The 70,389-nt window shown below is 50.0% G+C and overlaps 2 protein-coding genes and 1 long non-coding RNA gene across 3 annotated transcripts; 2 read left to right on the top strand and 1 right to left on the bottom strand.

Annotated features, from left to right (window-relative positions):
- Window positions 1-30,578: 30,578 nt before the first annotated feature.
- On the bottom strand, window positions 30,579-33,236 carry LOC135974707 (uncharacterized). The gene is made up of 2 exons (XM_065563184.1): window positions 32,124-33,236; window positions 30,579-31,299 (listed from the first exon to the last, which is right to left on the bottom strand). The coding sequence occupies exons 1-2, from the start codon at window positions 32,662-32,664 to the stop codon at window positions 30,797-30,799; spliced, it is 1,044 nt and encodes a 347-aa protein (XP_065419256.1). The 5' UTR covers window positions 32,665-33,236; the 3' UTR covers window positions 30,579-30,796.
- Window positions 33,237-37,627: 4,391 nt separating this feature from the next.
- On the top strand, window positions 37,628-49,204 carry LOC135974578 (uncharacterized). Its single transcript, XR_010591778.1, has 3 exons — window positions 37,628-37,757; window positions 48,042-48,159; window positions 48,794-49,204. It is a non-coding gene; the product is annotated as an uncharacterized LOC135974578 (long non-coding RNA).
- Window positions 49,205-59,139: 9,935 nt separating this feature from the next.
- On the top strand, window positions 59,140-68,454 carry LOC101953777 (C-type lectin domain family 2 member D-like). Its single transcript, XM_008175383.4, has 4 exons — window positions 59,140-59,406; window positions 63,743-63,924; window positions 64,628-64,731; window positions 64,946-68,454. The coding sequence occupies exons 1-4, from the start codon at window positions 59,367-59,369 to the stop codon at window positions 65,085-65,087; spliced, it is 468 nt and encodes a 155-aa protein (XP_008173605.2). The 5' UTR covers window positions 59,140-59,366; the 3' UTR covers window positions 65,088-68,454.
- The last annotated feature ends 1,935 nt before the right edge of the window (window positions 68,455-70,389 follow it).

Genomic DNA, 70,389 nt, shown 5'->3' with positions numbered 1-70,389 from the left:
TTTAGGGGGATCCTGCACCTTGGCTGGCCCTTTGGGGAGTGGTCTCCCAACCCCGGGACTGTACATATACAGAAAATCCAGCTCCCTTTTTGGGGTTACCCAGTGTTTCTCCCTCCCAGCACTGAGTCCTTCCTTGCCCCCTTTCCCTAGAGGACTGTGATCTGTGCTCTGTGAGCTAGGTGTGTTTACCCTTTGATCAGATGCACCTTTTCCCAGCAGCTTTCCTGTGATGTTGCACTCCATAATGTTTTATGGAATATGTTTATGAGTGTAAATATGATGTAACTAGAATATGCTTTATGCAAAAGGTCTCTTGTAAGTTATAACACAGGTTATAACCTACATATAAATAGGAGGAATATATTCAGTATGTATCATCCTTGTATCTGTAGCTAGAAATATGAAGTATAACTCTGAAGTTCTATTGTAATTATGCAAAGTGTGGGCCATTAATGGTGGTTTAGAATCTTGATGGCTCCCATTGACTAGGACAATTGGTTGTAAATGGCTCTGCTTACTTACAAACCTTCCTGTGTACTTGATGTGGGTAATGAAGAATGAGGTCCCACAGGACATGTGACCAGGTCACATGATACTGGAATCCATCTTAAATCTGGTACTTTTCCATTTAGAAGGAGGAGTGGGGACTCAGAGAAACAAAAGATTACTGCCTTGTGCCAAAGCTATAACAGGGGGTGGAACAGGACAAAGGGGGTCCCAGTCATGAGAGAGCCCCGTCTTTTCACTTAAGATGCCTGCTGGAATTAACAAGGACTGGACCAGGGGAAAGGATTGGGCCCAGATTAGGAAGGAGTCTAGTCTGTGAAAGAAGCTTATTGGAACATCTCTGAGGGTGAGATTTACCTGTAATCCATTTTATGGCAAATGAAATTTAATGTGGATAAATGTAAAGTAATGCATGTTGTAAAAAATAACCCCAACTATACATACAATAGGATGGGGGCTAATTTAGCTACAACAAGTCAGGGAAAAGATCTTGGAGTCATCGTGGATAGTTCTCTGAAGATGTCCACGCAGTGTGCAGAGGCAGTCAAAAAAGCAAACCGGATGTTAGGAATCATTAAAAAGGGGATAGAGAATAAGACTGAGAATATATTATTGCCCTTATATAAATCGATGGTACGCCCACATCTCAAATACTGCGTACAGATGTGGTCTCCTCATCTCAAAAAAGATATACTGGCACTAGAAAAGGTTCAGAAAAGGGCAACTCAAATGATTAGGGGTTTGGAACAGGTCCCATATGAGGAGAGATTAAAGAGGCTAGGACTCTTCAGCTTGGAAAAGAGGAGACTAAGGGGGGATATGATAGAGGTATATAAAATCATGAGTGATGTAGAGAAAGTGAATGAGGAAAAGTTATTTACTTATTCCCATAATACAAGAACTAGGGATCACCAAATGAAATTAATAGGCAGCAGGTTTAAAACAAATAAAAGGAAGTTCTTCTTGATGCAGCGCACAGTCAACTTGTGGAACTCCTTACCTGAGGAGGTTGTGAAGACTAGGACTATAACAGGGTTTAAAAGAGAATTGGATAAATTCATGGTGGTTAAGTCCATTAATGGCTGTTAGCCAGGATAGGTAAGGAACGGTGTCTGTAGCCTCTGTTTGTCAGAGGGTGGAGATGGATGGCAGGTTAGAGATCACTTGATCATTGCTTGTTAGGTTCACTCCCTCTGGGGCACCTGGCATTGGCCACTGTCGGTAGACAGGATACTGGGCTGGATGGACCTTTTGGTCTGACCTGGTATGGCCGTTCTTATGTTCTTATTTCTTAATGTATTTGTTTTATTTTGCTTGGTGACTTACTTTGTTCTGTCTATTACTTGAAACCACTTAAATCCTATTTTTTATACTTAATAAAATCACTTTTGTTTATTAACAAACCCAGACTAAGTGATTTATATCTGGGGGAGCAAACAGCTGTGCATATCTATCAGTTTATCCTGTATAAGCTTTATACAGAGTAAAATGGATTTATTCAGGGTTTGGATCCCATTGGTAACTGGGTGTCCGGGTGCTAGAGATAGGTGACCCGCTGAGTAATTTTTGGTTAAAGTCTGCAGCTTGGGGACATGGACCAGACCTGGGTCTGTGTTGCAGCAGGCTTACGTGTCTGGCTCAACAAGGCAGGGTTCTGGAGTCCCAAGCTAGCAAGGAAAACACGCTCAGAGGTAATTTCTGCACATCAGGTGACCGTCCCAAGGGGGTCTCTGTGACCGAACCCATCACATTTCCCATAACTGCTCCCTGTCTCTCACCTGCCTGGGGGAAAGCACTGCCCTTCCCTCTCCCCCTCCATCCGTTGGGTTGTCTATTCTGGCAGACTACCACCTGGCAATTTCTTTGTCCCAACTCCTCTGTTATCACAGGCATTGGAGCTGCATCTTGCTTTAAAGTGACAGTTACAGTCCAAAAATGTATCAGAAACAGCATCCTGACAAACTGGGACCTGGATTGGGGTACCCTCCGCCACCCCTTTCTCTATCCCTGAGAAGTCAGCTGTGTGACTGCTCCCCTCCAGGAGGTGTTACACAGTTCCTTCTTAAAACCTGGCTCACAGGCTGTGTGCCTGGGTGCACAGATGCTGATCCAGCCATCCTCCTAGTGTCCTGGGCATCCTGCCCCAAGTGACTAGTGAAGAGATATTCCTGTACCCCACTATTCCATCCCCAGTTTCCTCCTCTGGGCCCCCTCCTAAGACACATTTCTCTGTGCTGTGTAGGAAGGGTTCTGTCTTTTGTTCAGCTGCAGAACTCTGCCAGCTAACAACTGGGACAGTTTTCTTAATCCGACAACACCTCTCCTGCCCCTGCGCCTGAGGGCATGTTGCCTTCTGCTGGAAAGGAGCTAGTCTCAGCTTGGAAGCACCCTGCTTCCCTGTGTTACAGAGTCACAGGAATCCTCACCCACCTCTGTGGTTTCTGAGACTCTGAGATTGTTGGGAGATTTTTACCCTAGCAACACCAAGTTGGTTGGCTGAGGTGCGGCCTGGAGTGGCACCTTCATGGCACCGGATATATGCCCCGGTCGACCCAGCGCCCCCTCAGTTCCTTCTTGCCGGCTACTCAGACAGAGGGGAAGGAGAGCGGATTTGGAATGGATATGAGCAACACATCTTGAAGAACAACAGTTACAAAGGTGAGTAACCGTCTTTTCTTCTTCGAGTGCTTGCTCATATCCATTCCATTAGGTGACTCCCAAGCCTTACCTAGGCGGTGGGGTCGGAGTGAGATGTCGCGGAGTGAAGGACCACTGAACCAAATGCAGCATCACCCCTGGACTGCTGCACTATCGCATAGTGGGCAGCGAACGTATGCACCGATGACCAAGTCGCTGCCCTACATATCTCCTGTAAGGGCACGTGCGCCAGGAAAGCAGAGGATGAAGCCTGAGACCCCATAGAGTGGTGGTAAGGTGCGTAGTTGGGACACCAGCCAAGTCATAACACACACGGATGCATGATGTGATCCAGGACGAGATGTGCTGGGAGGAGACCAGAAGGCCCTTCATCTGGTCTGCCACCGCAACAAACAGCTGCGATGTTTTCTTGAAAGGTTTCATTCGCTCGATGTAGAAGGCCAGGGCCCTGTGAACATCCAGGGAGTGCAGCTGTTGCTCTCGTCGAGAGGCGTGCGGCCTCGGGTACAGGGCCGGCTCTAGCTTTTTTGCTGCCCCAAGCAGCAAAAAAAAGCGCCGCCCCCCCAGACCCCCACCGAGCGCCGGGCCGCGCCGCCCCCCCCCAGCCAAGCGCCGCGCTAGCCCCCGGTGAGCGCTGCCGGAACCCCCCCAGAGCGCTGCCCCCACGCCGAGCGCCGGAGCCCGCCCCCCCCACGCCAAGCGCCGCCGGAACACACCCCCCCCCCGAGCGCCGAGCCCCGCGACGCCCCCCGGCGCCGGAGCCCGCCCCCGCCCCCTGCCAAGCGCCGCCGGAACCCCCCTCCAGCACCACGCCTGCGCCGCACCCCCCCCCGAGCGCCGAGCCCCGCGCTGCTGGAGCCCACTCCCGCCCCCCGCCGAGCACCGCCAGAACCCCCTTCCAGCGCCGCACCCGCGCCGCCCCCTCGCCGAGCCCCGCGCAACCGGAGCCCGCCCCCCCGCGCCAAGCGCCGCCAGAAACCCCCCCGAGCGCCGAGCCCCGTGACGCCCCCCCGCCCCCTGCCAAGCGCCGCCGGAAACTCCCTCCAGCACCGCGCCTGCGCCACACCCCCCCCCGAGCGCCGAGCGCCACGCTGCTGGAGCCCACTCCCGCCCCCCGCCGAGCACCGCCGGAACCCCCTTCCAGCCCCGCGCCCGCGCCGCCCCCTCGCTGAGCCCCGCGCAACCGGAGCTCACCCCCCCTGCGCCAAGCGCCGCTAGAAACCCGCCCCCCCGAGCGCCGAGCCCCGTGATGCCCCCTGGCGCCGGAGCCCGCCCCTGCCCCCGCCAAGCGCCGCCGGAACCCCCCTCCAGCGCCACGCCCACGCCGCACCCCACCCCCGAGCGCCGAGCCCCGTGCAACCGGAGCCCGCCCCCCTAGCGCCGCGCCACGCTGCCGGAGTGCCCCCCCCACGGAATGCCGCGCCGTGCTCCCCCCGCCGCCCCTTACCAGGTGCCGCCCCAAGCATGTGCTTGGGTGCCTGGTGCCTAGAGCCGGCCCTGCTCGGGTAGAAGACAGGGAGGAATATGTCCTGGTTGACATGGAAGGCAGACACCACCTTAGGGAGGAAGGCCGGGTGGGGTCGCAGCTGTACCTTGTCCTTGTGGAACACTGTATACGGTGGTTCCGATGTGAGTGCCCTGAGCTCAGACACGTGTCTCACCGAGGTGATAGCTATGAGGAACGAGTTGGATCACAGAAACCCCCTTGGGAGCTGCCACCTGATGTACCAAGACTACCCCTGCTTCTGTTTTCCCTGCCAGCTCAGGACTCCAGCACCCTGTCTTGCTGAGCCAGACACTCCCGTCTGCTCCAACATAGACCCAGGGTCTGAATAACTTGGCCCAAAGCTGCAAGTTTACCTGAAAACAGCTCACAGAAGTGTGCTTGTCTTTAGCACTCAGAGGCCCAACTCCCAATGGGGTCTAAACCCAAATAAATACGTTTTACCCTGTATAAAGCTTATACAGGGTAAACTCATAAATTGTTTGCCCTCTATAACACTGATAGAGAGATATGCACAGTTGTTTGCTCCCCCAGGTATTAATACATACTCTGAGTTAATTAATAAGTAAAAAGTGATTTTATTAAATACAGACAGTAGGATTTAAGTGGTTCCAAGTAGTAAAAGACAGAACAAAGTAAGTCACCAAGCAAAATAAAATAAAATGCGTAAATCTATGTCTAATCAAACTGAATACAGATAATCTTACCCTCAGAGATGCTTCAGTAACCTTTTCTCAGACTGGACACCTTCCAGGCCTGGGCACAGTTCTTCCCCCGGTACAGTTCTTGTTCCAGCTCAGGTGATAGCTAGGGGATTCTTCATGATGGCTCCTCTCTCCCCTACCCCTTTGTTCTGTTCCACCCCTTTATATATCTTTTGCATAAGGTGGGAACCCTTTGTCCCTCTGGGTTTCCACCCCCCCCCCTCCTGGAAAAGCACCAGGTTAAAGATGGATTCCAGTTCAGGTGATATGATCACATGTCACTGCAAGACTTCATTACCCACTTGCCAGCACACACATATACAGGAAGACTCACAGGTAAAAAAACAGCCATCTGCAGACAATGGTCCTGGTTAATGGGGGTCATCAAGATTCCAAACCACCATTAATGGCCCACACTTTGCATAATTACAATAGGCCCTCAGAGTTATATTTTATATTTCTAGTTTTCTATCTGCAATCTTATATGAGTTTGTCAATTTCTAGTTTTAGATACAAGAGTGGTACATTTATACAAATAGGATGATCACACTAAGTAGATTATAAGCTTTGTAATGATACCTTACAAGAGACCTTTTGCATGAAACATATTCCAGTTACATTATATTCACTTATCATGTTTTTATAAAACCATATAGACTGCACAATGTCACAGAAGGCTGTCTTCCAGGAAAGGTACAGGAGCGAGCATGTGGCCATCAGCTCGAACGGGGCACCCATGAGTCTGGATAGGACCAGGTTAAGATGCCAGGTAGGGACCAGTTGTCGAATTTGTGGGAACAGGCACTCCAACCCCTTGAGAAATCTGCTGACCATGGGATTGGAGAAGACCGAACGCCTGTTTTCGCCCGGGTGGAAAGCCGAAATAGCTGCCAGGTGCACTCTGATGGATGATATTGCCAAGCCCTGCTGTTTTAAGGACAGGAGGTAGTCCAAGATGATAGGTACTGACGCCTGTAGGGGGGTCATATGATTCTGAGAACACCAGCAGGAAAAACGCGGACCTGGTAGAGGGCTTCCTGCTACCCAAAAGTATCTGCTGAACCAAGTGAGAGCAGCACAGCTCAGATTGATGTAGCCATGCAGCATCCACGCTGTGAGGTGGAGAGATTGCAGGTTGGGATGACAGAGTCGACCGTGATCCTGAGTGATCAGGTCTGGCCGCAGCGGGAGTGGAATCAGGGTGTCCACCGACAGCTCTAGGCGAGTGGTTATACCAGTGCTGTCTGGGCCACGCTGGGGTGACCAGAATCAGACAGGCTCTGTCCCTGAGCAGCTTAATCAGGACCCTGTGGTCTAGCAGGAATGGAGAAAAGGCATAGCACAGGAGATCCTTCCACTGAATTAAGAAGGCGTCCGACAGGGAACTCGGAGAGCGCCCTTGGAGAGAGCAGAACTCCTGGCATTTCCGATTCTCGCGAGAGGCGAATAGGTCTATCAGGGGAAAGCCCCACTTCAGGAAGACAGAGTGGATGACGTCCGGGCGAACTGACCACTCGTAAGCCAAGAATGATCTGCTGAGGTGGTCCATTAAGGTGTTCTGGGTCCCTTGGAGAAACAATGCCACCAGATGGATCGAGTGGGCTATGCAGAATTCCCACAGACGAGTGGCCTCCTGACAGATGGGGGATGACCGGGCTTCCCCTTGCTTGTTGATGTAAAACATGGCCGTAGTGTTGTCTGTGAGGACTGCAACACAACGGCCTTGAATGCACTCTCGGAATGCTTGACACACCAGGCGCACTGCTCTGAGTTCCCGTACATTGATGTGCAGGGATAACTCTCCTATTGACCATAGCCCCTGTGTACGGAGGTTCCCGAGGTGGGCTCCCCATCCCAGGGATGATGTATCTGTGATTAGGGACATGGAGGGCTGCAGGGCGTGAAATGGCACCTCTTTGCACACTGATTTGGGGTCCAGCCACCAGCCTAGAGAAGCTAATAGCCCTGGCGGGATGGTAACCACCGTGCTCAAGCTGTCCTGACCTGGGCGGTATTTTGTTGATAACCAGGCTTGGAGTGGACGTAGTCGCAGCCTGCCGTGCCTGGTCACATACATGCAAGAGGCCATGTGTCTCAGGAGACATAGGCATGTTTTCACGGTCGAGGTCGGGAAGCTTTGCAGGCTGTGGACGATGTTTGCCAGGGATTGGAAGCGTGCTTCCAGCAGAAGTGCCCGGGCTAGGCCTGAGTCTAATATTGCTCCTATGAATTCTATCCTCTGGGTTGGTGCCAGAGTGGATTTCGTGACATTGAGCAGGAGGCCCAGTCGATTGAATATGTTCATGGTGAGCTGAACATGAGACTGCACCTTATCCCTAGAGCACCCCTGAATAAGCCAGTCGTCGAGATATGGGAACACCGAGGCAGCCACCACAGCCATGCACTTAGTAAACACCCTGGGGGCTGTGGACAGGCCGAAAGGAAGAACGGTGAATTGAAAGTGCTGTTGGTTGACCACAAAGCGAAGGAAGCGTCTGTGCGCTGGGTAGATCGCAATGTGGAAGTACGTGTCCTTCATGTTGAGGGCGGCGTACCAGTCTCCAGGATCTAGGGAAGGAATAATGGTTCCTAGTGAGACCATGCGGAACTTCAACTTTACCATAAATTTGTTGAGTCTGTGTAGGTCCAGGATGGGCGGAAGCCCGCCCTTGGGTTTGGGGATTAGGAAGTAGTGGGGTCAAGCCCTGCCCTTGACTCTCCTGGAACCTGCTCTATATCGCTCCAAAAGCTAGGAGTGATTGGACCTCCTGTAGAAGGGTAGGAACTGTTGGCATCAGGGATCTCATGCACTGCACACAGCCTTTCAAAGGTAGTCAGATATTCAGCAATATCATTTGCCTCATTGTATGCAGGACATAAATGGTCCCAATAGTGGATTTTTGGAGTGACAGGAATCGCTGGGGTTGGTGGGTTCTGGTTCTGCTTCTCTAGCAGGTCCAGTTGGTGTTTTTGCTCTTTTTCTTTCCATTCTCTTTCTTTTTTCTCCCACTCTTTCTTCCTGTTTCTCCTTTATCGCCAATTCTTTCCATTACATGAATCTCTGGTGCTTCCTCTCTTTTTCTGCAAACTGCAGTCTAAAAAGCTCCAAAGTTGCAACTGCTTCACTGCTTTCACTCATTTTCCTGCTTTTCTGTTCCTACTTCCCTTCCCCAAAATCAGCAAACAGAAAATAACAAACCGGTAGCCTCCTCCTGACTTCCCTTAGCCACCACGCTTAAAAGCCTCACTTAAAATCTTTACACCAGTGTATGAAGTACAAATCTTGCTCAGTACAACAAGCTGTGTATTTCACCCTGCTCGCTGTGCCACTGTGACGTTCCCCTGGTGTTATCTGGACCGGTGATCTGCTAGGCTACTCCAATCCTTGACTCTGGGAGCCAGCCTTATCCTGCTCTGCTGTGAGAACCCCCACTCCTGGGCTGTTCACGCACAGCCTCTGGCATGTAAACTGCTTGGATTGTGCAACCGAATGACACTAGCCAATATCTCCAGTCCCAGACACAGCCCTAGGAACCTCCATCTTGCAGTGTCCAGTTATGCCCCCTGGACACTGCAATCTTATATGAGTTTGTCAATTTAACAAAGAAACTGATATGTACCAGGCTTGTTATCCCAAGGGGTGTCTCTGACAGGCTTCGAACCAAACACACTGCTTCAGGTCAAATAAACAGATTTATTAACTATAAAATATTTTAAGTGATTATAAGTCAAAGCATAATAAGTCAGATTTGGTCAAATGAAATAAAAGCAAAACGCTTTCTAAGCTGATCTTAACACTTTCAATGCCCTTACAAACGTAGATGCTTCTCACCACAGGCTGGCTGGTTGCCCTTCAGCCAGGCTCACTCCTTCAGTCGCTTGGTGGCAGAGTCTGTAGGTGGAGGTGGAAGAGAGAGGAAGAGCATGGCAAACGTCTCTCCCTTTTATCATGTTCTTTCTTCCCTCCTGGCTTTGACACCCCTATAACAACAATGCTCAGTGCATCAAGAACCTTCTGAAGACACCCGACATGACACACTTTGCATTGGATACCACACAATCATAAGGATGAGCGTGGGGGTGCAGGGTGTTCCCCGAGATACAGAATGTCACACCTGTGAGATACAGATTGTGGGTGTCTTCATGCAAACCCAGCCTCTGAATCTGGGCCTGGGAGCCTCCTTTTGTGAAAATGTGGCCCTAGAGACAGCTTGACACGCCTTTATTTTATTTTAACTTTTGTGCTGTGCCTGGTCACTGACTGCCAATTTTCACATCCGCAGACTGCACTTCAGGGATAGATTTCTTTAAGGCACTGACTTTCCTACATGTCTTTTATTAGAAACTGCAGTGCAAAAATGTGTAGTGCTAGAATGTCCAGGCTGCTAATTAAACAAATACTAATTATTCCAAATTTCAGTGTGTAGATTGTTGCTACTTGATTTATGTGCCTTCTCTGCCACATTTTAGATTCTTGAAGGTGTCTGAACTGTGTAACCTTGCTTCGCACTGTTCCAGAGCCAGGATTCAAACTTGGTGCACTAACCACTTGGCTCTGGTTAGCTGCTGTCTCCTCCTCCAGTCCCCCTTGTGACCCTAGCCTGAATTCTTTTTTATTATTTTATTTTGGCTGAAACTACTCAGTGAATTCAACACCAGTTTGTGAATAGTCTTGTTTGACCCAAAACTGTATTTTTTGCAAATAAACTATTCAGTGGAAATTTTCCCCCAGCTCTACTTGTGATGTCATTTCACTAGTTCTCCCTTCACCATAATCTTCCAGACTAGACAGGACCTGAATTTCAAATGCAAGAAAAGCCCGTTGTGCCGTCTTTATGCACCTTATAAAAGCAGAGGGGAGGGGGAAGGGCACAAGCCCAATTTTTCCCTTTGAAGCTCACCTTCAATATTCATCATTCATGGGACAGATTGAAACTAAAGAAGATTTCTCATTCACTTATAGAAAATACAGATAATTAATGTGTCTGTCTATATCTTGAGAGCATCTTTTTCACAAATCCATTTAGATACAGCACTGCAGGTTTCAAAATTAATCGTGTCTTCTTTTATCATCCCACAGCTGTTCCCTTCAGCAGGATCCACTACCTTGAACCTGGAAAACACAACAAACAATCACTGTGTAGAATTTTTGAACAAGATTTTTAGCAGCTTTGCCTCATTCTGGCACCTCTCAAATTTCTTCCTTAACCGCTGAATTGTTCCGACAGAGCCTTAGCTGATAAAACACTTCCTAGCCCATGATCCTGTCGTAGCAGCTGGTTGGCCTTGGTCTATTTCTGGAAAACACTTGTCCATATTACAAAACCCAGCCCGCAGGATTAGCATGACTTCTGCAGGAGCCATCAAATGAGGCTCAGGACTCATCTCCTCTCTGTGCAGAGGACTGTGCCTAGCACTTAACATCCCTTGCGCCCATACGGAGCCTCTGCTTACACCAATGCTGGAAAGCAACAACCCTGTTCCCCCTACTGCACATCTTACATAGACTCATGGGATAAAAACACTCACAGTTTTTGATTGAACAGGGAGCCGTCCACCCAAGTCCAATTCCTCACGGGGGATGTAACAGTGAGTCCAAGCCAGATCTGGTTTGCGTCTTTGGAAGTATTTTGTATGAAAGTCTGTAAATGACAGGTAAGAAAGATGTGACGGGGAAGGAGGGGCTAGTGGTTAAGGTGCTAGCTAGAGACTCTGGGAATTGGGTTCTATTGCCCAGACACCCTCTCTGACCCTGGGCCAGTTGTTTAGTTTCTGTCCTGACTGGGGCAGAATTAAGGCCTTGGTACAGTCTGTGTGGTGTGTGGGGGTCATGCTATCGGTGAGGTGTCACCGCTAGGGGGCAGGGCACAGGTTATGTGCTGTTGCTGGCCTGAACTTTTCATTTCCCTGCTTTTTAGCTTGTGTGGGTATGTGTAGAGCAACCCTGACAGATGCACATATCTCCAGGACAAGTTTTATTTACCATCTCATCCTGGTCCCGGAGCACCAGGAGCCGAGAGCTCCTCCTTGAACAGTCATCGCGGCTCTTGTTCCAGGGATTTCTTTCTTTTGACACCCAGTAGCACTTGTCCCTGTGCAGCAGCCAGTTTGGGGGGCAGAGCTTACACCCTGATCCCTCTGGAGGGGAAATGGAAACACTTAATGGAGCTGAAGGTTCTGAACTGCATCACACTCATGCACAGGCCTTCAGCCTCCCCATTTCCAGTAGAGCTATTGTCTTGTCTTTGTCTGAGGACGAGTCCAATATTCAACTAGTAGCCACAGGTGCTGCAGGCTGGGAGGGAGCGGTATTGGTGAAGCTGTGAGTGCCTCAGTCCTGAAATAGCACGGGCTAATGCAGGTCAGGCTCAACTGGAATCCTCCTTCACTTCCTCCCCTTTAGTGTAGTGTTCCTGTGCACTGCTAAACAGCCATTACGTTTCCCCTAGAAATGGCTGCATTCCAGCTGGGGTAGATAATACTACTGTGAAAGTGAAATGAATTATATTAAAGAAATAGAATGAATTAAAGAATGCTGTATGTACCTTTAAGTAGAAATGAGAAATGCTGCAAGCCAGGGGGGCAGGAAAGCAGACATTAACTGCTTAATGAATTGCCCCACTTAAGGGCAATTGGTGAAGCATTAGCCTTAGATCGATAAGAGTTAATAAGGAAGCAGGATATGCATATTGTGCCCTATGCAAATTTTACAATTTTGCTCTCTCTGTCCCTTTGTTTAGTTCGCACCCTTTTATCTGTATAAATAAGACTGTTTGAATCTTGCATGGGGGCTCACAGTATCTGAATGTATTAGCAGAGCGCTGTGCTAATAAAACAGAGTGGTCTGACAAACTATGAGTCCTGAGTCTAACTTTGACAATTTGGAGGTTCCACCGAGATGGCAACCGTCTTCACTGGGGCTGTGTGATTCCTGACCGTTTTTGTAGGACGACCGTGGTAGCCGGCACCTGGGCATTTGGCCCGAGCGGTCCTCCTCCTGAACGGAAGGGTGCACAACCACAGTGAGGTCTACGCCATCGAACCTGTTGGTTCCCACTCTGTTCTGGTAGGGATCCCGGGATCTGACATCAGGAATCTGGTCAGGTAATTATTTCTGTGTTTTGTCCGGACTGAGGACTGTCCTGTCTCTGTGTCTATCCGTCCTCCTGTGGAGTGTTTGAGTCTGGGTGCCATCTCCGTCCGGGGATCGGCCGACCAAGGGGTTCCTGTCCCCGCGGTCTGAGTGAGTGAAATCTGCACAATCGCAGCCGCACCGCACCTTGGGTAAAACTCTTGGTGTGAAAGCAAGGGCGATTGAGTCAGTAGCCTGTGGGCTCCTTTTGTGTGTTGCACCGGGCATCGCCCTGACGAACCCGAATTTCCTTCTTGTGTGATTGGTGTGTGTAAAGTCCTCCTGTATTGGTAACCAGACGTCTAAGTCGGGACAGTTCCCTAAAGGAACGCCGGCTCAGTTTTAGGAAGGGTCCGGACTCCTGTAAATTTCTGGAAAAATGGTCTAGGCTAACTCAGGGAGATCCCAAAACTCAGTGGCCACTGTTAAAACCCCGGAACAAGGACCGAGTGGACATCTTAAAAAACAAACTTGGCCAGCCTAAAACTAAATTGGCTAAAGGAGAGGTTAATTGTTTCATGCAGTGGTGGGAAGAGGCAAATCGTAGGTGGACAAAATCAAAACTCGCCTCTCTCAAATATTCAAATAATAAGTTAAAAGCTTTATTAAAAGCCTCCTCTCCCACCACCAGACTGAGCGCTCCCCTTCACCCTGTTCTCTGACAAAAAACAACCCTGGATCGATCCCAACTCCCTTCGTACTCCCCTCTCATTGTAAAAAGGATAAAATGCCCCTTGTTGTGTTCCCCTTAGTTGTCTGCCTCAGAAACTGATTCTTTAGTGTTCCATTACCAATTCAGCAAGGAGGGTGGGCTCCTCGGCTGGCCCCCACCCTTCCTGGTCCCTTTCCTTGGGCATTTCTTTCAAAATTGTGAAATGACCACAATATCACTCACAAAAATGGTTCATTGGAAAAAGCAGGATTGGGCCCAGACAAGCAGGCAAGCAACAGATAAAGAAACTAAAAAAAAAAAAAAAACAGGTTGGAAGCCCTAAGGGCATAGTGTCAGGAGTAAGTGCAAGTATGAACCCCTGGAACAATACTTAAAATGGTAAAATCTGAGTTGATAAAGGTGTCATTTTGGGAAATAAACAAGTGATTTAAGGAAAGAGAGTGAAAAGTTAACTCTACAGAGGCTGGAGAGAATTAAACAGTTAAACTTTGTGAAAATGTTAAAAAGGATCTTGTTAAAAGAATTCTTGGTTTCTTTGCAGCCATTCTAAAGGAAAAATGGGCCCTTTTCCAGAGGAATGTCTGTAAATAATCCAGGTAAAGAGACTATCTAATTAAAATAATTTGACTATGAACAATTGAGTCAAATTTGCTAAAAGAACATAGGGGGGGTTCTATTGGAACTTAACTGCCCCAAATGTATAAAGGTAATGTAATCTATGTACAGCTATGTAAAAACAAAGCAGTGTAAGAGGGATGTTAAGGGAAAGAAAATGTATATGTATCTGTCTGTCTGTGGGAATATGTGAGGTTTGTAAAACTCCTGTTTTGTAAGTTTAAGATAAATTGGTTTTGTTTTGTTTATAATGCCACTAAAAATCCATTTGACTCTTTAATTCAAGGTTGCAAAACTGACAGACCTTTTTGCCAGACACAGGTAATCAGTGTTGGTTGACTTTGAGATTTGGTATTTAACCCTTACGGGGTAACTTGATTCTTTACAAAATTTAAATGGTTTTCAAATAAAGACCAAGTCATGACTGCAGCAGGACAGTCAAAATCAGAAAAATAGGGAGAGATTCTGGATTCTGTTTGTTTGTTTGTTTTTGTAACAAAATAGTAAATGAAAGCTGTAGGAAAAGAATAAAGACAGTGGCCCTCTGAAGCAACAGCAGGGGTGAGGTGCACAAAACAAAAAGAAGCAATGTTAGAAACACTGAGCCTTAAAATGGCTCTGTGTAATCAGACTGTCACTTTGATAAGGGTACATAAAACTCTAAGAACAAAAGAAACAGTTACACCTTATGTAAAAATTAATATGGCTAATGTTTTAAAAGTTAAAGTATAGAAGGAATGTGCAGACGTGTGCAGTGTATATTATAGAGGGGGTAAAAGAAATGCAAACGAAACATGCTACTTAATTAAAATCCTATTAGGGCTCCAAAGGAGCCACAATAGATTGTGTTTTCTTTTTCAGATCTGTGTGTGTTTTGGAAGCAAGAGTTAAAAGTAATCAAAACTCTGGTAAAAGTTAATTGTGTTCCTTTTAAGACAGAATCTCTGAGCTCTGCTAATGGTTTTGAATCCAAAAGCCAAGCCAGTGTTGATGCAAATTATCTAACTGATAAAGGAAGTGAGAGAACTGCCAGCACAAAGAAGTTGCAGATAAAGAACATACCTGGTCAGCAAACAAATTATCTAAATAAAAGGCACGTATAACAAGATACCTTTAATTAAAATAAATTTAATGTTAATAAGTACCCCTGTAACAATGTATAGTGTGTATGATTTTGGAAAAAAAAATCCTTTATGGTAATGATGCTTTTCAGCTGTTACCTGTGAACAAACTTAAAGCTTAATACAGCAGGAAAGACATTGGAACCTTGGTCTGCTGTAAAGGGAAAACTGAGGTACACCACCTCATGGATTTAATGACTGAACAGTGGGATAATTTCCCCATAACTCTTAAAAGATAGAAGCCATTAAAACCTGGCCTGCCTATAGAACAAAAACACAGGAAAATATGGAGGTAATTCCTCTTGTTTTGCCTGCAATCAGCAAGGGTATTTGTAAAAGAAAGGAATATTTTAAGCAATAATGAATGCCACCCCAAAAGGGGTAGAAAAATGTTGTTTTTGTCTTTCAGAAAAAGCTAATATCAGCTACAGGACAACCTAATAAGAAACAAATAAAAGTGGGTATGCTTATCCATGCCTGTTGCTCCAAAGCCCTGTAGTAAAGACATCTCACTAGGATCCTGTATGTGGGATAAAATGAATAATGAGACCAAAGTACTGTATAATGGGCTATGTGTATGTGTTAATTCTTGGGGGGGAAAGTGTTTTAAAAAAATGGAAGTGTTAGCAACCTTCCAATAGACAAATGTAAATGTAATGTAAGTAATGTGTTTACAAAAAGGTAAAAAGGTAACATAGTTCCTAAAACAAACAAAAAGGCAATATGGGAAACCGAACCATTCATATTATACATGCAAATGGAAACATGTTAAGAATTGCCACTGCAGAAAGACATAACAGCTTACCATTGGTATAATATATTTTCTGAATGGTCTCCCACAACTACTGGCATACTAGTGTTACTAACCCTAATTGTTTTTTATTTTAAATTGTATGTGTTTAATTGTAACGTTTGAAATGTGCTGTTGGATAAAACAAATGTATGCAAAGCTAGAGCCACAGGCCCAAATCCCCTCCCAGTATTTTCTATTACATGGACTAAATAAGAAGTGACACTGGCGATTAATAATCTTAGTGTCAAAAGGGGGATATGTAGGAGCAGGATTTTATAATGTCCCATAAGAATTAATGTATGATTTGATTTCATCCCTGTCAGCCACCCTTTTTGAATAGCAGAAAGGAATGACAGACCAGAACAATCCTTATGACTGATTATGGTCACCCTTTTGTTTTAGAATAAGTTATAATGTCTACTATGGTTTCCTATATGTATTACAAAGTAGGCCTCTAGTTAAATATACATTTCTTTGTTTTAAGGTTTAGTAAGTAAGAAACAGGATTCTCTATTGTGTCTATGTTAAGTAGATTAGAGGAACATTGAAGGCCTGGGTCTCAATGTAAATTGTCTTGGTTATTGATTGTAAAACTTAGCAAGGTTTAATTTGCAATGCCTTTTTGCTCCATATATTCTCAATCTGTGTGAATAAGGAATGTATGCATCAGGAAAAGATAAGGTGTGAAGGCCATTGTTATAGCCAGAGTCAAGGAAGAAGAAGTAAAGAGACTTAAAGGACATCAAAGAATCATCAGGTACTGCTTACTATCCAGATGGCTGTTAAACTGTCTGGCATCACAGCGTGCATACATGCTTCGCAGTGTAAGAAAGCACCCCCCCAGCAAACCAATCACCTCAGGACCACGCAGAGTCAATTTTGACTCCAGAAGAAGACGTAGAGGAACAGCCTGCAATACCTTACCATCTACGCTCTCGTAAGGGTTGCCAGAAGCAGACGAGGACCTAAAGCAAGGCCCAAAAAGAAGCAGTAGTGAGCCTAGCGCCTGCTGCCCGGTGGATGTAAAACCGTGACTGCGGTTCCCTCAGTTGAGGTTGTCAGAACCGGAAGGGCCTTGCCTCCAACATGAGCCTCTGGTGGCGCCTGTTCCTCGGCTGCTGGTGTCTTAAGGTCTGGGGAGTCCACAATGACAATTCTTTTATCCAGCAGCAAGTGTGGATAGCTCAGACCCTTAATATTTCTAATTGCTGGATCTGCAGCCACATCCCAGCCCACTCTCAAGCTGGTGTTCCTGTCCTGGCAATCCCACTCAATTCCCCAGACCTCACTGGAGGACCTTGTCCGTTTAACAAAACATGGAACAATAATGACACTTGGGAAGCAGTGGGAATAAATGTATCTAAATGGATAAGTGTGATGGAGGGAAAAGGTCATTGGTGTTGAGTGTGTAATGGACAGGGCTGGATCTGGGAAAAAGCCGTTGCCTTCAGCATATTGTGGCCAATGGTGTATGGGATTATTCGAATAAAACTAAAAAGTGGCGGGCTGGGTATGAGGATATGAATTTTTTTCTTGACCTGAGGATCAAACAGAAAAAAATCAATTTCATGTTCCCCCTACAGTAACCTTAGTGAAAACAATACAATCTTTCAACACCATGCTAAAAGGCTCCTAAGGTTACAAGCAGTAGTTGAAATAATGGCAAATGAAATCGGAGAGAGTTTAAAAAACCCTGGCCAAAGAAACAGGGGCGATCTGACAGATGGCCCTCCAAAACGGTCAGGCATTGGACAGTGTGCTGGCGGCCAAAGGAGGGACCTGTGCTCTCATTGGAAAATAATGTTGTGTGTTCATACCTGACGAACCCAAGGAAGTAATAGATCGTGCTAGTCACTTAGAACAAAATCGCATATCTTCCCCATGAAGAGCTGAGTTCTTTATGGAAGTGGCTAAGTAACCTGTTAAATTTCTCTGGCATAGGAAACTGGTTGTTTCAGGGAGCCCTGACTATCCTGTTTGAAATCCTAATGATTTTTGTATGCTTTCAGCTAATCTCCTGTTGTATCCAGAATTGTGTAAGGTATGCCACCCAAGTGACTGCCCCAAAACAGAGTGCTAATATGATTTCGAAATATCACTGATGAACGAAGAGATAAAGAACGATTAATATGTGGAACCCAGTAATTGTTGGTCTTTGCGTAAGCTTGACCAAAAGGAGGGATTGTGAAAGTGAAATGAATTATATTAAAGAAATAGAATGAATTAAAGAATGCTGTATGTACCTTTAAGTAGAAATGAGAAATGCTGCAAGCCAGGGGGGCAGGAAAGCAGACATTAACTGCTTAATGAATTGCCCCACTTAAGGGCAATTGGTGAAGCATTAGCCTTAGATCGATAAGAGTTAATAAGAAAGCAGGATATGCATATTGTGCCCTATGCAAATTTTACAATTTTGCTCTCTCTGTCCCTTTGTTTAGTTCGCACCCTTTTATCTGTATAAATAAGACTGTTTGAATCTTGCATGGGGGCTCACAGTATCTGAATGTATTAGCAGAGCGCTGTGCTAATAAAACAGAGTGGTCTAACAAACTATGAGTCCTGAGTCTAACTTTGACACTACATATAAAATAACTTTATTTAGGTTGCAAAGTCAAAGTTGGAAATACCACATTCATGGTTACCCATGCAACTGTAATTCAGCCTGACTGTGAGTTCATCCTGTACCCTGAATGTCTGGGGATCCATCATGGACATGGGAACAAAAGAGGCCTGTGCACTGAATGAGGCAGCAGCCCTGAGGAAAAAATAGTAGCTAATTATGCAATGAAGAGCGTATCATGATGCAAACACAAATGGGGGCAGAATTAAGGTTGTGTGGGTAATTGTAAATTTGGCATTTCCTAACTTTTGGGATCTTGGCGTTGTAACCTTCCTGTTCTCTTAATGGCCTATTTTTAAAAATATATATATAAAATAATTCTATTACATGCAACTGGAACAACTTCCCCATCCTGAATCAGCAGCAGGCTTTGGACCCTGCATCTTCAGTACCACACCACTCTGCTACCGCTCCAGCAACAGGAGTAACTGTGCCCTCTGGTAACAGGAAAAGTCTGTTGTTCTGAGAGCTGGAGGCAGGGAATAGGGCTGGGTCATCAAAGGGAGCCCAGCCAGCTCTCTCCTCCTCTCCAGGAGGAGCTTCTACCCCATGTGGGGTTCCTGGGAACAATGGGTGAGGGGGAGCCTGGCCCAGCTCTCACCCCCTCACCACCTGCTCAGGTAGTTCCCAGTGCCGGCTGTGCTGCTGTGGCAGGTGAGCCCAGCACTGTTGACGGCTATTTTGTCATGCTACAGAGTTTCCCTGAGGCTCACACGCAAGGTGGGAAATGGAACTCTTCCAATGTTCCCATCTCAGCAAAACCTGGATGAAATTTCATAGACGAAAGAAAATATTTATCCAAGGGCTCCCCTTGCCCCTTATTTCAAAGGCCTGCTTTGAACAAGGGAAGTGTGAGAGCTCCTCAAATATACCACAAGACTCTTTTACAGTGGAAGCATTAGGGACCCTAAACATAGGAGTTGCTGCCAGCTGCCCTAGAAGTAGTTTGTAAAGCAATAGGATATTTATTGCACTTATCGAAGTGGTTTGTGTCATTACCCTAACTGACCACTAGATGTCGCTGCAATGCAGGAAGTTGCTGAGAGAGAAGGAGCTCAGGTTACCTGCTGAGTTGTTGTCAGATGATTCACACACAAATTGTTTCAAGTGGAAATGGAAATCTTTCAGGCCAGTGCTGCAGTTGCATTGATGGATGATTCTCTCCCGGGTACTGTTGTTCTCCCGTGAATTCAGACATCCTTTGGGCTGAAAGACTTCAGAACAGCATGAGCATGAGCATAGGGTTACCATATTTCCACAAACAAAAAAGAGGACACTGGGGGGGGGGGGAAGCCCCGCCCTAGCCCCGCCCCATCCACTCCCTCCCACTTCCCACCCCCTGACTGCTCCCCTCAGAACCCCAACCCCCCCTGCTTCTTGTCCCCTGACTGTCCCCTGCTGAGAACCCCCTACCCTAACTGCCCCCCCCCCAGGACCCTACCTGTTCCCTGACTGCCCTGACCCTTATCCACTCGCATGGGTGGCAGGGTTGTAGAAATTTTGGTGGTGCCCAGAACCCCCCACCCCACCTGCCTAAGGCTCTGGGAGGGGGTTTGGGTGGGGGGAGGAGGTCTGGGGTGCAGGTCCTGGGCTGGGGATTAGGGTGCAGGAGGGGTGCAGGTTCTGGGATAGAGTTTGGGTGCTGGGTGCAGGCTCCGGGCTGGGGCAGGGGGTAGGTGTGCAGGAGGGGGTGAGGGGTGCAGGCTCTGGGATGGAGTTTGGGGGTGAGAGGCGGTGCAAAGGGAGGGGGTGCAGGCTTTAGGAGGAAGTTTGAGGGCAGGAGGGGGTGTGTGGGAAGAGGGAGGGGGATTGGGAGGGAGTTTGGGGATAGGAGGGGATGCAGGGGTGAGGGCTGTGGGTCTGGGGATGAGGGGTTCATGATGCAGGAGGGGGCTCAGGGATGGAGCAGAGGATTAGGGTGTGTGGGGATGAAGGCTGGGGGGTTTGGGGTGTTGGAGAGGCTCAGGGCTAGGGTGGAAGGGCAGGGTAAGGGCAGCCTGTCTTCCCATTAGTGGTTGGGGGCACTAGGACCCAGGGGCAGCAGACAGCAGTTGTCTGCATGTACTGCCGAGCCAGCAGGCAGACAGGAATGGGGGACCCACCGAGGGGGGGATGCACGGAGGGGGGGTGGCAGGTGGAGGCTGGGGACCCATCCAACACTCCCCCACTCCCTAACTGCGCACCCCCCACTCCCCTTACCATTCTGGCTCCACGTGGGTCTGTTTGTGTGTTACAGAGGACTACGGAGAGAGGGAGGGGGGAGCAGGGGAGGGCTCTGGCTGCTGGAGGCCAATGGGAGTGGGTCAATCGGCCTAGCCGCCCAATCAGCAGCCACACTCTGCATGGAAGGGAGGGAGGGAGGCGAGGGAGAAAAAAACCCGGACATTTTAACCTTGTTACCAATTCCTCCCGGACGGCTATTTAGAGACGCAAAAGCCGGACATGTCCGGGGAAATACAGACGGATGGTAACCCTACATGAGCATGAACCGCAACTACTACGTAGGGATCAGCAAACTGGGAATGAGGGTGTGTGCAACAAACCATTACATAGTGTCGCTGTCAAATTCAGAACTGGGGCAGAGAGAGAGAACACGACAGAGAAAGAGAGAGAAAATCTTTTTTTTTTTACACATTGTAAGGTGTCTTCCAGTTTTCCCTGCACAGTGAACAGTGAAATTGTGAGAGCGGGATCACATGGGGCTCATGTATCAAGCTCTAACACCACCTTCTTTATGGAATATTGTTCCCTTTGAGGTGTTAATGAAGTGTCCAGGATATTATTCACAAGAGTGTTGGAATCTGAAATGTTGGGGGAGAGGAAATTTCAGGGATTTTGCACGAATTAATTTTGAACTGCTTACCACAAACGCCCCTTGCTATCATAGCTCCCACCAGGATGAGGATCCCAGCTGCTCCAAGGCCTGCGGCGAGCCGATGCCAGCGGGGACACTGAGGGTGAGCTGTAAGAAGCAGTGTTTGGTGAAATATCTTCAGCACATAGTGCAAGAACTAATAACGGACGTTCCTGTGGACCCTGTGCAGCATCGTCCAATGGGGGTTATGTTCCTCCTCACATAATACCAGGAATAGTTTTAAACATCTCAGTTAAGGGCCACGTCACTCTGAGGGCACCTCTGTGACGAAACAGAGCAAAATACTGCAAACGTGAAGACAAAACTAACAAATCCCAACTGTCAATTATTTAACAACACGGTTCTAGCCCACTGACAATGGTGCATATTTGATCATGCTATAGGGTGAGTCTGTGCATCAGCCCCCTCGGGTCTTTTGTTGACCCGGACAGTGGTTCTTAAACTTTCTGGGGTCAGGACACATTTGTAAACCTCGATGGCCTGTCACAACCCAGTAAATAGCATTAGTGCAAAACACACCTGCCTTAAATATCTTACCAACGTCATATTATATACACATTAGTGTACCAAGTACTAAATAGTAACCCATACATACCAGAGCAGCAACGTCTGCAGTTCCTGTCCCATGGGGCTGGCTGGCTCGGCTCCCCACTCTGGGTGTTGTGGCTTCCAAGGTCACAGTGCTGCTCAGTTTTGATCTGGCCTCCCTGATGGGGGGGCAGCTGGGCCAAATTTGTGTGAGTGGTATTGTGCCCCGGCGCACAGGCTTGTAGTGCCATTCACGGAAATTTGGCCTCATCAGCCCTGTCATCATGACAGAGGAGAGGCTGGGCCAAGCCTGAGTGGTGCTGTGCCTCTGTGCAGCAGGTCATAATGCCCAGAGCAGCTCGCTGAGCCCATCCAGCCTTGTAGACCTCCAAGTCCTTCCCCCACTTTCTGCAAAAAGGAGTTACCCGTGTTCATTCTGTTACCACCTCTGTTCAAGGACACCAGGTGATTTGTATGTAAACACGTTCCACTAAGAAAATAGCTTGAGACCAGATCACTAATTTCACCTCCAATGGGAAACTGACCTGCCAGGCCCAAAGTCTGCTAACGCTTGGCTAAACAGCAACAATATCAAGGAAGTCAGAGTCACTGGATCAATACCCACTAGTTGCACATTTCCATAGTGACAGAACAGCTGAATATAACCAGAGGGTCACACACTTCATAGCGTCTGTCAGCCAAGCTCATTGCACACGCCAGGGGGTCCTTCCATCCCTGCATTCCCCCCACAAGCTCCCTGGGTTCCCCCTTCCACCTCCCTGCACTGCAGGGATTCCCTGCAACTCCTTCAATCGCCCCCTGCCAGGAGATCTGTGCCCTCCATTCCCCCATCTCCCATACCAGTGTCCCCTTTTCTTTCCCCCATGCCGTCTCCCTTCCACACCAGGGTCCCCCTTTCCCCCATGTCAGCAGTTCTGTGTTCCCCTCATTCCTCCCTCCTCCCCATTCCAGGTCCCCCATTCTCCCCTCATGACATGGATGCTATGTGCACCCGCATGCCCCCTTCCTCCTACTTCCATCCATGCCACGGGCTCTGTCCTCCTTCCACTTCCCCACTTCTCCACTCATGTTCCCCCAATCTCCCACCTCTGCCAGGGGTTCTGTGTGCACCCCCTTTCCCTCTCCTCCCACACCAGCAACCCCCATTTCCCTCCATGTAGGACTCTACATATGCCACCATTTCCCCCCTTTCCCACATTCTCCCTTCTATGGCAGGGGCTCGGTCTGCACCCCGTCCCCCCTGTGCCCCATACAAAAGTCTCCCATTTTCCTCCCATGCCAGAAGCTGTGTGCACCTGTCCTTCCCCCATGCCTCTCCATTGTTCCCTTCACACTCCCCTCCAACCATCATTATCTCTCTTCTGTCTAGGGTTGCCAAAATTATATTTAAAAAATAAAGGACTGTTTTTGTAGCACCTCCGCCCCACCCCTTCTCCCAATATTATCATCATTATTAATAAATAATAACAATAATCAGCACTCAACCGCATTCACCAGGGGTATTTCTTGCTGCTTTTTTTCAGCATTCAGCAACTCCTGATCTTGTACAGAGATGAAAAAATAAGGGATGTCCCTTGTCATAAGGCCTTGTTGTGTCTGTCTGGGCCATGAGTCCTGCAGAGATCAGCATGCTGAATTCCATTGGGAGGATGGGCAGAACTTAGGGGTATTATGCGGAGAGGTGTCAATGGTGCCATGTCATCAACCAGTTCTTTGATCTATAGACAATTGCAAAAATGCTAGAGGCTGCGGCTGTGCTAAAGAGATGACAGGGGCTCCATGTCCCCCATTTTTCCCCTCCTCCCCCGTATGGTTTATCGATTTTGCCCAAACGTAATAGGTTTCTGCACAGTTCCCTGAACTATTAGAATTGATTGACTATGGCGCTGAGAGCTCGCCAGCTCAGGGCAGGACCTCAAAGAGTGTTAATTTACTGTGTGTAAGTAACAAAAGAATGTTAATTGTGCTCGTAAACATTGGCCCATTCACTTGTGTTAGTAAGAATCAAGAGTAGATGCAAACTGCATTTGTCTGTAGTTACCTCCGTCCTGTTAGATGTAACCAAATTTAAGCTTGTAGTCGCTAAATCTTTTTCATGTCTCTTTACATTAGGTATGTGTCCTGTGCTCAATCAACCTTAAGATCAAAGATGTATATATACTGCATGAAATTAATAATGATACCTCTATGGTCTTCAATTACCTGTCCCTGTTGCAATGGATGGCCAGCAATTACATTATGTAAATCAATGTAACCAGGATTATTTGTGCATGCAAGGAAAATAGAGGGTTAACTTCAAAGCAAGGATCCCTGGTTTAACAATGGCGGTTCACAAACTGTCTGTGTTGCCTAGTTTTCATCAGAGGAAAACCCCTGCTGGGACAGTTTCTGTGAACAGGCCTGTCTGCCTGCCTGAGAGCTAGAAATACTGGACTTTGGGCATGGCCCTGCTGCTATCTCTGATCTGCTGAGCTCTGGAGCAGGGGGAGCTTAAGCTATTCGACTGAGATCCCCAGTGGGATGCCCTGAAAGATTCCTGAAAGGTCTTTAAGAGACTGACAGAGGATTAGCTGACATTATACCTCTGCTAACAACTGGACTCAGATATTCTGATGCAACAGTAATGTATCTTATCTGCTTTAACTTTTACCAACTCTCTTCTTTTCTTTTTTATTAATAAATCTTTAGTTCGTTTACTAAGGATTGGCTACCAGCATTGTATTTTGGTAAGATCTTGAGCATCCTGTTACTTGGGGTAAGTGACTGATCCTTTGGGACTGGAAGAACCCAATGTATGTGATTTTTGGTTTTAATAACCTTTTATCATAAAATCTAGTTTGCCTGGGTGGTAAACAGGGGCTGGAGAGCCTAAAGGGACTGTCTGTGGCTTCATAATAACTAGTATAGTAATTTGGAAGCACACACTTGTCACTGGATTGGTTAAATCTAAATATAGACTGTACCACCAGGCTGGGGTAGTTGCCCTGTAGTTTGGCAGTCTGGGCTGAGCTGTGTCCCTTACCAGGCGGTGTGACAGTGGCACTCTACAGTTATTGTGTTACAAACAGACAGACAGACAAATGCCACCCAGTTGAGCGTAAGGCCTTGCCAGCTTGGCCAATTACAGTACAACATTAACGTGTTCCATATGCCCCATGTAACAGCATAGTTGGGATATTAATGTTTATTTAGCAACTGCAATGTTAATAGAATAAAAATAGAGGCTGACAACATAATCATCTAAAATTTCTTCACCTATCTCAGTAATCTCATTGTACCTAGAGAAGTTACACTCTAAAGATATCGGTTTTGTAACATAACTTGTATAGTTACATTTCAAATACAACCAGTTATTTCCTAGGGAATTCTTTAAAAAAAAAAGTGTCCATCCTTTGTTAAAATTTAATTCATGATTTCTTGTTTCCTCATTATTTTAGAAATACTGACACATATTCACTACCCACACCCCGCCCCCCAGTCTCCTCTCATCCTTACCACTGATCCTGTTTGTTCTAAGTCACAACCTCCCAAACTTTGACTGACCACAAATACAGAATCTTATAGCTTCTCTCTGAACTCAGGAAATGTGAACACCTCATCCCTAGCCTTGGAAATGCCCCTGGCATCCTGTCCATTTCAGAATCCAGGAGAAGATATCGCTTTGTGCTTTCATCATTCCCCCTGGACCAGGCTTCCCGCATTTCCTCCTTTTCTCCAGTCGCCTTTTCCTGTATTTCTCAGATACGAGACTGTATTCTTGTCTGCACAGACATTAGTAGGCTTGTCCCTCTCCACACTTCGCCCATCGAGTGGCACAGGCTCCACAACCCTCTGCACTGAATTGGCTCCCCAACGATTTTCAGATCCCATCATTCTTCCTTGAACTTTGAGACCCCCCACACCTCTCCTAATAGAACAATGAAGTCCTGCCAGATCCCTTCTGCCCAATCATTCCTCTCAAGATGCACCAAATTTACTGGCTCTTACAATATATACTTAGGGCAAGTCAAATGGTAACTGCAATAGTTCATTTGCATCCTCCAAACAGGTTTATGAAATATGTGATTTATTTGTATTGTGGTAGCACCCAAAGGTTCCAGTCTGGAGCAGTAACCTACTCTTACTAAGGCCAGATCTGCATTAGGAATTTGGGTCGGTATAACTATGTTGCTCAGGGGTGTGGAAGTAGCCATACCAACTGTAAGAGGCCAATTAGGAAATTCCTCTTACACTAGGAAATTGGGTTGGTATAACTGTCGCTCAGGGGTGTGGAAATTCCACACCCCGAGTGATGCAGTTACACCAACCTAAGCCCCGGTACAGACAGTGCTGTGTTGCTGGCAGGGCTTTCTGCCACTGACAGCTACTGCCTCTCGGGGAGGTGGAGCACGTACACCGATGGGAGGAGCCCTCCTGTCAGCGTAGGTAGCATCTGCACTGAAGTGCTACAGTGACAGGGGGCAGCTGCACCACTGCAGTGTTTTAAGTGTGGACCTGCCCTAAGAGACTGTATCATAATCTTCTCATGCCAGGGACGCTCTCACTGAGCACAGAACACAATGGGAGAGAGGCTGAGGAGAGCAGTAATAAGATGAGACATTACAGAGATTAGCTCTGTGCAAAGTTTGATGGTGAATTTAAATGTATAATTCTGTTAGGATACCTGGAGCCTTGGGTAAGAATCTTTGTTATTTTAAATCTAAATAAATAAAGTAATTTGAAATTTGTTTCCTCCTTTGGTAAAGTTAAATCAGTTACCCCAAAGTATCACTTAACTTAGGTATCATCGGTTGCCTGATTTTTTTGTAGGTATCACAGCAGAGATCGGACTTGAGGAATTTGAAGAAGAGGGTCATCAAAATATACCAGCATGGCCCTTATATTTGTATGTAGAGCCTGTCACTGACTATGCCATTTTCTGAGACCGTTTGTATTTACACTGAAGTAAAGCACCACAGGGCATTAAAGAAATTCACTATCCAGCTCCAGGAGTGGTAAAGGATTTGGATTAGCTAAGTCCTGCCAGATGCATGGTGCATAGAACACAGACCTGTCCTTTGTTGCTAGAAAACCAGTGTCTAAACTACCTGTGTGTGCTTCGAGTGACCTATGTGCGGTAACTATTGTGAGCTCCCTGTTGCACCTTTAATATAGTTGGTGGATTGCTGGTGATGTGGGGGGGTTCGGCTGATCACCAGTCTGGAGGCTGGAAAGGATATTTGCCATATGGCAGAATTGGCAAACTGCTGTGTGGATTTTTTCCACCTTCCATTCAGCATCGAGCTGGTCTGGGTTTAGATTATACTTGTTGCAACTTTGACAGGTTCCCATGTGGTTGGTAGATTAGAAAGGGTTTGTTTTGAGGTTCCCATAACCCAGTGGGCTGCCTGGGCCATGGTCCTGAGCACAGCATTGCCTGGTGAGGGGGTTTGCCTGCGCTTTGAGCTGGGGGAGCAGTTCCCTGTGCTAACTCTGAGGGTATGTCTACACTACGAAATTAGTTCGAATTTATAGAAGCCGGTTTTATAGAAATCGGTTGTATACAGCCGATTGTGTATGTCCACACATAAAATGCTCTAAGTGCTCTAGTCGGCGAACCGCGTCCACAGTACGAGGCTAGCGTCGACTTCCGGAGCATTGCACTATGGGTAGCTATCCCACAGCTATCCCACAGTTCCCGCAGTCTCCGCCGCCCCTTGGAATTCTGGGTTGAGATCCCAATGCCCGGATGATGCAAAACAGTGTCGCGGGAGGTTCTGGGTACATGTCGTCAGGCCCCTCCCCCCCCGTCACAGCAACGTCAGACAATAGATTCACGCCTTTTTACCTGGGTTACCTGTGCAGACAACATACCACGGCAAGCATGGAGCCCGCTCAGCTCAGCTGAGCTCACCGTCACCATATGTCCTGTGGGTGCCGGCAGACGTGGGACTGCATTGCTACACAGCAGCAGCTGCTAACTGCCTTTTGGCGGTAGACGGTGCAGTAGACTGGTAGCCTTCATCGGCGATCTGGGTGCTGGCAGCCGTGGGGCTGCATTGCACCAGCCCCTTGCCTTTTGGCAGTAGATGGTGTATTACGACTGTTAACCGTCCTATTACAAGTTGGGTCATCGCACATTAGCAGAGTCTTCCCTGAGCAGCAGATCGTGCAATAGGCCTGAAGACCATTGTAATACACTAACTGCCAAGCGCCCAGTATTTGCTGCCAAGCACCCAGAAAGATGCCGAGGGCTATCAGTCACGCTGCACCGTCGTCTTAAGATGTAAAAAATAGATTTGCTCTGTATTCATTTGCTTCCCCCTCCCTCCGTCAAATCAACGGCCTGCTAAACCCAGGGTTTTCAGTTTAATCTTTGGGGGGACCATTCTGTGTGACAGTTGTTTGTGTTTCTCCCTGATGCACAGCCACGGTTCTTGATTTTAATTCCCTGTACCTGTACGCCATGTCGTCACTCGGCCCGCCCTCCCTCCTTCCCCTAGTCCGTCAGATACTACTTTTGCGCCTTTTTTTTTAATTCTGGGTTGAGATCCCAATGCCCGGATGATGCAAAACAGTGTCGCGGGCGGTTCTGGGTACATGTCGTCAGGCCCCTCCCCCCCCCGTCACAGCAACGGCAGACAATAGATTTGCGCCTTTTTACCTGGGTTACCTGTGCAGACAACATACCACGGCAAGCATGGAGCCCGCTCAGCTCAGCTGAGCTCACCGTCACCATATGTCCTCTGGGTGCCGGCAGATGTGGGACTGCATTGCTACACAGCAGCAGCTGCTAACTGCCTTTTGGCGGTAGACGGTGTAGCATGAGTAATAGCCGTGGGGCTGGCAGCCGTAGGGCTGCATTGCACCAGCCCCTTGCCCTGGTACCCATCGTCGTCATACTGGAGTGGCTGTCAATCATGGCCACCTGGCCAGACATGCTACTGTTTCGATGATGATGGCTACCAGTCGTAGTATACTATTTTCTGCCAATTGCCCAGTATTGTCTGCTAAGCACCCAGAAGAGGCCGAGGGCGATGCTGGGTGCTGGCGGACGTGGGGCTGGCAGACGTGGGGCTGCATTGCTACACAGCAGCAGCCCCTTGCCTTTTGGTAGACGATGGTATATTACGATTGGTAACCGTCGTCATCGTACTGCAGAGGCTATCACTCATGCTGCACCGTCGGCTGCCAGCTTAAGATGTAAAAAATAGATTTGTTCTGTATTCATTTGCTTCCCCTTCCTCCGTGAAATCAACGGCCTGCTAAGCCCAGGATTTTCAGTTTAATCTTTGGGGGGACCATTCTGTGTGACAGTTGTTTGTGTTTCTCCCTGATGCACAGCCACCTTTCTTGATTTTAATTCCCTGTTCCTGTACCTGTACACCATGTCGTCACTCGGCCCTCCCTCCCTCCCTCCTGCCCTCCCTCCTTCTCCTGGTCCATCAGATACTAGTTTCGCGCCTTTTTTCTGACCAGGCGCCATAGCTAGCACTGGGATCATGGAGCCCGCTCAGATCACCGCGGCAATTATGAGCACTATGAACACCACGCGCATTGTCCTGGAGTATATGCAGAGCCAGGACATGCCAAGGCGAAACCCGGACCAGCCGAGGAGGCGATTGCAGCGCGGCGAAGAGAGTGATGAGGAAATTGACATGGACATAGACCTCTCACAAGGCACAGGCCCCAGCAATGTGGAAATCATGGTGTCACTGGGGCAGGTTCATGCCGTGGAACGCCGATTCTGGGCCCGGGAAACAAGCACAGACTGGTGGGACCGCATCGTGCTGCAGGTATGGGATGATTCCCAGTGGCTGCGAAACTTTCGCATGCGTAAGGCCACTTTCATGGAACTTTGTGACTTGCTTTCCCCTGCCCTGAAACGCCAGGATACCAAGATGAGAGCAGCCCTCACAGTTGAGAAGCGAGTGGCGATAGCCCTGTGGAAGCTTGCAACGCCAGACAGCTACCGGTCAGTCGGGAATCAATTTGGAGTGGGTAAATCTACGGTGGGGGCTGCTGTGATCCAATTTACCAGGGCAATGAAAGACCTGGTGATATCAAGGGTAGTGACTCTGGGCAACGTGCAGTCAATAGTGGATGGTTTTGCTGAAATGGGATTCCCAAACTGTGGCGGGGCCATAGACGGAACCCATATCCCTATCTTGTCACCGGAGCACCAAGCCACCGACTACGTAAACCGCAAGGGGTACTTTTCAATGCTGCTGCAAGCCCTGGTGGATCACAAGGGACGTTTCACCAACATCAACGTGGGATGGCCGGGAAAGGTACATGATGCTCGCGTCTTCAGGAACTCTGCTCTGTTTCGAAAGCTGGAGGAAGGGACTTTCTTCCCGGACCAGAAAGTAACCGTTGGGGATGTTGAAATGCCTATCGTGATCCTTGGGGACCCAGCCTACCCCTTAATGCCATGGCTCATGAAGCCGTACACAGGCAGCCTGGACAGGAGTCAGGACCTGTTCAACTACAGGCTGAGCAAGTGCCGAATGGTGGTGGAATGTGCATTTGGACGTTTAAAAGCGCGCTGGCGCAGCTTACCGACTCGCTCAGACCTCAGCGAAAAGAATATCCCCATTGTTATTGCTGCTTGCTGTGCGCTCCACAATATCTGTGAGAGTAAGGGGGAGACCTTTATGGCGGGGTGGGAGGTTGAGGCAACTCGCCTGGCCGCTGATTACGCGCAGCCAGACACCAGGGCGGTTAGAGGAGCACAGCAGGGCGCGGTGCGCATCAGAGAAGCTTTGAAAACAAGTTTTGTGACTGGCCAGGCTACTGTGTGAAACTTCTGTTTGTTTCTCCTTGATGAACCCTCCAAACCCCCCCCCCCCGACCCGGTTCACTCTACTTCCCTGTAAACCAACCACCCCACCCCACCCTCCCCTCCCCAATTCGAGCACCGCTTGCAGAGGCAATAAAGTCATTGTTTTTTCACATTCATGCATTCTTTATTAGTTCCTCACAGAAGTAGGGGGATAATTGCCAAGGTAGCCTGGGATGGGTGGGGGAGGAGGGATGAAAAAGGACACACTGCATTTTAAAACTTTAAGTCTTATTGAAGGCCAGCCTTCTGATGCTTGGGCGATCATCTGGGGTGGAGTGACTGGGTGGACGGAGGCCCCCCCACCGTGTTCTTGGGCGTCTTGGTGAGGAGGCTATGGAACTTGGGGAGGAGGGCTGTTGGTTAAACAGGGGCTGTAGCGGCGGTCTCTGCTCCTGCTGCCTTTCCTGCAGCTCAACCATACGCTCGAGCATATCAGTTTGATGCTCCAGCAGACGGAGCATTGACTCTTGCCGTCTGTCTGCAAGCTGACGCCACCTATCGTCTTCAGCCCGCCACTTGCTCTTTTCATCCCGCCATTCATCCCGCCACCTCTCCTCTCGTTCATATTGTGCTTTTCTCATGTCCGACATTGACTGCCTCCACGCATTCTGCTGTGCTCTATCAGCGTGGGAGGACATCTGCAGCTCCGTGAACATATCGTCCCTCGTCCTACATTTTCTCTTTCTAATGTTCACTAGCCTCTGCGAAGGAGAAACATTTGCAGCTGGTGGAGGAGAAGGGAGAAGTGGTTAAAAAAGACACATTTTAGAGAACAATGGGTACACTCTTTCATTACAAGGTCGCATATTTCGGCTTGCAGGCAGCCATGGTAGGCCACAGTGTTTTGGCTTTTTTAACCTTCTTAACATGCGGGAAAGGTTTCAAACAGCAGCACATTTCCCATATCAAGGATGAATTGGGTTGTCCATTTAAAATGGGTTTTCAATGTAAAAGGAGGGGCTGCGGTTTCCCGGTTAACATGCGGCACAAACCCAAGTAAACCACCCCACACACACACACACACGATTCTCTGGGATGATCACTTCACCCCTCCCCTCCACCGCGTGGTTAACAGCGGGGAACATTTCTGTTCAGAAGAGCAGGAACGGGCGCCTCTGAATGTCCCCTTAATAAAATCACCCCATTTCAACCAGGTGACCGTGAATGATATCACTCTCCTGAGGATAACAAAGAGAGATAAGGAATGGATATTGTCTGCATGCCAGCAAACACCGGGACCATACGCTGCCATGCTTTGTTATGCAATGATTCCAGACTACGTGCTACTGGCCTGGCGTGGTAAAGTGTCCTACCATGGCGGACGGGATAAGGCAGCCCTCCCCAGAAACCTTTTGCAAAGGCTTTGGGAGTACATAAAGGAGAGCTTTCTGGAGATGTCCCTGGAGGATTTCCGCTCCATCCCCATACACGTTAACAGACTTTTCCAGTAGATGTACTGGCCGCGATTGCCAGGGCAAATTAATCATTAAACACGCTTGCTTTTAAACCATGTGTAATGTTTACAAATATTTACAAAGGTACACTCACCAGAGGTCTCCTGTGTGCCCTGAGGGTCTTGGGTGAGTTCGGGGGTTACTGGTTCCAGGTCCAGGGTAACAAACATATCCTGGCTGTTGGGGAAACCGGTTTCTCCGCTACGTTGCTGCTGTGAGCTACCTACAGTACCTCCATCCTCATCTTCCTCGTTCCCCGAACCGTCTTCCCTGTGTGTTTCTCCAGTGAGAGAGTCATTGCACACGGTTGGGGTAGTGGTGGCTGCACCCCCTAGAATGGCATGCAGCTCTGCGTAGAAGCGGCAAGTTTGCGGCTCTGCCCCGGACCTTCCGTTTGCTTCTCTGGCTTTGTGGTAAGCTTGCCGTAGCTCCTTAATTTTCACGCGGCACTGCTGTGTGTCCCTGTTATGGCCTTGGTCCTTCATGGCCTTGGAGACCTTTTCTAATACTTTGCCATTTCTTTTACTGCTACGGAGTTCAGCTAGCACTGATTCATCTCCCCATATGGCGAGCAGATCCCGTACCTCCCGTTCGGTCCATGCTGGAGCTCTTTTGCGATCCTGGGAGGACTCCATCACGGTTACCTGTGCTGATGAGCTCTGCGTGGTCACCTGTGCTCTCCACGCTGGGCAAACAGGAAATGAAATTCAAACCTTCGCGGGTCTTTTCCTGTCTACCTGGTCAGTGCATCTGAGTTGAGAGCGCTGTCCAGAGCGGTCACAACGAAGCACTGTGGGATAGCTCCCGGAGGCCAATAACGTCGAATTCCGTCCACACTACCCCAATTCCGACCCGCAAAGGCTGGTTTTATCGCTAATCCCCTCGTCGGAGGTGGTGTAAAGAAACCGGTTTAAAGGACCCTTTAAGTCGAAAGAAAGGGCTTCGTCATGTGGACGTGTCCGGGCTTAATTCGATTTAACGCTGCTAAAGTCGACCTAAACCCGTAGTGTAGACCAGGCCTGAGTGAGCTAGTGCCCTAAAAACAGAATGTAGCTGCAGCAGCGTGACTGGCAGGATGGGGTGTTAGCCACGCTGAGTAGGTGCCTGTGGTCTCGGCTGGGTTCATACGGCTGTACTCAGGGTGGTGAGCATGTCCTGCTGCTCAGCCTGGACACACTATTTTTAAAAATACCCTCTAGTTTTAGCACTCTAGCTAGATCACAACTAGTGCAGGGTTTGTCTCCTCAAGCTGGGTATCTCACCCCCAGCTCGAACTGTGTCTCATGCAGCTTGTGTCTCACCTCATCTTGTCTCTCCTGTCTCTAGCATGGAGGAAGTGTTGGGACTCTGGCTTACAGTCAGGGTGAGGGTGGAGCGGGGGCATGACTGTCACTTTTACCCTCTAGTCTGTAGTACACCACGGCCATTCGTGCCAACTGAGATCCGCGCTGGAACAACCTTTCTGGGCAGTTTGGGTAGTTACCCTAGTTAGGTAATAGTTTTAAATAAAGTCGCAGCCTCCACATTTAACCATATAATGGTGTCTATGTCTCATTGTCTTTATGTCCACATTAACTTCTAATTATACTTCGTCAAGTGGCTGAATTTTTAAATGCAGTTTAAAAATAAAGCGGCCAGTCTGAGCTTCGTACATGTGGAGCAATGATGGGAAGAGATGCCCCCAACCTGATCACCAAAGACAGGGCCGGCTCCAGGCACCAGCCGAGCAAGCCGGTGCTTGGGGCGGCAGCTTGTAGGAGGCGGCATTCTGCCCACTCCTAGGGTGGCATGGCTGCTTTTTGTTTTTGTTTGTTGTTGTTCCGCTCCGGCCGCCCTGTAGGGTGCGGCGGCGCGGAGGACGGGAGCACCCTGCAGCAAGCCCAGCAGGGCAGTCCGCGTCCTTCCCTCCCAGCCGACCGGAGGGGCGCGGAGCCCTCCCGGCAGGCAGCACGGCGGTCGGGGCCGTTGGCAGCGCCCCACTGAAGCCCTGGCCGCCCCCTTCTCTCTCTCCCCCCTGCCCCCTCCCCCCACTAGCCGGGGCACATCTGCAGCGCAGGGAGTCCCCCTGCACCCTGGCTCCGGCCGCGCAGTTTTTTTTTTTTTTTTCTTTGCCGTTCTGGCCTCCCTGGTTTTTTTTTTTTTTTTTTTTGCTTGGGGCGGTCAAAAAGCCAGAGCCGGCCCTGACCAAATAGCCCCCTTCTTCCTCAGCAACACTCATGATTTCCTGCTGCGTCACATACCATACAGCTGTTTCAGGATGCCCTCCCACAGCCCAATGCTATTGTCGGCATCCCCTTGGAGACCTCCCCGCCCTTCTGTAAGGTGAGAAATTGGATTGTATCTGTATCCAACCCATCAGCTCCCCTTGTGACCCAGCATAGGGAGCCTGTCAAGCTATCAGGACAGGTAAGGCAAAGGCAGCCCTGCATCAGGGTGCAGGGACCTCTCCAATATTATGGTAGAAAAACATTACACAAGTGAGGATTGTGTGACAGTTGAATGTGCCAGTTTCTTCATGTCCTGTGAATCCTTTGCTGAAAACCCTCTGCCACAGTAATGCTATGTCTGAAACACTGTGTCGTCTTAACTCCTAAAATCCTCTGTGGGAACAACTCCTATGCCGGTAACAAAGTGTCTTCTGAACTTGTGTGCCAAAAAGCATTGCATTGTCAGTATCAGACTCCAGGGTTCGCTTTTTGTCTTTAACACCAACAGTTTGAAGAAAACATTAAGCTCAGAAATAGATATTTATAATTGTTATTGTATTAATTCAGTTGCCATATGGAAAGTAATATGTCAGGGAAAAACACAAAACAAAAAGTTCAGAAAGTCAGATTTGTTGCAAAAGAGCTCTGAAAAAACATAATACTCCCCATTAATTTTATTTTTTTGTGATAATTGGAGGTGGTATTTGTAGTGGGGCACCTGCCTCGCTCCTGAGGAACAGGGGTTAAAAGCAGCCCTGGGGAGGGCTGCGGCTCTGAAGAAAGCCTCGGCTGATTGGGGAACCAGCCACAGATGCAGCCACGCCCCAATCAGGGCCCAGCTGGCCCTTATAGGAGGGCAGTGGGCCAGGAGCACAGAGAGTCTCTCTCTAGCGGTAGAGAGGGAAGGGCCTGGCTGCCTGGAAGCTGAGATGGTACCAAGACTGGAGCAGGGCTGGGGGAAGGCCAGAGGAGCTGGGGAGCTCCGGCCTAGAAACCCCCCAGGCTGCAGGCCTTGTTAAAGGCCAAAGAGGGTACTGGGGTTGCAGAGGGGAGCCCAAGGGTAGGCAGAGGCAGCAGGTCCAAACCCTCCATGCCGGTGATGAGTGGCACTTACACTGCAGTCTGCCCCAGGGAACAGGGGCTAGTTGATGACTGGCAGTGGCCATAGACTGAGGTGAGGTGGGGATAGAGGGTGGGGGTTCTCTGGGGAGGGGAGACCCAGATCTGTGGGGGTACTGCCAGGGGGCAGCACCCTGGCCTGAAAGGGGCACCGGGGTCCAGGAGGGACTCGGGCCCAGCAGCAAGTGGAACATCGGCCTGCAGAGGGTGCTCCGGAGGCTGGAAAAGCTAATTCCCTGGACGACCAGCAGGAGGCACTGCAGGGGTGAGTCCTCACCCCGCTACAGTATTAATCTGTTTATTACAGAAATGTAGGGATGGAAGGGACCCAGGACCTTAGTTTAAAATTTGCTTTAAAAATATTTCATTAGTAAGTTGGTGAAGATTATAAAATCACATCTCTAAAAAATCCTTGCACAGATTTTTAGATGCACAAACTGAGTATTCATCTTTAGCCTTAAATGCTTGGATCTTCAGACATACGTTTTTTTAAATAAAACCTTCAAAAGATCACCCTTCTCTAAAATACACGTTTTAATTACTATAGTAAAAAAACTTACTTCCAAAGTCTTCCTGTCCTTTCTGTCCATCCATTTCTCCCTTCATCCCTTCTTCCCCCACCCCACATTGAAGAGACCCCTTAAAGGGACAACAGCCCTTTGCTTCCAGATAGCTGGACAAAGTTTCCCTTTCTTTACTTCTGACTATCTGATGAACTAGTTTTAAGAGAACCCTCCTGCAAAATCAGTACCTTAATAAGATATAAAATCCTTTGTTATGCCTAACATCTTTGGAAACATATTTTTTAAAGTTGGTGAAATTTCATAAACATGTGTATTGTTATGGAGATCACACACAATAAATGAGTGTTCCCTTTTTCTAAAAGCAATGAGCATTGTTATGAACACACTAAACCTCTGTGACTGATTAATTTAAAATAATGTCTGTTTCAGTGAGTTAAATATGTAGTAATCTGGAATGATGACTTTATGAAGGCTTAAGAGTACATTTAAAATATAAAATCACCTTAGAAATACTGATTAAGAAAATGTAAAACAGAGAAGAGCTGCATCATGTATTCCATAATATTTAATGTTGTATTCAGCAGGACAGCTGACTCACCCTTGCTACAAAGTTTTTGCAAATAAATGTCTGACAAACTTCAGGGCATATCAAAAACCCTGTGACTGACATTTTTTATTCCCAAGTTTAGTGCTTTTAATTAGGTAGCTTCTGCATGTCCATTCTGCATGAGGGAGAGGTACAGGGGTCTCTGCGGGGAACTGTGACTCTCCACCACCGTGAGGCGGGCGGGGAATCTTGTTATTCTTTCTGCCTTGTCCCTCCGCCCCTGCCCCTGCCGGGCTGCAAGCTCGGGCTGCCATCGGGCATAGGGGCACCAGTTTAATAATACACCTCTACCCCGATATAACGCAACCCCACATAACATGGGTTCGCATATAGGGTGGTAACCCCGGGGTTTGGGCAGCGCTTTAAAGGGCCCGGGCCTCCGGCTGCTGTGGGGAGCCCAGGCCCTTTAAATCACCGCTGGAGCCCTGCCGCCGCTACCCTGATATAACGGGGTTTCACCTATAACGCGGTAGGGATTTTTGGCTCCTGAGGACTGCGTTATATCGGGGTAGAGGTGTACTGCATAGGGCCCCATAAATCCTAAGGACGGCCCTGGGGGTGCCAAAAAGCGGTGCCCTGGCTCGGCAGGGAGGAGCTGCCTTTCGGAGAGCCAGAGCATCGGCTTCCGGGGGTGGTGAGCCCCAGCCACGGAGGAGCCGGCGCAGTACAGGGGGCAGCAGCCCTGCAAACGCGGCAGCGCCGCTAGCATGTAGCAGCCGTGCCCCTTGCCCCTCCTGCCCAGGCTGCGGCCCGACGCGCCTCCCCTCCCCCCCCCAGGGGCTCCTGCAGGCTGCAGCAGATGCATGCGGGCGCCGGCCTGCGTCCCCATGCGCCCCCCAGCTCCCCTCTCACCGCGCTTGGGCTCTGCGGCTCCCGGGCATGTGAGCCACCGCCAGGGCGCAGGACCCTGAGCCTGCTCCAGGAGGGGTGGCGGCGGCAGTGGTGGCTAATGCTCTCGGGAGCCGCAGAGCCTGAGCTCAGCAAGGGGAGAGCCGGGGGGCGCATGGGGGCCGGTGCCCGCATGCATCCACTGCAGCCTGCAGGAGCCCCTGGGGTGGGGGAGGCGCGTTGGGCCGCAGCCTGGACAGGAGGGGCAAGGGGCACAGCTGCTACGTGCTAGCGGCGCTGCTGCCTTTGCAGGGCTGCTGCCCCCTGTACTGCGCCGGCTCCTCCGTGGCTGGGGCTTGCTGCCGCAAGCAGGAAGCTCTGGCTTTCCGAGAGGCGGCTCCTCCCTGCCAAGCTGCTGCAGTGGCCCAAGCCCGGCAAAATCAGTGAGTGAACTCAGGGAGGGGTCCACCAGGGTGGGGTGGGGAGGGCTCGCGGGGGGGCTGTGCACGCTCCAGGGGAGTTCAGGGGGCGGGGAGGGGAGAACCTGGTCTGGGGAGCAGCCCCTGGGCAGGCTGGCCCCTAGGGTCAATAAAGGCTTGTTGGGATTTGCCCCTCAATGAACCGATGTGCAGGGGTGGGGGCGGGGGGTCGCAAGGTGGAAGTTTCGCCTAGGGCGTAAAATATCCTTGCACCAGCCCTGCGCACATCCTTGACTAACTGCCAGTCTGTCCCCCCACAGACAGAGCCCCGCTCTTCCCGACCCTCCCCCACGTCCCTGCCTAACTGCCAGTCTGTCCCCCACAGACAGAGCCCCACTCTTCCCGACCCTCCCCACGTCCCTGCCTAACTGCCAGTCTGTCCCCCACAGACAGAGCCCCGCTCTTCCCGACCCTCCCCACGTCCCTGACTAACTGCCAGTCTGTCCCCCACAGACAGAGCCCCGCTCTTCCCAACCCTCCCCCCCACATCCCTGACTAACTGCCAGTCTGTCCCCCACAGACAGAGCCCCGCTCTTCCCGACTGTCTCCCCACGTCCCTGACTAACTGCCAGTCTGTCCCCCACAGACAGAGCCCCGCTCTTCCCGACCCTCCCCACGTCCCTGACTAACTGCCAGTCTGTCCCCCACAGACAGAGCCCCGCTCTTCCCAACCCTCCCCCCCACATCCCTGACTAACTGCCAGTCTGTCCCACACAGACAGAGCCCCGCTCTTCCCGACTGTCTCCCCACGTCCCTGACTAACTGCCAGTCTGTCCCCCACAGACAGAGCCCCGCTCTTCCCGACCCTCCCCACGTCCCTGCCTAACTGCCAGTCTGTCCCCCACAGACAGAGCCCCACTCTTCCCGACCCTCCCCACGTCCCTGCCTAACTGCCAGTCTGTCCCCCACAGACAGAGCCACGCTCTTCCCGACCCTCCCCCACATCCCTGACTAACTGCCAGTCTGTCCCCCACAGACAGAGCCACGCTCTTCCCGACCCTCCCCCACATCCCCAACTAACTGCCAGTCTGTCCCCCACAGACAGAGCCCCGCTCTTCCCGACACTCCCCCACATCCCTGACTAACTGCCAGTCTGTCCCCCCACAGACAGAGCCCCGCTCTTCCAGACCCTCCCCCACATCCCCAACTAACTGCCAGTCTGTCCCCCACAGACAGAGCCCCGCTCTTCCCAACCCTCCCCCACGTCCCTGACTAACTGCCAGTCTGTCCCCCACAGACAGAGCCCCACTCTTCCCGACCCTCCCCACGTCCCTGCCTAACTGCCAGTCTGTCCCCCACAGACAGAGCCCCGCTCTTCCCGACACTCCCCCACGTCCCTGACTAACTGCCAGTCTGTCCCCCACAGACAGAGCCCCGCTCTTCCAGACCCTCCCCCCACATCCCTGACTGTCAGTCTGTCCCCCACAGACAGAGCCCCCCTCTTCCCGACCCTCCCCCACATCCCTGACTGTCAGTCTGTCCCCCACAGACAGAGCCCCGCTCTCCCAGACCCTCCCCTACATCCCCAACTAACTGCCAGTCTGTCCCCCACAGACAGAGCCCCGCTCTTCCAGACCCTCCCCTACATCCCCAACTAACTGCCAGTCTGTCCCCCACAGACAGAGCCCCGCTCTTCCTGACCCACTTCCTTCATGTTACTATTTTGTCATGCTACAGAGTTTTCCCCACATACTGAAGAGTGAACTTGTGAGACCTGGATCGCCTGGGGCTCATGTCTCAAACTCTAACATTACATTGTTCATGCAATATTTTTTCCGTCTTGATGATCATGAAGTGTCCAGGATATTATTCACAAGTGTGTCAAAAGCTCTTTGAAAGTCAGGAGGCTGGTACAGAAGTGTACATATTAGAGTATCTGTATTCTTAGAACTTGGGATTTGTAGCCAGGCAGATACAGGCACAATGCGACTCCCAAATCTAATCTGTCCTTCCTGTATAGGTTACAGTCAGATACTACAGTATCCCATTGATTTGGGGAATTCTACTACCTATTGTGTCAGGTCTTCTGTCAGAATCCGTTCCAATTCACCTGCTTGTTCCTTTCACATTTTTCGAATTGGTAAATACACACGTACAGGTTTTATTTTTGACCATCTGCCTATTTTTATTTAACTCCTTTGATGCCCTTTTGCAGAATTTACTTTTGTGATCTTACCCCACCCAGCCTCCTGATAGGCGGTAATGTATGTCCTGTCCTTTACTGGAACCCGAACTTTGATATTATTAACATTCCTAATGGATGGACGTCTGACATTAGAAGGTTCTTCAGCCATGAGTAGCTTTCTTCTGTGGATGGATGTCTGAGCTTAGAAGACTTCTCAGCACTCGTTAGCTTCCCCCAGTTCCTACCTTAAATACTCACCCCAAATCCTATTTATTGCATGGCCAAGAGTCTGGTCCTGCTCTAGTTAAGGCAGAGCCCACCTTTTCTGTACAAGCTCTCTCCTCCCCCACATACTGCCACACTCGCTACGTCATCTCTATCCACCGCCCTCTGCAGTTATCTGCGCCGTCACCAGAGTATCACGATGGCACATCCAGAATTTCCACAGACACACACACACACACACACAAGACGTTTTCCCTTGTCCCCTCCCTGCAAGGTAACATGTAAAGGCCCAGTCAGTAATGGACACCACAGGGAGACAGTAAGTCACTTACCTTGGGTCCCAGGTTGACATGGCCGGTCTGATGATGTCATCTTCGGACGAAGGTTTAATACCGTGTAACCCTCTTCGTCCTCCATTGGCCAGGCTCGTCCTGCGTTTAATTCTTTTCTGCAAATACTCAGAGGTGGGAAAAGAGCCAGCTACCAACTGACCCTCAGGCTCTGCAGCTCAGGGCTCACACCTCCAGCAGCAGCACTGACCCTCCTCATGAGAAACCACAGGAAGTTCAGGCTCTGAACACAAGTGACACCCAACTCCTCCGCCTTCCCCCACACCTCTGAGGCCATCACTAGACCCTGCCTGCAGCTCTCCTGCAACTTCTGCTGAGCCCCAGAAAAGTTAGCTTTCATTTCAAGGGTAGGGACTGAAATCAATGGTGTTACTCAGAGTAGAAAAGCCTGTGTGTGGCGGTAAGTGTTTGCTGGATCAAGCTGTTAGTTTCCTACAAAGGGAATTACAGCGGAGCGCTAGCTCTGCCATAGCAAAGTTCTACAATAGCTTTCTCTTTAAAGGTTGACTCTTCTAAGTGCTCTAAAGTCCACATGGATACTCAAATTGATTTGAAATGTGATGTGCCCCCTGGGGCGGCAGGGTACAGCTAGTGATCCAAATTCTGGGTCATTAGAGCCAGGGGTTCCTGAGATGCCGACCTAGTGATCAAACCATAGCTCTGATTGTGGTTCTCATGGTTGAATCATGGCACATCTACCCCAACTAGTGCACAGCACCCAGTGACTCTTTGGTGGAGCAGTGTTGCAAACAGTATTGCAGAAGGAGTTTAGCTCTATATTAGCTACATGCCTAATGCTCCTGCACTAAGCAGATACACTGCCCATGTGGGACAGAGAAGGTGAGAGGGTTTCTTAACCTTTTCCGGCTCGGGACCCAGTTGTAAATGTTTATGGCCTGTCACGATTCAGTAAATAGCCTGGTGGTGGAGGCCCCTGGGGTGGTTTAGGTTGGATCCTGCCCCGCCGGGGGGATTGGGTCCTGCCCGGCACTCACCCCACAGTGGAAGCTCCTGCAGCTCCTGGCTGGGCTTGACTCTCCACTCCAGGCCTTACAACTTCCAGGATTGCGGCGTCACTCAGGTTTGGCCCTGGCTCTCACAGTGGACCAAATTTGCGTGAGTGGAGTTGTGACCTGGCTTGTGGGATTGCAGTGCCACTCACTCAAATCCAGCCGACCGGGACTCTAATCATCATGATGGTTACAGTGCCTGGAGCAGGGAGGCAAACCTAGCCAGCCCCATGGGACGGGAGCCACAGGAGCTGCCACATGACCCTTTGAAACATTCTGGCGACCCAGTTTTGGGTCCCGACCCACAGGAGACCCTGTTCTAAGCTACCAGCTCTCACTGCAGCTGGTTGGCTCAAGGGGCTCTGTAGTAATCAGTGAATGTGACCAACACCCAGCCAGTGTCAGGGTGAATTAGACCCAGGGCAGAAATCTGGAAAATGTCTGTAGCCATGTTGCTAAAATCTGCCTCTGTGTCAATGGGGTTTTGTTCTATTGGGAAATGTAACCTGAGTATGGCAGATCATTCCGAAGGTGCCTATCACTTAATATCACTTAAAATCTATCTTTTGTAGTCAATACATTTGTTTAACTGTTTATCTATACCAGTGAGTTTGCCTGAAGTGTTTGGTAATCTGCTCAGGTTTGCAGAGGCTGGTGTATATCCACTTTCCATTGATGAAGTGCAAGTTGGTATATTCCTAAGGTACTGTGCTGGGTGCTGGGGGGATTTGGCTGGTGCCTTTCTCTGTGTGATTCATGAGTGGCTCTAGGAGCATTCATGCAAGCTAGCTGGATGTGGAGCTCCACATATGGTTGTGCTGAGTGATAACAGCACCTGGAGGGGTTTGCTGCGGGTCACTAGCAAGGCACTGTGAGAGACAGCCCAGGATGGAGAGAGTTAAGGGGGCACAGCAGTCCCATGGTCCCAGGCTGCACCCCGGGGACCCCATCACAGCATGTGTTGCAGATCCCCTGCTGTGTCTGATCTGTAGAGGATGTGAGTTTATTACAACCCCAGTTACAGAACCTGGCACTTTTGGTAAACTGTAGAGGCTCTAAACCTGATGGTGCTTATCATACATGCAGATGTACTCTGTGTATGTGTATTAACTGCCAAAACTCATGAAGGCTGCCCAGTGGTGACCCATGTCCTTCCAGATTGTGGAGTGTGCCCAAAGAGAAATCTCTGGAAACCAGGAAATGAAATGTTAAGGTACGACAGGCTACCACTGTAATTCAACCTTAACTTTGCTCCCTGAAACTTGCAATAGCAATTGGGAATGGGCCAAAAAGCTGGGTGCTGTAATAAAGAGACATGAGGAAGGACAGAGAGAATGTGTCAATGTTTACGTTGTGTTCCATAGATTTGACATGTCTCTGCATGCCTGCCAATCTGTGTTCGCTGTGTCGGGGTAGCTGTATTCGATGGGGGAGGGTAGCGGAGCTGACATGGAGATCTGAGGAGAGATGCAGGTGTATCTTGAGGGATCAAGTTTGCCTCATTTCAGCACCGAGTAGCAGGACATAGGGGGTCTTTTTGCCAGGGGGCTTGTCAGCTCTCTGGTGGCAGACACGGCAGTGGTGTCCTGGGCTTAGTGAGGGGTAAGTGAAGGCAATGTCTCAAAAGGAACCTTCAGGGCAAGGGTGAAGTGATGGTAACACCTCGCCAGTTTGGGATGGTTTGTGTGGCATAGGTGCAGGGTTGGAGTATAGGCTGGGGTAGGTAGTGCCTGTTCCCCACACCTGACCTAAGTTTTGCCGTAGCAAAGAGAAGGTATTAGACTTCAACGGATTCCAAGTTCAGAAGGAACCACTATGATAATTTAGTCTGATCTCCTGCATATCACAGACTTCCCTGAATTAATCCTTGTTTGAACTAGAGTGGATCTTTAGAAAAAGCATCCAATCTTGATTTAAAAATTGCCAGTGATGGAGAATCCACCATTGCCTTTGGTAATTTGTTCCAATGGCTATTTACCCTCACTGTTGCACCTTATTTCAAGACTGAATTTGTCTAGTGTCAACTTGTAGCCTTGAGACCTTTGTCTGCCAGATTGAAGAGCCCTCTATCAAATTTCTGTTCCTCATATAGGTACTTATAGACTGTGATCAAGTCTTCCCTTAATCTTCTCTTTGATAGAGGCATTGAGCTCCTTGAGTCTATCACTACAAGGCAGATTTTCTAATCCTCTAATCAGTCTCATAGCTCTTCTCTGAACCCTCTACAAGTTATCAACGTCCTTCTTGAACTGTGGACACTAGAACTGGCCACAGGATTCCAGCAGTGGTCACACCAGTGTCAAATCCAGAGGTAAAATAACCTCCCAGCTCCTACTCAAGATTCCCCTGTTTATGCATCCAGGGATCGCATTAGCCCTTTTGACCACTGTGTCGCCCTGGGAGCTCATGTTCAGCTGATTATCCATCATGACTCCTAAAATACTCTGTCCTACACTGCTCATGTGCTTTGTGCTTAGGGTGTCCTGGAGCATCTGTGAGGGTCGAGTGCTACAGTGTGTTCTCTGAGTGTTGGGACATTGCCTGAAGAGGGTAGAGTTAAGGTTGTGTTGTGGGGCGGGGAGATTCCCTCGGATGTTTATGCATCAGTGACTTATGTTCATTTGCAAATGTACATACAAAGCACATTTTGTATTTGACCAGCTTTTGCTGCTACAACCCAGCAGGTAAATAGAGAGATTTTCACAATTAATGCCGGCAGTTCAACACTAGTGAAAATTTCAGACGAGAACAAGAAGAGAGCTCACTGTCAGATCAACAGCTGGAAACACACGAGCATGAGCCTGACCCACGGGCTCTCACAGGAAATTGCCTTTGGTCAAGAAATCACGTAGGAGTGTGGTGGGGGTGGGGATGGGGACGAGGGGGTTGTTCACACCATTAGCATCCTCTGATGCTGTGGGCTAGCTCAGGTCTGCACTTCCTGTCCTTGCTAGGTGCTGCCATTCCCTGCTCTCATCTCCCACTCCCCAAGGTCTGCCTGTGTCCCAAAGACCTCACCTACTGCTGAGACAGGGAGGGCTGCAGAGGAATGGGGGTGGGAGAAGGGTAATGACGAGATGGTGCCAAACAGGCGCTGTATAACGTGAAAGGGCAGATTATTAAACACAGGAAGAGCAGGTAGCAGTAGAGCAAAGGCCAGCAGTGGGGAACTGGCCCAGAGAAGTGGGGTGTGAAGAGAGACTTGACTGTGACTCAAGAGGCTCCTTTGAGCCCTGGGAGAGGGAGGCCAATCCAGACATCAGGGGCTGCATGAACAAAAACCAGCAGACACAAGGCGGAACAGATCACAGAATCCTAGAAATGTAGAGCTGGGAGAGACCTCGAGTCCACTCCTTAAACACCTCCAGTGATGCAGATACCACAACCCCACTTGGAAGTCTGTTCCAAAGCTTAACTATGGTTCAAGTTAGAAAGTTGTTCTTAATATCCGACCCAAATCTCCCTTGCTGCAGATGAAGCCCATTACTTCTCGTCCTACGTTCAGTGGGCATGAAGAACAATTGACCCCTGTCCTCTTTATAACAGCCCTTCACATATCTGAAGACTGTTATTAGGTCCCCCCTCAGTTTTCTTTTTCTCAAGACTAAACGTGCCCAGTTTTTTCGCCTTTCCTCATAGGTCAGGTTTTCTAAATCTCTCATCATTTTTGTTGCTCTCCTCTGGACTCTCCAATTTCTCCACATCTTTCCTAAAGCCTGGCCCCCAGAACTGGACACAGGACTCCAGCTGGGGCCTCACCAGTGCTGAGTAGAGCAGGACAATGACCTCCCATGTCTTACATATGACACGCCTGTTAAAACACCCCCAGAACGATATTTGCTTTTTTTGCAACTGCCTCACACAGTTGCATGAAGCCCAGGTCTCGCTTATGGATGCAAAAACATCTTTGTGCTGAGACCAAATTCAGGATTTACCAACCCCGTGCACTACTTGTAAGTGTTATATGTGTCAGACACCTAGACCCTCCTACAGGCAGACTTGGATGCATTCCATACGCGCTGTCAACACCAAATCCTGAGTATTAAGTGGTTTGACTTTGTGCAAAATGTCACTGCCTTGCAAAGATCTGCCTTTCCCCCGCATCGCTCATTTTATTCAAAAGCAGGGCTGCATGCTTTTTGGCCGTGTTGCGAGGATGGACAAAAACACTCCAGCACACCGTGCTCTCAAACACTCCAGTGATGTGTGAAGGAGTGGAGCCACCTGCAGGCCCACTCGAGAGATTTGTGGATTTGCAGGATTGAGCCAGATGTGCGAATTTCCCTATACAACACCTGGTGTGATGCCATCACCCGTGGTCACTACGGCTGGTGCATTGGTCCTTAGTAGTTTATGTATGTTTGATTGATTTGATCACACAGTTGACTCATATTCAATTTGTCATCCATTATAACTCCCAGCTCCTTTTCAGCAGTTACACCACCTAGCCAGTTATTCCCCATTTTGTAGTTGCCCATTTGATTTTTTTTCTTTCCTAAGTGTAGTACTTGGCACGTGTCTTTATTGAATTTCAACTTGCTGATTCCAGACCAATTCTCTAGTTTGTCAAGGCTGTTTTGAATATTAATCCTGTACTCCAAGTGCTTGCAATCCCTCCCAAATTGGTGTCATCCCCACATTTTATAAACATACTCTCCACTCCATTTTCTAATGAAAATATTGAATAATACTGTGCCCACGACCAACCACCTGTGGGACTCCATTAGCTACACCCTCCCAGTTTGACAGTGAACCATTAATAACTACTCTTTGAGGACAGTCTTTCCACCAGTTATGTTCCCACCTTATAGTAATTTCAGCTAGACTGCATTTCCCTGGTTGGCTTATGAGAATGTCAGGTGGGATTGTGTCAAATGCCTTATTAAAATCAAGATATAAGATGTCTACAGCTTCACCCTCATCCACTAGGCCAGTAACCCTGTCAAAGAAGGAAACTAGATTGGTTTAGCATGATTTGTTCTTGACGAATGCTATTCCTTGTAACCCTGTTATCCGCTAGGTGCTTATAAATTGGTTGTTTAATAATTTGTTTCAGTATCTTTCCAGGTATTGAAGTTAGGTTGACTGGTATAATTCCCCAGGGTCTTCCTTGTTTCCCTCTTTACAGATAGGTACTATGTCCTTCTCCATTTGTCTGGTACCTCACCCATCCTCCATGAGTTCTCAAAGATAATTGCTAACTGTTCTGAGATTGCATTAGCTAGTTCTTTAAGTGCCCTGGGATGAATTTTCTCAAGTACTGTGGACTTCAATACATCTAACTTGTCTAAATATTCTTTAGTTTGCTCTTTCCCTATTTTGGCTTGCGTTTCTTCCCCCTTGTTGTTAATATTAATTGTGTTGAGTATCTGGTCACCATTAACCCTTTTAGTGAAGACTGCAGTAAAATAGGCACCGAACACCTCAGCCTTTTTGATTTCATCAGTTATTAGCACTTCTTCCCTGCTCAGTAGAAGACCTACACTTTTCTTCATCTTTCTCTTGTTCCTTATGTATTTAAGGAACCTTTTCTTACTGCCTTTTATATCCCTTGCTAGGTGTAACTCATTTTGTGCCTTAGCCTTTCTGATTTTTGTTCCTACATGCTTGTGCTGTTCTTTTAATAATAATATATGGAGAGATACCTATCTCATAGAACTGGAAGGGACCCTGAAAGGTTTCATAGATTCATAGATTATAGGACTGGAAGGGACCTCGAGAGGTCATTGAGTCCAGCCCCCTGCCTTTGCTAGGCAGACCAAGTACTGATTTTTTCCCCCCAGATCCCTAAGTGGCCCCCTCAAGGATTGAACTCACAACCCTGGGTTTAGCAGGCCAATGCTCAAACCACTGAGCTATCCCTCCCCGTTTTGTACACCTCCTTAGCAATTCGTCCATGTTTTTCCACTTTGTGTTGGATCCTTTTTGATTTTTTTGAGAATTAAAAAGCTCCTGATGGAGCCATATTGGCCTCTCACTCTTCTTTCTGTCTTGCCTTCACATCCGGATAGTCTGCAGTTGTGTGGTTCATATTGAACCTTGTAGAATCAGTTACACCTCAACACAATGTGTGGAGAAAAAATGAAGTTAAAAATTCAGTGAGGGAGGCTGGTCTTGTGGTTAGGGCCCTGGGCTGGGCCACCAAAGTTCTGAGTGCAGTTACCAGCTCTGTGTTACTGACTCCCTGTGGGCAAGTTACAGTTGTTAAACTGAACCTTTGCAGGTGCACACGTATGATTCTCCTTGGGCTAGAGAACGTGCATGAGAAATTTCTGGTAGAAAGCAGCTTTTCTGAAGACCTTAGAGAGGGCTGACAAGAGTTGATTATGGAAAGAAGTTTAGCTTATGTGGTCACTACTATGGGTGCAGAATGCATGTCCAACTCTGCTGCTGCTGGTTGGACCATGCGTCTTTACTTCTTATGTGGTTTCACACTCACTCTTGTGGAGAAGACAAAGCTTCTACCGCAGGCACATGCCTGAAGCTACAGGCTGAGTCTGAATCCAGTTAATCACTTTGTCATTTCTCTTCTGAATAGCTGCTGGATCATCAAAGCTGAGAGCAGCTCCGGACAATGGAGGGTGAAGAGGGTTACGTGGCACTAAACCTCCACAAGAGGAACGAATCAGTCCTGTCACATCCCCAGGAAAGCCAAGGTATCTATTTAAAGTGTCCCCCTATGGTATTCATGTTAGAATTATCCTCCCTCAAATCCCTCCTTCAGGCTCACCTCTGCCGTGAGGCCTACGGAACCCAGCCTGCGATCCTGGCTAGGCAGGGGATGGGCTGTGACTGGTCCTTTTCTCCTTGCCTTTTTCTGTCTTTTTCTTTTTAAACTTATTTTTTCCAGTAACACAAAATGGGATCATGTCATTATCCAGGTGTCTCTCCTTCTTGACATTAACCTAATCAATTCGCACTTCTCCCGAGTATAACCAACCTCATCAATAACTGTGAGACATTCCCGTTCCCTTTGTCTGTGTCTCTGGACTGTGAGCCCTTCAGGACCGGGACTGTCTCTGCTATGTCCAGAAAATGGCAGAGATGGTTAGGGAAACCTCCCCACAAAGAATTTAAAAATAATTGTGGTGCACTTTGTTTTCTAAACAGACTGGTTTTTCAAAACTGTCCTTGGAACTTTTTTTTTTTTTTTTTGCTATATAGTTTTGAAATAAATGATGTTCAAAAGTGGTATTTGTGACAGAGGGGAATATGTCGGTATCGAATTGTGAACATTATTTTGTTTGGTGAAGTCCATTTTTGTTTGGTCTCTTCCACTTTGGGTCCTAGATGCCTGTTTGTATCCTGTGTTGAAAAACCAAGGTCAGTCTTTTCTAGACCCTGTCCTGCTCTTGCTGGGTGTGGGACACCAATGAAAGACTCATCAAAGGCCACCAGCGCTGAATGCTTCTTCCCTACCTATACTGGAACAATGGGTTTCCTGCCATGAGGGCCATTGACTTTGAAAGACTCTCTACACAGAAGCCGGAGGCAGGGAGAGTGGCCAGAGCAAGGAATCAGACGGCCCCACCACACGCCAGAAGACCAGACTAAGGAGAGAGGAGGCAGGAAGGACTGTCTAGCCTAAGGCTGCTGACCCAATTCAGGGCTCACAGGAGGAGCTAGATCAGGCTATGGGGTTGAGTTCAGGATTTTGTTGTGACTCTCTAATGCTTTCAAGAATAAAAGCATCTATGGTTTGCTGAGCCTGGGTTCCTTGTTTTCCTGGTACATTGTCCCTGGAGGACTTAAACTAGAAACCACAGCTTCTGCTGCTAGGTGGACTCTGGGGGAATGTGTCTAAGCCACGTGGGGCTGGGGCATGAGTTCGGGAGAGATCCAGCACTAGGAACGCTAACAAATGAAAATGAGCATTTGTAGAAACTCAGCCAAACACAAAGAAAATGACCGGATGTAAATAGGGAAGAAAGGAACTGGCATAGATGATGGGGGCGGGAAGGGAGCAAGCAAGAGAGGACTGAGGCTAGAATACAGAAGAGAAAAGAGGTAAGACAACAACTGAAGACGGTGATGACCCTACACAGAGACTGAGGACGCCGCCAACACTGCATGAAGGGCAAAGACCAAAAAAAAAGGATCAGAAATGGAAAAGGGAAAAGGGAAAGGAGAAAAAAACTAATGTTTGCATTTACAGTTTAAGTAAAAAATGTTTGAAACACAAAAAGTTTCAAAAAACCCTTTTGGATTTTAAAAAAACTTTGAGTTTGGGAAAAAAGGGAATTGTATTCATTTATTTTAAAGATGGCTTTGGTTGGAACAAAAATAATCAACCTGCTCTGTAAATTACCCTGTGCCTCCGTTTAGAGCTCACAAGAGCCACAGCTGATATTTCACGCGCTATTGAATGTTACAGATTCGCCTCTGAATCTCCGATGGTATAAAATCGTTTTGGGGATGCTGTTGGCAGGAAGTGGGCCTCAAGCTGGGTGTGGTCATTCTGATTCTCTCGGGTAAGCAATGCAAACAGAGCTGTTTCCTTTTAACTCTGTGCACTAACTGTGAGATTCTTAGAGGTGCTGCACAGAACTCAGCCAGGATTCTGGACTGCTCCAGTGTCATTCAGAGAGCCCGGGGCCTAGCTAAGTTACGGCAGCCTGCCAATGGAAAGCAGAGCTGCCTAGTAGCTCCACATTGGTCCCAGCCAGGCCATGTCCCTCCTGCCCCAGCCCTGTTCCTCAGCATGTCTCCTCCATGCCAACGCTTGCAAGAGGGTCCTTAGAAGACAGCTCACAGCTGTCTTCTGCAGTGACTGCACCTAGGGAATTCTCCCATGGTCAGATGAAGGGCTTTCAGAGCCCCTTTGAACTGCTGTGGTCCTTTTACCCATCGTGAACTGTCCCTCTAAGAAGATGCACTCACCATCTCGGCTGGCTAACTCACATCACACAGTTATGGTGGCTTTGATATGAAAGGGACTTTGATGAGTAGTTTGCTCCAGAATGTGTTTGTGACCTTACAATATTGCTGCTCTGCTAGAGTGGAATCCACCCCAGGGCAGGGACCAGCACGAGGTCTATGTGCCACTTAAGTCCTCACTGAATGTCCCACAGAAAGTCAGTGAAGGCTTTTGTCAATGATACCCCCTAGTGTGTCTAGCCAGACAGCAGAGAAAGCTAAAAAGCCTTTTTGTCTAGCTGGGCTCCTAGTACCGATACAACCATCAAGAAAACTGGTGGGAAGTAAAGAAAGTGGAGCCATGTTGACTCGTAAATTGCAAGATTATGTTTAAATGTCACTTTTTTCCCATTAGAAAATGGACAAAAACAGCAAGGAAAGTGTTAAAGGTGATCTGTGAAAAGGAGGTGCCTCTTTGTGTACGCAATATTGTTGTAGCTGTGTTAGTCCCATGATATTAGCGAGACAAGGTGGGTGAGGTGATGTCTTTTATTGGGCCAGGTTCTGTTGGTGAGAGAGACAAGCTTTCAAGTCACACAGAGTTCTTGTTCAGGTCTATGTGCTTCCCAAGATACACAAACAAGGGAACCCAGGCAGACCCATCATATCTGTCCACAGCTTCTGTTAATGAAGGGCTATTGGGACTGATAGAAACCATCCTCAAACCACTCACCACACAAAGGGCCAGTTTCCTCCAGGACACAACCAACTTCCTTCACAAACTCCACAACATTAACAACCTCCCTCAGAACACCAACCTCGCCACCATGAGTGTCATTTCCCTATACACCAACATCCCTCACCATGACCACATAGCTGCCTGCCTCAAATATGTACAAGACAAGAACTGAAGAAGAGCTCTGTGTAGCTCAGAAGCAGTGGGAATCTGCTAGGAAAAGGGGCCTCCAGGGGAAAACCCTGTGAGGTGGTGCTCAGCTAAAAGAGCCAAGAGGAACTCTGCAGGGACGGGGAGTAGGGGAGAAGAGCAGGGAACTCCAGTGAGTAGCAGACTGTGAGAGGAACTCCAGGAAAAGCAGCCGGGAGTATACCAGGCAGGGAAGGAATTAAAGGTAGCCCAGGAGGGGCTGAGAACTGAGCCCAGAGGGCGGACTGAAGAGCAGCCCATGGGGGACAGAAGAACCCTTTGTTGGGATGTTTGGTTGGATTTTTGTGACCCTGGCAGGGGACTGGCCTTGAAAGCCGGTGGCCCTGGACAGAGGCTCTGCCACAGAAGTCATAGGCCGCTACAGAAGTAGAGTGGTAGACAAGAGGAGGCGCTAGAGCTGAAGAACACCTGTAATGCTGTGTCTTGGCTTGAGGGGGTGCACGGGCCGGGGGTCCTCCCCCTTCACTCATGTTCTGCTCCCTTGGTATTTGTGATGCCCAAATCCTATTCCTTGTCCGTTCACCCAGAGAATCGTCTAGGGTAGGGTTACCATATTTAAAAAATAAAAAAAGAGGACACTCCACGGGCCCTGGCCCCGCCCTTTTCCCACCCCCGGCCCCGCCCCTACTCCGCCCATTCCCCCAAAGTCCCCGCCCTAACTCCCCCTCCTCCCTCCCAGCCACGCGAAAAGGGCTGCCCAAGCGCTACCAGCTTCACAGTTTGCTGGGCAGCCCCCAGACCCTGCGCCCCCGGCCGGCGCTTCCCCAGCACAGCTGGAGCCCGGGAGGGGAAGAGCCCAGCCGGGGGCACAGGGTCTGGAGGCTGCCCGGCAAACCCGTGAAGCCGGTAGCGCTCGGGCTTTGGGCAGCCCCTATGCCTCCGGACCCTGCGTCCCCGGCCGGGCACTTCCCCCTCCCGGGCTCCAGTTGCTCTGCTCCTCCCCTGACTCTTGAGCTCTGTTTAAGAGCCGAGCTGCCCAAGCGCTACCGGCTTCAGGCAGCCCCCCTGCCTCCAGACCCTGCGCCGCCGGAGCAGAGCAGCTGGAGCCCGGGAGGGGAAGTGCCCGGCCGGCGGCTGGGGTCCGGACGCAAGGGGGCTGCCCGAAGCCAGTAGCGCTGGCTCGGGCAGCTTGGCTCTTAAACAGAGCCGAAGAGTCAGGGGAGGATCAGAGCAGCTGGAGTCCGGGAGGGGAAGCGCCCAGCCGGGGGCGCAGGGTCTGGAGGCTGCCCGGCAAACCATGAAGCCGGTAGCACTTGGGCTTCAGGCAGCCCCCTATGCCTCCGGACCCTGCGTCCCCGGCCGGGCACTTCCCCTTCCAGGCTCCAGCTGCTCTGATCCTCCCCTGACTCTTTGGCTCTGTTTAAGAGCCGAGCTGCCCAAGTGCTCCGGCTTCAGCAGCCCCCTTGCCTCCGGACCCTGCGCCCCCGGCCGGGCACTTCCCCTCCCGGGCTCCAGCTGCTCTGCTCCGGCGGCGCAGGGTCTGCCTCACAGGGGCAGATTGGTCGCGTCGCAGGGGCCGCTGGGAGTTGTAGTTCTCGGCCGCTCCCCCCTCCTGGCTCTCCCTGGAGAGCGAGGCCCGGCCGGACTACAGCCCCCAGCATGCCCTGGGCAGAAGCCGAGTGTCACACGGAGATGATGTCACAGCGGGCGACCCACGCATACAGATTCGGAGATCCTAGCCTCCCTATTTCCCCGGACATGTTCGGCTTTTTGGCAATACCCCCCGGACGGGGATTTGGGGACCAAAAATCCGGACATGTCCGGGGAAATCCGGACGTATGGTAACCCTAGTTAATATTCCATTCCTGTTCTGATCAAAATAAATGTTTACATGTTTAAAACACTTACTGACTGATCCTTCCCCTGATTCAGGGTCAGAGTTAACGCCTAGGGAGGGTTGGTAAAGGATCTCCGTGAGGGTGATGAAGAGATCCTGGCTGTCGGGGAAATCAGCGTTGTATGCACTGTCGACTGCCTCGTCCTCCTCATCTCCTTCCTCATCTTCCCCGTCCGCGAACATCTCCGAGGAAGCAGCCGTCGACAATACCCCATCGTCAGAGTCCACGGTCAGTGGCGGGGTAGTGGTGGTGGCCGCACCTAGAATGGAATGCAGTGCCTCGTAGAAACGGCATGTCTGGGGCTGGGATCCGGAGCGTCCGTTTGCCGCTTTGGTCTTCTGGTAGCCTTGTTTCAGGTCCTTGATTTTCACGCGGCACTGCGTTGCATCCCGGCTGTATCCTCTCTCCGTCATGGCTTTGGAGATCTTCTTGTAGATCTTCGCATTCCGTTTTTTCGATCGCAGCTCCAAAAGCACGGGCTCATCACCCCACACAGCAGTCAGATCCAAGACTTCCCGATGAGTCCATGCTGGGGCCCTCTTTCTATTCAGCGATTGCATGGTCACCTCTGCTGGAGAGCTCTGCAACGTTGCCAGTGCTGCTGAGCTCGCCACGATGTCCAAACAGGAAATGAGATTCAAACTGGCCAGACAGGAAAAGGAATTCAAATTTTCCCAGGGCTTTTCCTGTGTGACTGGTCAGAGCATCCGAGCTCGGACTGCTGTCCAGAGCGTCAACAGAGTGGTGAACTGTGGGATAGCTCCCGGAGCTATTAGCGTCGAATTCCATCCACACCTACCCTAATTCGACATGGCCATGTCAAATTTAGCACTACTCCCCTCATCGGGGAGGAGTACAGAAATCGAATTTAAGAGACCTCTCTGTCGAACTAAATAGCTTTGTTGTGTGGATGGGTGCAGGGTTAATTCGATTTAACGCTGCTAAATTCGACATAACCTCCTAGTGTAGACCAGGCCTTAGAGGTTTTTAAGGTCAGGCTTGACAAAGCCCTGGCTGGGATGATTTAGTTGGGGATTGGTCCTGCTTTGAGCAGGGGGTTGGACTAGATGACCTCCTGAGGTCCCTTCCAACCCTGATATTCTATGATTCTATGATTATATCTATACACATTAATTGCTTAAATAATATAGCGACATGTACAAGTATTCAGATTTTCATCTAATTCTTGTGATTTTTTTTTTTTTTTGGTCAAGCTTTATTTGGATGGAAATCAGAATTCAATTACATTTGAAAATTCAGCATTTAAAATTTTTAAATAAAAATACCTTAAATATGCTGGATACATTAGGGGAAAAAAGGTTATCAAAACATGCTTTGTGTTTAAAACTGATTACTTAAAGTCATGTATCCTGGCCATGACCAGGAATCCTAGCTGCTATGATAATATAAATTAATAAAAGGTACACCTCTATCCTGATATAACGCGACCCGATATAACACGAATTCGGCTATAAGGCGGTAAAGCAGCGCTCCGGGGGGGGGAGGGGCTGCGCACTCCGGCGGATCAAAGCAAGTTCGATATAACGCGGTTTCATTTATAACACGGTAAGATTTTTTGGCTCCTGAGGACAGTGTTATATCGGGGTAGAGGTGTAATAATTACCTGTGGTTAGTGAATTGAACTGATTGTTTTTAGTCACCAATGGGCGGGATCAGCAAAATTACTAAAATGCCTAAATCCCAGTTTCAGCTCCGCTGCAATCCACAAAACTTCTAACGAACCCGATAGGCCCCTAAAACTCACTTGGCACCTAAGTTTATGAGAGTAAAAGTTCTCTCGGTGTCTGTTTTAGCCTTTGAGGACATGCACTGCTGCCTTGTGTGAGTCATCTGACGTCCAGGTGGTGACCTAACCACTGGACTAAACATTATAAGGTGGCATCTCTTTCTCTGCCTTTTGTGGTCAATAGCCTCCCTGTGGTTTAGGTGCCTATCGCTGAGAGAGGGGCTGGGTTTAGGCCACACCCCACTGGTCAGTATCTCCCTTTGATTGGCTTAGGTGGCTCCCCATTCATTGTATAGGAGCCTATGTGCCTAAATCGGCTTTGTGGATCACAATGGTGTTTCTTGGATTTTCTAGCCACCTAAAAGCTAGGAGCTGTGAGGCAATGCCTGAGTCCTTTGTGCTCCCACTCCATGTTTGGTTAGGACTTTTGAGCAGTGGCTCTCAACCTATGTACCATTGTGGGCCACATCCAATAGTACCTGTATGACCCTGAGGTGTCACATGGGCCGCAACCGTGTGCTGATTGGGCCCGCAGGTTGAAAACCACGGCTATAGAGCTCAGCTTCTCACACCTAGTTTTCATCCATAGATGGACGAGCAAAACAAGCTTTGCTGCTTTTTCAACTCCCAATCGGCTTCTTAACTTTGAATAAACTGAAATGAAGAGAATAGTCTCTGCACCTGCGCAAGAGGCTACTGCTGTGCAAAAGCTGTTTAACAACCTCTGTGACCGGTGCCTAGCCAGTGACTGGCACCACTTCAGTGGCTTCACTTTCTTCAAGGCTTCATCAGCAAACATGTTCTGCTGGAATATTATTCCTTTTCATTTAACGTAAATGATTTTAATGGATTATAGTACGGTTTAGGCCTTAACATAGATTGTCATTATTTCAAGTTTAACTTTCCATTGGTTTCTTTTAAAAAAGTATTTATTTAAATAAAAAATCAAATTTGAAACCACTGATTTTTATCCAACCGGGGGGTGGGGGAGACTGTGTCCCTTAAAGTCCTTCCAAGGTTGCTGTGTCTGTGCCCCTCCCAAAGCTGCATCTCAAACTCCCCCTCCCCCTCCCAACTTCCCAGAGTTGCCAGTGCAGGGGGAGGCACTACACACAGCTCTGCAGTGTGTGCCAGGGTTACACCAGACATAAATGGCGTGTGCACATCCCAGCCTGCACCCCACACCCAGCGTCCGTGTGTCCCTCTCCTGCCAACTCCCAATTGAGGAGTGAGAGGAAATGGGGAATCTTCAATGAGGGGCCTGATGACACAGGAGGGGGTTGGTTACTGCACTATTCGAACTCTGGGCTTTTGTTCTGATGAATGGGGGATGGGACACCACAGACAAAGCCACCGACCCCTCTACTGTCCTAACTCTGTCATTTCACATTCTAGGGCAGCTGGGAGAGGAGCCAAAGCCAGGGACACTGCAGCTGACTGGAACCGACTCTGCCGTGGCTGCATAGAGCCATTTCTTGCAACTGGTGAGAAAGGTCCAAGTTGATCAGAGTTCAGCACCCACGGCTGCCTCACTGCAAGGAGAGATGCAGGAGGGAGCGGAAGCAGATCACTCTGGACAGCTCTTAACTCAGTAGACGGGACGAGTGGAGGAGAAGCAGGTAACTGGAGCTTCCCTGCCTAGGAACAGGCTGGAGAGAAGAACAGGAGTACTTGTGGCACCTTAGAGACTAACAAATTTATTAGAGCATAAGCTTTCGTGGACTACAGCCCCACTTCTTCGGATGCATATAGAATGGAACATATATTGAGGAGATATATATACACACATACAGAGAGCATAAACAGGTGGCAGTTGTCTTACCAACTCTGAGAGGCCAATTAATTAAGAGAAAAAAAAAACTTTTGAAGTGATAATCAAGCTAGCCCAGTACACTCAGAGGAGATGCCTTTCAGGGGTTGGTGTAGCTCCTCCTCCTTCTCCTCCCCCCCATCCCTTCCCCGTGCAGCAGAAGCTGTATTGCTCCAGTGGACTCAGCTCGTGCTGCACATGCTCTCTCGTGTGGCAGTTGCACATATGGCTTTTAGTACTGCACGTGTTCTATCCCCTTGAAAACATTTGGCTCACGTCTCCCTGGTTGCTCCTGTCACTGCTCTTTCCGTCTGTTTGCTTGTTCTGCTTGTTTATCCTTCCAGTGTGTGAGTTGAGGTGTTTGCACTTGTAACACATGCAGAGCCCTGCCTTCACGTATGGCCAGGAGCAGGTGTAGCTGCCTGTGGCCACAGCACATTCATTTGTGTTTTGCCAGTGAATTTATCATGCCCTGTAATGGGGTGATGCTCACCTCCTTCTGGCTATCCTGGAAACTAGCTCACTGGCCTCTGGAAAACTCTCTGCAGGCCAGTGTCCCGCTTGGCACTGGGCCTCGTGTCCCTTCCGGACCCCGGTGCCCCTTTCTCTTGGGGGCTGCCCCCTGACAATATCCCCCCAGTTTCTGGGTCTCTCCACACTGAGGAACACCACCCACTATCCCCACCACACCTCAGTACCAGGCTACTGCCAGTCATTGTCTAGCCCCCATTCACTGGGGCAGACTGCAGTGTATAAGCCACTCATCACAAGCAAGGGGGATTTGTACTTGCTGCCTTGGCCTACCCCTGGGCTGCCCCTGCAACCCCAGTACCCCTCTGGGCCTTTAACAAGGCCTGCAGCCGGGGGGGGGAGGGGGGGGTGTTGCAGGTTGGAGCTCCCCAGCTCCTCTGGCCTTCCCCCAGCCCTGCTCTACTCTAGATACCCTGTGAGCTCCTAAATGGCCTGACCATTCCCTCTCTAGAGGCAGCAAGAGACTCACTACTCTTGCCCCACTGCCCTCTTATAAGGGCCAGCTGAGCCCTGATTGGGGCATGGTCACAGCTGAGCCTGCTTCCCCAATCAGCCTTGGAGGTGCTTGCCCCAGCCACCGCCCTCCCCTGGGCTGTTTTAAGCCCTTTAGGCTAGAGTAGGTGACCACCCCACTACATGCCCTCTGATGTCTCTCGGGGTGCTAAGGAAGAGGATTTGTGAAGATTGAACTTCAGCAGGGGTTCCCTGGATTTACTCGCCCTGGGATGGAGATGCTCTTCCAAAGTTCCTACCAACCTTTGGTTGTTAATTATGACAACTCTGGATATTCATGTTAACCATATAAATGCTCAATCCCTTTAACTTTCCTAAATTATTTTTATCAATTTCCTGTGGCAGTGAGTTCCACATCTACTTATACATTGGCTGGAAAAAATAGTTCTTTTCCCACCTTTTTAATCTCATTGAATATCCCCTTGCTTTTGTGTTATGAGACAAGGGGAACATTGGGAAGGGGATAACTACCCCTTTAAGGGATAGGCAAGAGGCTACATCTGGCACAGGTGTAATCAAGGCAACCCTGCCCTATCATAGGCCTGGGCTATTTGAAGAGGGAGCTGAAGGAGAGAGAGGAATAGAGAAACCAGGTAGGCTGCAGCAGGTGGTGGTTTCTCACAGGCTCTAGAAGACCAATCTAATCCACCTGAGACTTGGTTTTATGTATGTTAACTTGGGATCCCTGACCCAGGGTCCTGAGGTGAGCACCATATGAACTGTTGTTTGAAATTACCCCTGTCCTGAAGCCTTATTAAAAAGGGACGTGCTGTTTTGTTAATGAGTGTTGGCTTCTCCTTGCCTTGGGCTGTTAAAGCAAATGTACTGCTGTCAATCAAGGGAAATTAAGGAGAGGTGCACCCACAGTATCACACCAGGCCACAAGGGGGCGTGCAGAGACTGCCCACTGCTTTACCAACAAAAACTTCCAGTCTGCCTCCTGTCCCATCCGTTATTGCATAGACTGTTTATCCTGTCCCCCCTCATTCACTTCCTCTCCATGGTGAACAATCCCAGGCTTTCCCCAAACTCTTGTCATGGATTTTCCAGGCCCTTGATCATCCTCCACCCTCCTCCGAATCCCTCTGAATTCTGCAGGGTCCTTTCTGGGGATTAATTGAGCTCATTAACCACACAGGGAGTGATGAAAGGTTTCAGAGTAGCAGCCGTGTTAGTCTGTATCCGCAAAAAGAAGAACAGGAGGACTTGTGGCACCTTAGAGACTAACAAATTTATTAGAGCATAAGCTTTCGTGGACTATAGCCCACTTCTCCGAAGAAGTGGGCTATAGTCCACGAAAGCTTATGCTCTAATAAATTTGTTAGTCTCTAAGGTGCCACAAGTCCTCCTGTTCTTCTTTTTACAGGGAGTGATGTTCTCCTTCACAGTCTGGATGGGAGTTCAAGTTAATATTTGTGTCCAGAGCTGGGACAGAACCATTTAAGATGTCAAAATAAATATCTGGTGCGTGTCGGATCAGAGCCTGATGGCAAATAATTCTGGCCTGAGTCACCACAGCAGCAGTAACAGGTTTTGATCTTCCGGGTCATCCAGCTAATTCTAGCTCCAGGAAACCTGCAGTATGGGATCGTCCAGCTGTCCTCAGAGCCATAACCGTGGTTATGACGATCATCATCATTGCTTTAGCAGCAGCTTTGGGAGGTAAGTTCCCAACCCCTGATGATTCAGTCTCTGCGTGTGGAGCTTTCTTCCTTCACGGCTCACAGCTCCATGTCCTTTCTCCCCTGGCCTGTCTGCTTTAGCAGTCAGGTCAGACAGGAGTCTCTCTAGGCGCTTTTACGGCCCCCCTACCCCACATCACTGTCATACATGAGAGCACAGTGGATTTCTCCTCACAACCGCTGTGAGGCAGGGATGTGTCCTTGTCCTTGTTTTGGGGAGGGGAGCCAAGACACCGTGGCCTCGTTCCACAAAGGGCACCCAAGGGCTGAAGTCGCTGTTTCAGGCACCCTGTGATCTGCCAACCCCCCACCCGACTGCCACTGAACCCTGGGGGTGCCCGAGCTCACCTGGGGACAACACCTTTGCTGTAGAAGTTCCCTCAGCGCTTCATGTTCTGCCTCTGGGCGTGTGCTGCTGCTTGGTTCTCGGCACCCAGAGGCCTGTCGTACCTGTGGGGTGGGGTCTGGCAGGCACACTTTAACCCTGCCCCAGTGGTAGGGCCCTCCCCTGGGATGTGAGACCCCAGTTCCAGTCCCCTCTGTCTGAGGGGAGACAGGATCTGAACAGGGGTCTCCCACCTCTCAGGGGAGTGCCCAGCCACTGAGCTGTGGGACAGTCTGATGGGGGGGTCTCTGAATATTTCCTGCTGAAGTTGTTCCACTTTGATTGAATAATTAACTATTAATTTGGGCCCCAGAGTTACAATCCCTCTGATCTAGTGAGTAGGACGCTCACCTGAGAGGTGGGACCCCTGTTCTCCAATCCCTGCTCACCAGGGAGAGGGGGACTGAAGCAGGGTCTCACATCGGGGTGAGAGCTCTGTCAGTGGGTTAAAGGTTATAGGGGAGGTCGTCTTCTCTCCCCACCTTCCCCCCGCAGCCATTTTCAGTGGATTTAGGCGCCTGCTGTTGCACTCGCTCTCACAAGACATCACATAGGCACCTGACTCCAGGGCGGGGGGTCCCCGCTGCAGGTTGTTAGCAGGGCTGGGCCCCTCCCTGCAGCCAGGGCTGAGGTGCTGAGCTCTGAGAGGGGCGGGGCTTAGGGCACAGGCCTGGTCACTGTCTCCTATTGGCTGGCCTGGGCAGCCCGTCTAGCTCGCTGGCCATTGTGGATCCCGTTCTTGGGCCCCTCTCCCTCCCCATTCACTGCGTGGGGCGCCCGGGCGCCCAGCTCAGGCCTGTGGGTCCCGTTGTTGTTCCAGGGGTTTCCTAGGTGAGTAAAAGTTCGGCGTTGTGATGCTGAACCTCAAACGCCTCCGTCCCTGTGTGGATCCGGCCTCAGGGACTTGCCCTGGGTCAGGCAGGGAGTCTGGCAGAGCTTGGAATTGAATCCAGATCTCCTGAGTCCCAGTCGTCCAGGGCAGTGAACACAAGACAGTCGCTCTGTTCCCGATTCCAGCCCCCTCTGCTGCTCCCTTTACACTCGGAGACTCTCTCTTCACACCCGTTTGGATGGATGGACTGACACGGATCCAGTGTCCGATCTTCACTGAGCAGCGTAACTTGTCTGCAGCTCAGTGGTCTGAGGTTACTGGACTGGCCTCCATCTTCCTGCCGCCCCTCCTCCAGTTGTCCCTAAAGCAGGGCTGTCAGGGGCTACAGCATCGCTGGGACGAGCTTTATTCAGCTGTGGGGAGGTGCTGTGGGGAGAAGCTCTCATCCCTGCACTGGTGTTGCTGAGAATTTAACCCCCGGGGTCAGGAATCTCCAAAGGGAAGGCTCCCCAGGGACGTTAAACTAGGCCAGTTGGTGCGCACGGGATGTGCGATTACAGGATATTTCCATTCAGTGTGAGCCTCACTCTAATGTGCAGCAAGGTGTGGGGCTGTGGGGTTATCAGTGGGGTTATCAGGGGGGCTCTGGAGGATTTAGCAGCTGAGCAAGGGGTCTGGGTGCTGCTTGCTGGGGTTATTAGAAGAGGCTCTCACTGCTCCCACATTCCCCTCAGTGTAGTCACACGCTGCAGGTTGCGTTCCAGGGGATCCAACGCTTTGATACGTGAGATGGGTGAGGAGGGAAACGCGCTCAGAGAGGCTGTTGGATCTGAGGGTCCCTCATCCTCAAGGTGTCTTGGTCTGGGGCCCAGCAGGTCTGGCAGCCTCTCTGCTGCTGCCTGCTGGTGTTTTGGGGGCTCTGAACTTCTAAAATTGTGCCTCTGCCTAATGTACCTGCTCCCATGAGATCAGTCACAGAAGTGACCCGCTCTATATTCACCCTGCGCTGCCTCCTGGACTGTGCTGCCCGGCTCTGTAGATGCGGCTGTGGAAGGTGTGAGCACATGACACTGCAGTTAGCCCTGTAAGAGAATCCGTGTGCTGGGCAGCAGGAGCGTGGGACCTGCTGAGGTGGGGGTGCGGGTGGGGGAGGGAGAATACCAGTGCAGGAACTGTGGCCCCTCCCACACTCCTCTTCCCCTAGGGCCGGTGGAGTGTCTGGGGCTCCCCACAGCAGCCCGGGTTCCCTGGGCAGCTCTTACCACAGCCCGGCTCTGGCTTCTGGCCTGGCCAGGTGGTGGGGGAGAGGAGCAGGGGGTGGGGCCCCATAGTGGGGGGAGGGGAGCTAAGGTCCACCTCAGCCCCCCACCAGGAAGAGGCTGGTGCCGCTAGCAGGGGCTGTGCATCATGGCGGGGGAGCTGATCCCCTTCTCGGCTCCCCGGGCGTGAAGCACAGCCCCTGCCACCGCCACCACCGTGCCTGCCCGAGGCTCTACGCTAGGGTTACCATATTTCCACAATCAAAAAAGAGGACACTGGGGGGGGGGGAGGGAAGCCCCCTGACTGCCCCCCTCAGAACCCCAACCCCCCTGCTTCTTGTCCCCTGACTGCCCCCTGCTGAGAACCCCCCACCCTAACTGCCCCCCCTAGGACCCTATCTGTCCCCTGACTGCCCCGACCCTTATCCACTCGCATGGGTAGCAGGGTTGTAGAAATTTTGGTGATGCCCAGAACCCCCCACACACACCTGCCTAAGGCTCTGGGAGCGGGGTTGGGTGGGGGGAGGAGGTCTGGGGTGCAGGTCCTGGGCTGGGGATTGTGGTGCAGGGTGCAGATTCTGGGATAGAGTTTGGGTGGTGGGTGCAGGCTCCAGGCTGGGGCAGGAGGTGGGTGTGCAGGAGGGGGTGAGGGATGCAGGGTCTGGGATGGAATTTGGGGGTGGGAGGCAGTGCAAAGGGAGGGGGTGCAGGCTTTGGGAGGGAGTTTGAGGGCAGGAGGGGGGGTGTGGGAAAGGAGGGGGGTGTGGGGATAGGACGGGATGCAGGGGTGAGGGCTGTGGGTCTGAGGATGAGGGGTTCTCAGGGATGGAGCAGAGGATTAGGGTGTGGGGGGATGAGGGCTGGGGCTGGGGGGTTTGGGGTGTTGGAGAGGCTCAGGGCTAGGGTGGAAGGGCAGGGTAAGGGCAGCCTGTCTTCCCACTAGTAGATGGGGGACACTAGGACCCGGGGGCAGCAGACAGCAGTTGCTGCTGGCTCTGGCAGTACAAGCAGACAAGGGAGAGGCAGGCAGGGAGGGTCGGCCCACGGGGGCGGGACGCGCGGAGGGGGGGTGGCAGGTGGAGGCCGGGGACCCATCCAACACTCCCCCGGTCCCTGACTGCCCCCCCCCCCGGACTCCCCTTACCATTCTGGCTCCACGTGTTTGCAAAACACGCTGCCCGGTGGGTCGGTTTGTGTGTTACACAGGGCTGCAGACAGAGGGAGGGGGGAGCAGGGGAGGGCTCTAGCTGCTGGAGGCCAATGGGAGTGGGTCAATCGGCCCAGCCGCCCAGTCAGCACCCACACTCTGCATGGGAGGGAGGGAGGCGAGGGAGAAAAAACCCCCGGACATTTTAACCTTGTTACCAATTCCTCCCGGACGGCTATTTAGAGACGCAAAAGCCGGACGTGTCTGGGGAAATATGGACGGATGGTAACCCTACTCTACGCCCAGGTTAACAAGTGGACAGGCCTGGCCCTCCCACGTTAAAACATGGTGGGGGCATGGCCCCCCCTTACCACCCCAGTTCCAGCGCCCCTGCCAGACGCACTCCTCCCTTGCTCTCACCTTTCCCATTCCCTTCACTGCACACTTTGTACATCCCCAACCCGATGGGGGCTGTGACCTGGTTGGCCTCTGGCACTACCACAGTGTGTGTTACAACAAACTCCAACTACACTGCTTGTCGGATTGGTGGCCATGTCCTCTGAAGCAGCTGTTGCTGGCCACTCTCAGACTGGCCCATCTCTCCCATCGGGCAGTTCTTGTTTCTGGCCCTGCTCGTTCTCCACAGAGATGAAAGACGGGACGATCCCTCACCTTGTGTTTTGTTTTTTCCAGTTGAAAAATCTAGGCCGTCTCCTCCTTGCCCCCCTGCTGCCTCCTGGTGCCCGGACGGCTGGATCCGGATCCAAGGGAAATGTTACTATTTTTCTAAGGCCGAAGGGAACTGGACCTACAGCCAGAGCTTCTGCTCTTTGCACGCTGCCTCCCTGGCCGGGATTGAGAGTCTGCAGGAGCTGGTGAGAAGCCCGGATAGATGCTTTGTGCCAAGCCCAGCGATCGGGGGCACCATAGACAGGGCTGGAGTCAGGCTGGGCTCAGCCCCTGTAGGGCAGAGAGGAGCCCGGGTGCCTCCCAGGCTGGGCGGCCAGAGTCAGTGCGGTTCTGGCAGCTGAATCCTGTCTGGACCTGGGGCTCCAGCCACCTCGACCCTGCATCTGCCAGAGCCCAGGTGGGAGACTCCCCCTGTGCAGGGCTGGGCCGGCTCAGTCAGCTCCAGGCCAATGGGCTGCCTGGGGCTGGAGGGGGTGAGAACCTGCCCCCCCCCCCCCTCAGCTCAGCCCAGCCCCAGGGTTTCCTCCTGGGTGGGGCGGGGAGAATCCAGCTGGAGGTGAGGTTGCTTTAGGCCTCTTCCCATCAACTTACCTGCCCTGGTGGCGGGTCTGTCTGCCCTCCCCCTGCAGCCCCGTCTTCCTCCTGGCCCTGCTGTGCTCTGAGAAGGGGCTGCTGGGCAGACAGTGACCTTGCAGCTCAATTCCTGCTTCACCCAGTAGGTGCCACAGCCCCAAAAAGAGGAGGGGGGAGGGTGAAGGGTTAATACTTATCTGATCCCTTCACCCAATAACAATGGAAGAGGCCTCTAGAAATCCCCTGCTGCGCAAGGTGGGGAACAGCACAGAGTCAGGGGCTAACACAGCTGATTGCGTTTATTGCATTTGTAAGGGTTCCCTGCTGCCATACGAAGGCAAACTGGACCACTGGATCGGCCTCCGGAAGGACACGGGCCAGGTCTGGAAATGGGCCAACGGGACCGAGTTTGACCATCGGTGAGTCTCTTTTTCTCTGCATTGTTCAGAGGGGATGGAAATGCCCCACTGGCTGCTTTAACGTCCCCTCCTGCCGGGAGCAGGGCCTGGGGCTGGTGCAGGGAGGGGGATCCAGAGGGGCTGAGTGCACAGCTCCCCTCCCTGACTTGGGGTGTCTCCCCCGGTCTGTGCCTGGCACACACTGACTCTAGATCCAATTGCCTCTGGGTTACAGGTTTGAAATACAAGGCGGAGCCGACTGTGCGCACCTGGATGAAGAACTCGCAGTCACCACGTCAAGGTGCCACACACCAAGACAATGGATCTGCAGTAAACCTGGGAAGGGAGAGGAGCGAACAGTGGGAGGGGATTCGTGAACTCAAGGGAATCGGAGATCAGCTGTGACTGTTGTTCCACAAACTTATACAGGATTGTTTTAGGGGTTAAGACAAAGATGCCACATTTATTATAACAACAATTTGATTTATGACCGATAATTAATATTTCAATTTTTATACACACACATTATACCTAATATTTATATACGTACACACACACACACATTTATTAGATGTTTTGCAGCTGCTGCATAGTTACCAGTCCTGCTTGAGTTTGCAGCTTGGGTTTGTAGCTTGTGGCGGCTAACTGGCCAGGAAAGCCAGGCACAAGGACGAGCTGGGCCTTTGTTGGGCGCGCACCGATGCCCTTCCATGTTGGCAGCAGAATGTTACCCTCCTCCAAAGTTTTCCATCTCACCCATCCTTTTTGTAGGCTTTAGTTTGAATCCAGAGTCTATAGGTCTTGCTGTGTTACGCTGCCTCCAGGTTTGGTGATTGATCACCTGTCAATTGCAGACATGACTTTCAGCCTGGGACCGGGCTTTGATTTTCCTTCTATTGTACCTTTTCTTTTTAGAGTGGATTCTTCTTACTTTGTTAGGGCTCTTGTTTGCATCTTCAGCCGTTGGTGTTTGAACTCTATTTAATCAGGACAGGCTGGGGCTGGAGGTTGATTCCATCATCCATACATACCTCATTCACACATCTAAACTAAACTAATAAGATTACAGCAGGGTTTGCAAAAATGAAGGTTGCAGCAAGCCCTTACAAAATGGAGTCAGCGTTTTAAAATGGGGTTTGAATTCCAATATGGCAAACAGTGAACAGAAGTTATAATATAGACAAGTATAATGGATGGAAAACAGTGAACAGAAGTTACACTGTAGGCAAGTGTAATAAATGGTGAACAGAAGTTCCAATACTGAAACAGTGCAAGTCTCAGTGATTTAAGCAGGAATTGGATTGATAGTGAAACTTACAAAGGCAGCTGCCTGAACAGCTATGGCTCTTAACAAGCATCTTAATTGTTAATTAGCCAGTTATTGGGGTATCCGGTTTTATGAATGAATATTTTTTCATTCATAAAACTTTACTTATGAAGTTACATTAATAAAGTGAACAATTAAAAACAATTTAATTCATCAGTCCTACATGACAGAGCCTGGTTCTGGTCCCCTCCATGCTGCAGCCTGGTTCCTTGTCTCTTAGTCTGTCTCCAGGATTTGTCCGGTCCTAGTTGTCAATTATCCTAATGCCGTGGTTTGTGACCCTTCTCTCAGGGAGACTGTCACCGTTTCAGGGTAACTGCATCTCTATCCCACCTCCATCAGGTCACGCCCTGAGTGGCTCTGCATAGCTACAGCCCTGGTCCAGCAGCCTGTCACCCGCACCACACTGGGTCCACCAGCCTTGATCACTACTTTCACGGTGACCCCAACACACTCCCAGTCCTGGACTCCCCCCAGCCCCAAACGTGTTCTGCACTGTCCAGCCCTCTCCAGGACAGTCCAGATCTACTTGGTCCATGGCCCCTCTAAGGGCATCAACATACACAGTCTGCTACCTTACATAGTTACCCAAACAAGTCACAGCCCTGGGTTAGTTGTAATTAAAGACTAAAGCAAGTTTATTTACTTACAAAGAGATTTTAAGTGAGTACAAGTAATTAGGCATTAGTCAGGAATGGTTACAAGAGCAATAAAGATAAAATGCTTTCTAAATTTACCAAACTAGACTTGGTTCAAGGAGAAGCCCCTCACCACAGGTTCCCAGTAACATTGCTGACCAAACTCTCAGGCCAGCATCTGCTTCCAAAGTCCAATGGTTCTTTCTTTTGCCCTCTTAGGTGAAAAGAGGGAGAGAGAATTTGGGATATTTTTGTCCCTCACTTTTATAGTCCAGTCCCCCTTTGAGATGCAGTTTCCTGAAGGACACCCCCTCAAAGCAAAGTTTATTCCAACAGTAAAGAAGGCGACATGATGTCTGGTGGAGAAAAGTTCTGTGCTGTTTCTTCTCTCCTGTTTCCTGAAATGCAGATTTTCCTTGTCTCCTGTCTTCCCTCTCTCGCTGTCTGAGGACCCTGTTTACAACTTACATGTGAACTGAGGGAAACACACTGGTTCCCAAAGAGACTGCAGGGGTTGCAATTTCCCAGATTCTCAGACCCTCTGCTGGGGATCCTCTCTTCAGCGCCAGCCTGAAATTTCCCCCCTTGCTCAATTCATCCCATTGGCTCCTGTTGTTCCCTGATGCCTTTAATGATTTCTTGCCCTTCTGGGGTTTGCACCCTTCAGACTGGGTCACGGCTCCTTGCTGTATCCACAAACTGCAACACGTTCCTGTCTGCAGACAGCCTCCCTGCAACCCCTGGGGTGCCATAGGTTGGGTTTGGCCTTGGGGTGTTGGGTTCTACATAGTGTGGGCACTTTCAAGCTCTGTCCACCTCCGCTATCTACAGCCAGCACTGCAGCTGTGCTGCCCTGTGAGATGCAGACTGTGGGTGTCTTCATGCAAATCCAGCCTCTGAATTGTGTTTGGGAGCCTCCTTTTGTGAAAATGTGGCCCTAGAGACAGCTTGACATGCATTTTTTTTTTTTTTTCCAGGAGGCTCCTCTTTCCCCTCCCTGCCCAAACTTTTGTGCTGCCCCTGGTCACTGACTGCCCATTCTCACATCCGCAGGCTGCACTTCAGGGATAGATTTCTTTAAGGCACTTCTTAATGTAAAATATTTTCTTACATGTGTTTTATAAAGACACTGCAGTGCTGGAATGTTAATTTTAAACAAATGCTAATTGCAAATTCCAGAGGGCAGATTGTTGCTGTTTGAGTTAGGGGCCTTCTCTGCAGCTCTTTAGACTCTTGAAGGTATCTGAACTATGTAACCTGGCTCTGCAATATATTTGTTGTACTCACATCTGCTTATTAGGTATGTTGAGCTCTTTCCTGGGTATGGATTCTGTTGCTGACAGGAAACTGTCCTAAAATAGGACATAAGAATGGTTGTACTGGGTCAGACCAAAGGTCCATCCAGCCCAGTATCCTGTCTACCGACAGTGGCCAATGCCAGGTGCCCAGAGGGAGTGAACCTAACAGGCAATGACCAAGTGATCTCTCTCCTGCCATCCATCCGCACCCTCTGACAAACGGAGGCTAGGGACAATGATGATACTAAACTGCTCAAGATATCTTGAGGATATGTAGGGCTAATCTATTAGCAGTGTTCCAGAGAAGGGATTCAAATCTGGTGCACTAACCACTTGGCTATTGGATGGAGTTAGCTGCTGTCTCCTCCTCCATCCTCTTGTGAACCTAGCCTGAATTTTTTTAATGATTATTTTATTTTGCCTGAATCTATTCAGTGAATTCAACACCAGTTTGTGAACAGTCTTGTTCGACCCAAAACTGCATTTTTTGACAAATAAAATATTCAGTGGAAAATTTCCCCCAGCTCTACTCGTGATGTCACTTCACTAGTTCTCCCTTCACTATAATCTTCCAGCCCAGACAGGTCCTGAATTTCAAATGCAAGAAAAGCTTTTTGTGCCATCTTTATTCATGTTATAAAAGTGGGGGGGGGGGGGGAAGGGCACAAGCCCAATTTTTCCCTTTGAAGCTCACCTCAATACTCATCATTAATGGGACAGATGAAACTAAATACAGAGAAAATACAGATAATTAACGTCACTGTCTATATCTGGAGAGCGTCTTTTCACAAATCCATTTAGATACAATAGTGCAGGTTTCAAAATGAATTTCATCTGGTTTTATCATCCCGCAGCTGTTCTCTTCAGCTGGATCCTGTACATTGAACCTGGAAAACAAAATAAATAAATAATCGCTGTTTAGAATTTTTGAACAAGAGAATGAAGGAAAGCTGCAAAAAATGACACCTCTCGAATTTCTTCCTTACCACTGAATTGTTCCTACAGACCCTTAGCTGATAAAACACTTCCTAGCTCATGATCCGGTCGTAGCAGCTGGTTGCCCTGGTCTATTTCTGGAAAACACTTGTCCATATTACAAAACCCAGCCCTCAGGATTAGCCCAACTGCTGTGGAAGCCACTGAATGAGTCTCAGGACGCATCTCTCTGTGCAGAGTGTTGTGCCCAGCACTTAACATCCATTGCACCCATACGGAGCCTCTGCTTACACCAGTGCTGGAAAGCAACAGCCCTGTGCCCCCTGCTGCACATCTCACATGGACTCAGAGGAAAAAACACTCACAGTGTTGGATTGAACAGGGAGCCGTCCACCCAAGTCCAATTCCTCGCGGGGGATGTAATAGTGAGTCCAAGCCAGATCTGGTTTGTGGCTTTGGAAGTAGTTTGTATGAAAGTCTGTAAATGACAGGAAGAATGAAGTCACGGGGACGGAGGGGTTTGGGGTTAAGGTGCTAGCTAGAGACTTTGGGACTAGCACTTAACATCCCTTGCGCCCACACAGCGCCTCTGCTCTCACCAATGCTGGAAAGCAACAGCCCTGTGCCCCCTGCTGCACATCTCACATGGACTCCGAGGATAAAAGCACTCGGTGTTGCATTTAACACGGAGCCGTCCATGATAGTCCCCACCCCCGGCATTGCAGGGCCTCTGGCATCACCACAGCACCAAAGCAGGAGCCATAGCAGGTGCTGTGGGGGCTCTGGGAAGGATGGACGAGGGGCCATCGCAGGCCGAGGCAGAAGCCGTCTCTATGACCCGGGCCGGCTCCAGGCACCAGCCGAGCAAGCTGGTGCTTGGGGCGGCAGCTTGTAGGAGGGGGCATTCTGCCCAATCCTAGGGCGGCACGGCCGCTTTTTTTTTCCCCCCTGCTCCGGCCGCCCTGTAGGGGGCGGCGGAACGGAGGACAGGAGCGCCCTGCAGCAAGCCCGGCAGGGCAGACCGCATCCTTCCCTTGCAGCCGACCGGAGCGGAACGGAGCCCTCCCAGCAGGCGGCGCGGCGGGAGGGGCCGAGTGACAGCGCCCCACTGAAGCCTTGGCCGCCCCCTTCTCTCTCTCCCCCCCACTAGCTGGGGCACATCTGCAGTTTTGCCATTCTGGCTGCCCCATTTTTTTTTGCTGGGGGCGGCCAAAACGCCAGAGCCGGCCTGTCTATGACGTGTGAGGACGAGGCAGCTGGCCCAACGCCCCCCAGAGCTGGCGGGGCAGGAATGCAATGAGTGGCAGGTGCAGGGTATGAAGAGGGGGAGCAAGTCAGCTTTAAACAACCCATCGAGGGGATTTAACTGCTGGGGGCCCAAACCCCTTTATGGCAGCTGCCTTTAACCCCCCCCTCCCCGCCTTTGCTGGCAGCCGGGTGGGGTGAGCAGCAGGGGGATGGCAGAGCCGTGGGAGGAAGG

The sequence above is a fragment of the Chrysemys picta genome, chromosome 12 (genome assembly GCF_011386835.1).
Source record: "Chrysemys picta bellii isolate R12L10 chromosome 12, ASM1138683v2, whole genome shotgun sequence".
NCBI classification, from domain to species: domain Eukaryota; kingdom Metazoa; phylum Chordata; order Testudines; family Emydidae; genus Chrysemys; species Chrysemys picta.
This window is presented reverse-complemented; position numbering and strand designations above follow the sequence as displayed.

Excerpts from the sequence above, each read along its gene's own strand:
- LOC101953777 (XM_008175383.4), top strand. The coding sequence starts at position 59,367 with ATGACGATCATCATCATTGCTTTAGCAGCAGCTTTGGGAG. Across the intron at positions 63,925-64,627 it reads TTGAGAGTCTGCAGGAGCTG|GGTTCCCTGCTGCCATACGA; the intron begins GTGAGAAGCCCG and ends TGCATTTGTAAG. Across the intron at positions 64,732-64,945 it reads GGGACCGAGTTTGACCATCG|GTTTGAAATACAAGGCGGAG; the intron begins GTGAGTCTCTTT and ends TCTGGGTTACAG.
- LOC135974707 (XM_065563184.1), bottom strand. The coding sequence starts at position 32,664 with ATGGAGTCCTCCCAGGATCGCAAAAGAGCTCCAGCATGGACCGAACGG. Across the intron at positions 31,300-32,123 it reads GGGCACACAGGAGACCTCTG|CTGCAAATGTTTCTCCTTCG; the intron begins GTGAGTGTACCT and ends CTCCTCCACCAG.